Source organism: Mobula hypostoma, chromosome 9 (assembly GCF_963921235.1).
Source record: "Mobula hypostoma chromosome 9, sMobHyp1.1, whole genome shotgun sequence".
NCBI classification, from domain to species: domain Eukaryota; kingdom Metazoa; phylum Chordata; class Chondrichthyes; order Myliobatiformes; family Myliobatidae; genus Mobula; species Mobula hypostoma.
The window spans coordinates 12,892,229-12,964,317 of NC_086105.1; positions in this window are offsets into that span (position 1 = coordinate 12,892,229).

The window sequence follows — 72,089 nt, forward strand, 5'->3', positions numbered from 1 at the left end:
TGGCTTCCACATCCTTCCTGTAGTGAGGCGACCAGAACTGAGCACAGTACTCCAAGTGAGGTCTGACCAGAGTCCTATATAGCTGCAACATTACCTCTCGGCTTCTAAATTCAATCCCACAATTGATGAAGGCCAATACACTGTACGACTTCTTAATCACAGAGTCAACCTGCGCAGCTGCTTTGAGCATCCTATGGACTCGGACCCCAGGATCCCTCTGATCCTCCACACTGCTAAGAGTCTTACCTTTAATACTATATTCTGCCATCATATTTGACCTACCAAAATGAACTACTTCGCACTTATCTGGGTTGAACTCCATCTGCCACTTCTCAGCCCAGTTTTGTATTCTATCAAAGTCCCGCTATAACCTCTGACAGCCCTCCACACTATCCACAACACCTCCAACCTTTGTGTCTTCAGCAAACTTACTAACCCATCCCTCCACTTCCTCATCCAGATCATTTATAAAAATCACGAAGAGTAAGGGTCCCAGAACAGATCCCTGAGGCACTCCACTGGTGACCGACCTCCATGCAGAATGTGACCCATCTACAGCCACTCTTTGTCTTCTGTGGGCAAGCCAGTTCTGGATCCACAAAGCAAGTTCCCCTTGGATCCCATGCCTCCTTACTTTCTCAATAAGCCTTGCATTGGGTACCTTATCAAATGCCTTACTGAAATCCATATATATTACACCTACTGCTCTTCCTTCATCAATGTGTTTAGTCACATCCTCAAAAAATTCAATCAGGCTCATAAGGTACGACTTGCCCTTGACAAAGCCATGCTGACTATTTGTAATCATATTATACTTCTCCAAATGTTCATAAATCCTGCCTCTCAGGATCTTCTCCATCAACTTACCAACCACTGAAGTAAGACTCACTAGTCTATAATTTCCTGGGCTATCTCTACTCCCTTTCTTGAATAAAGGAACAACATCCACAACCCTCCAATCCTTCAGAACCTCTCCCATCCCTATTGATGATGCAAAGATCATCGCCAGAGGCTCAGCAATCTCCTCCCTCGCCTCCCACAGTAGCCTGGGGCACATCTCATCCGGTCCCGGCGACTTATCCAACTTGATGCTTTCCAAAAGCTCCAGCACATCCTCTTTCTTAATATCTACATGCTCAAGCTTTTCAGTCTGCTGCAAGTCATCCCTACAATCACCAAGATCCTTTTCTATGGTGAATACTGAAGTAAAGTATTCATTAAGTACCTCTGCTATTTCCTCCAGTTCCATACATACTTTCCCCCTGTCACACTTGATAGGTCCTATTCTTTCATGTCTTACCCCTTGCTCTTCACATACTTGTAGAATGGCTTGGGGTTAGTAGCATGATGCAATTTTGTCAGTACATTGTTACAGTAATTGCAGTAGTGTGCATGCTTAGTGTTCTAAAGCTCTTGCCTTGAATAGGAATTGACTCAAATTATATCACTTCTTCAAAGGATGAACACCTTCAATGGTTGGTGGTGAAATTTGCTCTTTTGGTTGCTACCAAGTTACTTTGCTCACAGTGATATGTTAATTGTATTGAATTAGAAAGTTATAGCTAGAGAACTGTACACCCAGTGGCCATTTTATCAGGTAAACCTGTACACCTGCTTGTTAACGTAAATATTTAATCAGCCAATCGGTGACAGCAACTCAATGCATAAAAGCAAGCAGACAGGTCAAGAGGTTCAAACATCAGAATGGGGAAGAAATGTGATCTAAATTACTTTCACTGTGGAATGATTGCTGGTGCCAGATGGGATAGTTTGAGTATTCAGAAACTGCTGATTCCCATTCATTTTCATGCACAACAGACTCGAGGGTTTACAAAAAATGGTGCAAAAAAACACAAAAAAATCCAGTGAGTGGCAGTTCAGTGGGCAAAAATGCCTTATTTTTGAGAGGTCAGAGGAGAATGGCCTGACTGGTTCATGCTGACAGGAGGACAGTAACTCAAATGATCACCCGTTAAAACAGTGCGATGCATCTCTGAATGCCCAATACATTCAACCTTGAGGTGGACAGGCTACAGCAGCAGAGTCCCACAAACATATACTCAGTGGTCACCTTATCAGGAGGCTACTGGGTATATACTGCTACTAGCCAGAGTCCCACATCCACATGATACATTGCTCTTTGAATTCAAGCACACGTTTCTATTGTCTACTTTTCCATTAGGATGAGTAAGCAAAGCTGGCCATATGTTTCATACACAACACTCATGTTCCATACATTTAAAATGAGCAGAAGATTAGGAAAAAAGAAAAGAGGGAAATGCAAAGTTATTAGTCACAACAACATGAGACGGTGTCACAGGCTGCTTCGCTCTATCCTCTCTTCTGGGCAAGTTCAATGAGACCACCCAGCTTCCTGGCCGATAGTCCTACAGGAGCCAATAGTCCCATAGGAGTAAATAATCCCACAGGAGTTCATAGTCTCACTCTGGTCAATAGTCCCACAAGCATCAATAGTCCCACATGAGTCAATAGTCCTACAGGAATAAATAGTCCCACAGGATCAATAGTCTCACTCTGGTCAATAGTCCCACAGGAAACAATAGTCCCACAGAAATCAATAGTCCCACAGGAACCAATAGTCCCCCAGGAGCCAATAGTCCCACAGGAGCCAATAGTCCCACAGGAATCAATAGTCCCACAGGAATCAATAGTCCCAAAGGAACCAATAGCCCCCAGGAGCCAATAGTCCCACAGGAATCAATAGTCCCACAGGAATCAATAGTCCCACAGGAGTCAATAGTCCCACACGAATCAATAGTCCCACAGGAACCAATAGTCCCACAGAAGCCAATAGTCCCACAGGAATCAATAGTCCCACAGAAGCCAATAGTCCCACAGGAATCAATAGTCCCACCGGAGTCAATAGTCCCACAGGAATCAATAGTCCCACAGGAGTCAATAGTCCCACCGGAGTCAATAGTCCCACAGGAACCAATAGTCCCTCAGGAGTCAATAGTCCCATAGGAGCCAATAGTCCCTCAGGAGCCAATAGTCCCACAGGAGTCAATAGTCCCACAGGAACCAATAGTCCCTCAGGAGTCAATAGTCCCATAGGAGCCAATAGTCCCTCAGGAGCCAATAGTCCCACAGGAGTCAAAAGTCCCACAGGAATCAATAGTCCCATAGGAGCCAATAGTCCCACAGGAGTTAGTCCATTTTAAGATCAGAATCAAAATCAAGATTGTTTATAGTTATTTTTCAGTCCATGAGTGTAAAGAGGAACAAAATGATTACTACTCCAGATCCGATGCAGCACAAAATAACACAATAAGTATAAAGAACACATTAAAAAAACAAACTTTGTGGGCTAAGAAACAGATTGTGCTAGAAAAAAAAGATGATTTCACAATGCTCAATCTCTTCATAACTCTGAGAACAGTCCATTGCTTATGTGAACCAGGGCCTGCATAGCATTCAGGCATGAACTGAAAAGTGACAAGTCACATTGTGGGCATACACACACAAGCCAACAATGGTCCCTAACAAGTGTGACGAAGAGAGACGGACAGAGTGTCATCAGATGAATGCAACACTAACACAGTAAGTTTCATGTTATTCAGCACTAAGTGATCCTCTTTATCAATGTCTGCAAACTCTGATGGATATGGCCCTTATATTTCCAATTAATTATTCTCTGCTGGCAGGTTAGAAGTATGGCAGCTTTTTTTATTGCCGCACGTACAATATTGGGAATGCTTAAAATTAAATTCAGTATTCTTAAAGAGGAAATGTAATCAGTTTCCCTAAAAAGATAACGAAGTAGCATAACCAATCACAATAACATAACAACCATGGCACCCAGTCAGTGTTCCCTCTAAATTTTAGTAGTCAGTGTGTGCAAAAATCTTAGGTTGTGCAAATTTTTTTCCTGTGACAAAAGTATGTGCGCACTGAATGCACAAGTGGCACAGTTTATGTAGGTTTACAAAATACTTGGCATAAAATTGCACAGAATAACAACAAAATAACATTTTAATATTTAAGTCACGCAGTTATTTTTTCTCTCTCCTGTCTTTGGCATTTACCCATTCTTTGTAAACTCTATCTAGACTAACAGAACTTCCATCCAATTGATAGCTTTTGATTCTCATTAACATATCCAAATGACATTCACCTAAGTGGTTTCTCAGTTTGTTTTTGAGTTGATTCATTAGGCTAAAACCTCACTCGCAGTTTGCACTAGATGCAAGAAAGGTTCCCCCAGTGTCCACCAATTGTGCAAGGTCGCAAAACTGTTCATTTTGAAGTACAAATGCCACCATTTGAGAAAAGTTTGAAATCAGTTTGGATTTAATTTTTTCTTGCACGGAAAATTTGAAAGCATTAAACTGTCTAACTATTACAGTATTTTCAGCTAGAAAATTATGATATTTTAGACATAAGGCATTAACTTGTTCATCGCCAAATGTGAAGTCACAATCTGCAATTGCGGAGAAATCAAAAGCTGACCATTCTTGTACCTCATCTTGAGGAAACCTTTCTTCTAAATGAACACAAAGACTATTTATAAAAGTCAACAGTGAAATTGTATCCACTGTGATGTTTTCTTGTTAGCTTAGCAAAACTTTAACTTTGTCACTCCACGAAACATTGTCTCCCAGATACTGCTTTTTTATCTTGTTAATTTTGCCTCGCGCAAAATGAAGTGAATCAATCGGTGTCAGGCCACTCTTTTGCAGAATCTTGCACAGTGCAGCCAGTTCATCAAAGACATCACTTAAAACCTGTAAAGCTACTTTGAATGTGATGTTTAGCAGTTTCTTGTGACAGTATTTAGCCACAGGGTCATTTGACTGGTCTTTTTCAATAAAACCTTAGTAAGCTATCTACAGGATTTGAAACAGATCTTTGTAAACTTTACAATATAAATACTGTCCACCAAAGATGGCTGCTGCCGTGATGCAGCTGTACAAACCGGAACAGGAAAGGTGAGGTGACGTAAATTAGTGACGTGCATTGTGGTATTTGAAAAACTGACTAACTAGTTAACAGAAACATTTAGCTAAAAGATTATTTTCAATAAGTATAATTATTAATTACTACATTATTTTAGGTAACTAACCTTCTGTGCACACATTAATTTCTTTTGTGTACTGGTTGAAAAATGTGTTTGCACGTGCACACGCACACAGCTTAGAGGGAACATAGCACCCAGTCCTCATTTGTTCCATGAATTTTAGCTACAATATGTACCATCTAAAAATGCTCTGCTGTAGCATGCTAGCTCTTTATCTCCCAATGAAGAATGATATGGTGGATACTTTGTTGTAAAACGCTCCCATTTTTATTCAATTGCTTCCATCACTTTATATAAGCCTTGAGCACAGGAAGCTTCAGGTTATTCTAACTTTTAAAATACACCAGCATGTTACATATATTCATAAGAACATAAGAACGTAAGAAATAGGAGCAGGAGTAGGCCATCCGGCCCACCAAGCCTGCCCTGCCATTCAATAAGATCATGGCTGATCTGTCCGCAAACTCAGCTCCATCTACCTGCCTTTTCTCCATAACCCTTAATTCCCTTACTATGTATAAACCTGTCTAACTGTTTCTTAAATATATTTAGTGAAGAAGCCTCAACTGCTTCCCTGGGCAGAGAATTCCACAGATTCACCACTCTCTGGGAAAAACAGTTTCTCTTCATCTCCATCCTAAATCTTCTCCCCTGGATCTTGAGGCAGTCCCCTAGTTCTAGTCTCGCCTACCAATGGAAACAACTTTTGTACTTCTGTCGTATCTATCCCTTTCAAAATTTTGTATGTTTCTATAAAATCCCCTCTCATTCTTCTGAACTCCAGAGAGTATAGCCCCAGGCGACTCAATCTCTCCTCACATGTTAACCCTTCCATCCCTGGAATCAACCTGGTGAACCTCCTCTGCACTGCCTGTCAGTACATCCTTCCTCAAGTATAGAGACCAGAACGGTACACAGTACTCCAGGTGCGGCCTTACCAGTACCCTGTATAGTTGCAGCATGACCTCCCTGCTCTTGAATTCAATCCCTCTAGCAATGAAGGTCAACATTCCGTTTGCCTTCTTAATAACCTGTTGTACCTGCAAGCCAACTTCTTGTGAGTCATGAACAAACACTCCCAAGTTCCTCTGCACCACAGCATGCTGCAATCTTTCACCATTTAAATAATAATCTGCTCTTCTATTATTCCTTCCAAAGTGGATGATCTCTCATTTACCATTCAGCATCCTTTTTTAAAAAGTGGCGTGACATTTGCTGTCTTTTAATCCGCCGGGATCTGACCAGAGTCTAGAGAGTTTTGATAAATGATTACCAACGCATCTACTATAACCTCCGCCAATTCCTTCAGCAACCTAGGATGCATCCTATCAGGACCAGGGGACTTATTTACCTTCAGGCCCTCTAGTTTTCTCATCACTATCTCTTTATTGATAGTGATTTTATCGAGGTCCTCACCTCCCATTTAGTCCATAACATCATTCTTTGGCATATTAGACGTGTCCTCCACTGTGAAGATCAACACATTCCTAGACAGAAGAGCTACTGCAGATGCTTGAAATCTAGAGCAATACACACAATGTGCTGGAGGAGCTCAGTAGATCAGGCAGCATCTACGGATGGGAATAAACAGTCGACGTTTCGGGCCAAGACCCTTCATTAGGACTAGAAAGGCAGGGGGAAGAAGTCAGATTAAGAAGGTGGGGGGAGGAGAGGACAAAGTACAAGGTTGTAGGAGATAGGTGAGATGGGGAAGTGGGGAGGGGGTGAAGTAAAGAGCTGGGATGTTGATTGGTGAAAGAGTTAAAGGGCTGGAGGAGGGGGAATGTGATAGGAGAGGACAGAAGACCATGGAAGGAAGGAAAGGGGGAGGAGCACCAAAGGGAGGTGATGTGTGGGTAAGAAGAGAAGGTATGAGAGGGAAGCAAGAATGGGGAATGGTGAAGTGGCGGGGGGCAATTAGCAGATGTTCAAGAAATCGATGTTCATGCTATCAAGTTGGAGGCTACCCAGACTGAATACAAGGTGTTGCTTCTCCAACCTGAGTGCAGCCTCCTAGAGTTTTGTGAAAACAAAATCATTTCCCTGGGATGCCGTGGGAGATACTAAGGTTCTCTGACAGCTGGGGTTGACCATGGATATTGCACTCATGCTGTCTATGTGGTACTCAAACCAGGACGGTACAATATGGAGAGCAAGCTGTTGCCCATGCTGCAGGCTCTCCCTCTCCGGGTAGCTGATAATCCGAGAGAATGGTAGAGACCGATATAGTTTAGCACCAGCAGCATGGCAGGTGTCAGTTGTCAGGCAGCATTGAACTCAATATAGGACTGCTTTAGGGACTCCAGCTTCAGACTTTTCCTTGGGTTTACTCCCAGAGCCTTCCCCATGAACGGGTATAGGTACCAGGCAACAGAGGTTTGAGATCAGAGATTTCCTTCTCCTAGAAGAACTGCCAACCACGGTTGATGAGCCCCATCTGCCCAAACCCACTGATTTGGGCCTTTGCCCCTTCTCCTGTCAGTACAAACAGTTCAGCTGGGATCGTAACTAAGCCAGACATGAAGGCCAGGAGCTGGACTTGGTTGTCAGAGGATATTTGAGACGCACGTCGTTGGGAGCATTCAATAGGTCATGGGAGCCTATCCCCACTACCACACTGGTTATAACAACTTTAAGGAACCATGGGGTAAAGTAACAATCATGGATTTTGTTGAGAAACTTTGCTCCAAAAAGGCAAACATCAAGAGGCTAAACATTAACTTTGATTCTCACAAATAATTTGGAGATCTGTTTCCCCAGTGAGAGGATGAGTTTCTTCTGTGTACTCTACTGTTTCCAAACACCGCCCTGGAACTGCAGTCACTGGACATCAACATTTTTATTCTATCACAGAACAGGGCTCTATGTCTCTTTATTTGGAATCACACAGAGGTCAGAACAGGTGTGATAGAGAGTGCATGGTAAAAGCACTCCTTACACACACACACACACAGACACACAGACACACACACACACACACACACACACACACACACACACACACCCTCAAAAAACAATGCCCTGTCACTTTGCTGATTGTACGCACTTCAGTGTTTCCCCAGCATGTTCTAATAACAGTGGACAACAAAGAATTTGCTTCCTCAATACTTTTGGGTGCATCTTATGAATTTTGGGCTGCAGATCATGAGAACCACCATGAAATTTCCCTATCATGCACCATTTTTTTGACATCTCTTGTATTTGTTATTCCAATTCATAATTCAAGTCAGAATAAATGATGCCAAGATTAAGGAATGCATTTTGTTAGTCCGCAAATCAAACAGGTCCACAATGACAGGCAATTCAAAGAACTTCTACTGGGACTGGAGAAAATCACATGGAAGGCATTGAAGGAAGTTGTTGAAAATTTTCTTGGCAACTACAGAGCACCAAATTATGTGCGGCTGGTTGACAACATGCTACAAACATACAAAACCATGAAGTACAACATGTCACTAAAGATTCATTTTCTGCATTCCCATTTAGACTTCTTCCGTGCATGATGAAAGGACTCACTAGGGTATTGCGATCATGGAGAAACTGTATCAGGGTCATTAGAATCCATCAATGTTGGCTGATTATTGTTGGACACTTAAGCGAGAAGCCTCAAACACTGAGTACAAATGAAAATCATCAGCAAAACATTTTAGCTTAGTTGAACTGTTACAAAGCATCAACACCATTATGCAATTAAATGCATTATATTCAACCCTCGGATATCATTTGTGAAAGAAGGCTCCAAGTCAAGGGTGTACAGCGCAGGCTCACGATCAAGCATACTTTCTTCAGCCAATGATTGGTGTGTCAAGGCCGACCTGGACGGGAAAGGCAGTTTCCTGGAGCAAATAGCTGTCACCACATTGAGTCCAGATATAAACATATGGTCTGACACCAGTAGAGAAGTGGTTATTGGTGAACTCACAGTCCCCTGGGAAGACAACATTGTTGAAGCCCATGAGCGCAAGTTAACCAAGTATGCAGAATTAAGATCAGAGTGCAGAGACAGAGGGTGGAAGGTCTCATGCTATCCATTCGAAGTAGGCTGCCATGGGTTTATTGCGTTCACTTTCCAGAAGTGGCTGCGTGACTTTGGTTTCTCTGGAAGAGAGATCAAGTCAACCAGCAGGGTTGTAGCTGAGGCAGCAGAGACAGGATCAGCATGGGTGTGGACCAAGTATGTCCAGAGGGGCAGATAGTCAGACAGTGTATCCATCTTTAGCAAACTCTTCAGTAGTTCCATAGATACTTGAAGAGTAGTCTATCTATTGGATGGAAGCGACCAACAACTCTGATAGAGGCAGATGACAAGTTTTTAAGCTTACCAGTGGGAGGTGGTGCTTTAGCACTGCTGGCCCACCACCTCAAGGGAGTCTTGATCATAAGCGGGCCAAAATTCCTGAAGACAGGTGGCAGATCAACTGATGATCCCACTGGTGATAGCACAGGACAGTTAACATCTAAGTCCATGCGTATTTTCAATTCAATTCTTCTTTCTCCAAATTCCTATATGATACAAGTAGTCCAAAATGATATTCGTGTTCAGCTTTAAGTGGTCCATCATAACCAAAAATCATTTCTGAGGAAGTAACACTTCTAAAAAAATGTGTAGCCCAGTGTTGTCCAGGTCCTAAAGGGGAGCCTTTGCACTGTGTTTCCTACCATACAGGGTGGAATATTCAATTTCTTTAGTAATAGGGATATGTAAATGTGTAAGGGTTCATCCATCGTCATCGATGAAGACCTCGACACCATTAGTACCTTTTATGAGGTCGAGTGGCTAGCTCGACACTCAACCCGGCATGGATGGCAAGCGTGCCCGGGAGCAGCCCAACTGGATTCAATCTCGGGAACCTCCGCTCCGGAGTCCAGCGCTGATGTTACTGCATCACCAGCCGGCTTGATGGTGCCGAGACTAGCACTTGATTTGGATTTGAGTGAGGGAGAGTTGTGCAGCGTCAGCCTCACTCTCTCTTCCCAATTCCCATCTGGATCCAGTGGCAAGACAAGAGTCGAGACAGCTGCAGATGGGACTAGGCGCAGTGGATGACCAGGACATCTTCTGTGTCTTGTCCTGCTCTACACGTTCCACGACGCTTGCAGAGACCGCCTTCCTGACCGTTGGACCTTCCATTGGTCTCGTCCGCTCAATCCGCCAGAATCTGTCTTCACATGCTGGGAAGCCAACTCCCTGTATCATGGAGGGTTTGAGACCCATCGGCTAGCCTCACCTGGTTTAGCCGGCTTGTCGAAACCGTTGCCCGGGGTGTGGCCACTGTCACATGCAAACAGCTATGGGGAGCCACAGGTGAGAGCTGAGTGCCAGGTGGGGACCAAAGGTGGACTAACCGCCTTGAAAAGGACGCGACATGTACCCCCACCAGAGGTGCTACCCCTCCCTGACACCCCATACACTCCATGTAAATGTGTATGTATTATTTGTATACTGTATTTAAGGTAGATAGTTTTATTTATTTTGTCATATGATTGTAACTACATTGTGCAGTCCATCATATTCTAATTCATGTGTAGCACTTAAGTTAACTTTGTGGGTGTTCAGACCTGATGCCTGATAAACGGGGCTCATCGCTCGCAGTGGGAGAGTGAGAAAGAGACTGTCAGGAGTTCACACTGGACTAATTGTATGGAGCTATTAGTGTGTTTTCTGGTTGATATCCTTTTATAAATATTGGCAGTTTTCTTTTCATTATTTTTGCTAATTTTCAGAAGTTTGATTTATGATGCATCTAATGAACACCCCTGCACTACAGTGCGAAGTGACTCCACCCATTTTTTCTTCAGTCATAAGAGACGTACCCAACGCCAGGTAAAAACTGCACATTTATTTCCTTCAACTACGCAAGTAACCCAGATGAGTTTTGACAACAGTTCAGTAATACCATGGTCTTTGTTATGGGTCCTGGTATTTTTTTTCTTTCCTTCCAAATTATTTATTTGACTTGAATTCCCTGGTTACCATGGTTGCACTTAAACCAATCATTAATTCAGTAGATAAACATACTTTATTGATCCCAAAGAAAATTGCAGTATCACAATAGCATTACAAGAACACAAATATATAACTATTAGAAGAAAAGTGAAAGAATTAAAAATAAGTTACCTCAAACAGTCAAACAGGAGGCGAAGGTCATCACTCCTCCAGTAGTTGGGACTGATAATCTAGTAATTTAACCATTATGATATCTTATCAATTGTAATGGTCGGAACGTTAACAGACCAGTTTTAAATACAACCTCAATCTTGGTACAATGTTGAACTCTTTCCTCTGATTCAGAAAGTCATATGTTCAAGACCCATGCCAGGATTTGAGTAGTAAACATCCGCCCCCTACAACGACCGCCGGCTACCCGATATGCGATTTGTTTTTGTCCTTCTGCATATGTAGGGTCACATATGGAAGTCTGAGGTGACATGAAGGTCAGATGCCAGTGGGCTCACCACTGAGCCCAGCAGTGGAACACTAATGGCAGGCATTCAATTCCACAGCTTCATACCAGGGGAACTGGTTACCGGAGGAATGGCGATCACTTTCTTTAATGGTGTTGCTAGGGATGGAAAATTACAACTGTAAATTGGATTTACCGGTGTTGTTTTCTTTGAAGCAGAGGAAGCAAAATGAAGATTTAACTGCAAAGAATGAGAGGCCTGTAAGTATGGAGTAAAAAAATGATGTCTGTTTCTCTTAGCGGAGAAATCAATGATGTGGATTTAACACAATGGACAGAAGGATAAGAAGGTGATGAGGAGGAAAATGTTTTCCACGCAGGGTGCAAGAGATTTGGAAATTACTGCCTGAAAGTTAAAAACTCTCATCACATTTAAACAGAATTTGAAAAGCTGTGACCTACAGGTGAACAGACTCAATGCTGAACTGTGGGACTAGGATAAGTAGCTCCTAGAAAAAACATAACAGACTGAATGGCATCCTATTGTGCTGAATTTTTAAAAAAACGAATCTGACCAGATGCCTCTTCCATGCACAAACAAGAGAAAATCTGCATATGCGTGAAATCCAAGCAACACACATAAAATGCTGGAGGATCTCAGCAAGTCAGGCAGCATCTATGGAAAAGAGTACAGTCAACGTTTCAGGCCGAGACCTTGCATCAGGACTGGAAAAAGGGATGAGGAGTCAGGACAAGAAAGTAGGAGGAAGAACCCCAAGGTGATGGATGAAACTGGGAGGGGGGTGGGGTGAAATAAAGAGCTGGGAATTTGATTGGTGAAAGATACAGGGCAGGAGTAGGGGGGATCTGATAGGAGAGGACAGAAGGCCATGGAAAAAAGAGAAAGGGGGATGAGCACCAGAGGGAGATGATTAGCAGGTAAGGAGATAAGGTGAGAGAGAGAAATGGGAATGGAGAACAGTGAAGGAAAAGGGTGTGGGGCATTACCGAAAGTTCGAGAAATCAATATACATGCCATCAGGTTGGAGGCTACCTAGGCAGAGTATAAGGTGTTGCTCCTCCAGCCTGAGTGTGGCCTCACTGTGACAGTAGAAGAGGCCATGGACTGACATGTCAGAATGGGAATGGGAGTGGAATTAAAATGGTTGGCCACTGGGAGATCCCGCTTTTTCTGGTGGGAACACCTTATATTCCATTAGGTTGGAGGAGCAACACCTATCCCTATTCTGGAGAATCAGAGCATCTAAACCCTAGAGTCTGGTGTGGTTGGGTGCATACCATGACATTGTTTGCATGCCCTCCAAGCAAAGTATTTCATACATAAATACAATGAGGTATTACGAAGAGGAAAAACAATACTAGAATGCAGAATTCATTGTCAGCAAGACCAAATATCTGATTGTGGACTTCAAAAAGGGTAAGCCAAGGGAACACAAACCAATCCTCATAGAGGGATCAGAAGTGGAGAGAGTGAGCAATTTCAAGTTCCCAGGTGTCAATATCTCTGAGAACCTAACCTGGACGCAACATATTGATGCAGCTATAAAGAAGGCAAGAGAGAAGCTATGTTTCATTAGGAGTTTGTGGAGATTTAGTTTACAAATAAAACACTCATAGACTTCTACAAATGTATTGTGGAGAGCATTTTGACTGGCTACATCACTCACTGTCTGGTTGTGGGGGCACTGCTCAAGATTGAAGAAAGTTGCAGAAAGCTGTAAAGTTAGTCAGCTCCGTCAAGGGTACTAGCCTCGATAGTATCTGTAACATCTTCAAGGAGCGGGGCTCAGAAAGGCAACGTCCAACATTGAGGACCTCCATCAACCAAGACATGTCCTCTTCTCATTGTTACCATCTGGAATGAGGTACAGAAACCTGAAGGCACACACTCAGCAGTTCAGGAACAGCTTCTTCCCTTCTGCCATCTAATTTCTAAATGGACATTGAACCTACAAACACTGCCACAGTACATTTGTATTTCTTTACTTTTTGCATTGCTTATTTTAACTTAACTATTTAATAGACATAAGACTGGAAATATCACCGTATGCTTCAAGAAGGAAGAGAGGCAAAAAAAAAGGAATTATAGGTCAGTTAGTCTGACCTCAGTGGTTGGGAAGATGTTGGAGTTGAATGTCGGATCGTTAAGGATGTGATTTGGGGTACTTGGAGGCACATGATAAAATATGCCATAGCCAGCATAGTTTCTTCAAGGGAATATCTTGCCTGACAAATCTGTTGGAAGTCTTTGAGGAAATAACAAGCAGGATAGAGAACGAAGAATCAGTTGATGTTGTATACTTGGATTTTCAGAAGACCTTTGACAATAAGTTACACATGAGGCTGCTTAACAAGCTATGAGCCCATGGCATTACAGGAAAAAGCAGGATAAAGCAGTGGCTGATGGGAAGGAGGCAAAGAGGGGGAATAAATGGAGCCTTCTCTGGCTGGCTGCCAGTATCTAGTGGTATTCCACAGGGTCTGTGGCGGGATCAATTCTTTTTACGCTCTATATCAATGATTTGGATGATGGAGTTGATAGCATTGTTGCAAAGTTTGCAGATGATACAGAAATAGGTGGAGGGGCAGGTAGGTTTGAGGAAATGGGGAGCTACAGAAGGACAGATTAGGAGAATGGGCAAAGAAATGGCAGATGGAATACGATGTCGGAAGTGTATGGTCAAGTACTTTGGAAGAAGAAATGAAAGGAGTGATTATTTTCTAAATAGAGAGAAAATACTAAAAAAATCTGAGGTGCTAAGGGATTTGGGAGTCCTTGTGCAGGATTCCCTAAAGGTTCATTTGCAAGTGGAATCTGTGGTGAGGAAGGCAAATGTGATGTTAGCTTTTATTTCAAGAGCACTAGAATATAAAAGCAAGGATGTAATGTTGAGTCTTTATAAAGCACTTGTGAAGTGACACTTGGAATATTGTGAGCAGTTTTGGGCCCTTTGCCTTAGAAGGGATGTGCTGAAACTGGAGAGGGTTCAAAGGAGGTTCACAAAAATGGTTCCAGGACTGAATGGCTTGTCATATGAAGAGTGTTTGATGGTTCTGGACCTGTATTCACTGGAATTTAGAAGAATGAGGGGTGACCTAATTGAAGCCTATCAAATGGTGAAAGGCCTTGATAGAGTGGATGTAGAAAAGATGTTTCCTATGGTGGGAGTGTCTGAGCCGAGAGGACACAACCTTAGAATTGAGGGGCGTCATTTCAGAACAGCGATGAGGAGGAATTTATTCAGACAGAGGGTGGTGAATCTGTGGAATTCTTTGCCACAGTCCACTGTGGAAACCAAGTCTTTATGTATATTTAAGGCAGAGGTTAATAAACTCTTGATTGGTCAGGGCATGACGGGATATGAGGGAAGGCAGGAGACTGGGGCTGAGTGGAAAATTGGATCAGCCATGACAAAATGGTGGAACAGACTTGATGGGCCAATGACCTGATTCTGCTCCTACATCTTGTGGTATATATACTTACTATAACTCAGTTATTTTTTCTCTTTATTTATCATGTATTTGATTGGGCCGCTGCCGCAAAGTCAACAAATTTCACACCATTTGCCAGTGATATCAAATCCGGTTCTGATTCTGATATAGTGAAACAATTACAGAGAGAATGCAGTACAGGTTGACAATAAGGTGCGAGGACCATAATGAGGTAGACAGATCATTTTTATCATAAAAGAAGCCCATTCAACTGTCTTATAATAGTGAAGTTCAAGTTGTCCTTGAGCCTGATGATACATGTTCTCAAACTTTTGTACCTTCTGCAATACGAAAAGGGGGAGAAGAGAGAATGACTGGTCTGGGAGGGGGTCCTTCACTATACTGGATGCATTCTGGAGGCAGCAGTAAGTGCAGACAGAGTCAATGAAGGGCCTGTTCACCATTCACCGAGACTGTGACTGGTCCACCAACTACCTCCATCTTCTCACTTGTGGTAATAGACTTGGGTTAATTATCTTATTAGGTAAAAAGAATGAAGGTAGGAGCTTAACAGATGATCTAAACTTGTCACTGAACAAAGAACACTCTGAGTTCCTTGCTTTTATTGCTAAGAATATTGGAGAAAGTTGAAAGAGATTTAAGAGAGGGTATACCCAGTGAAGCAAATAGATTTGGCAGAAAACAGAAAACAATTGCACATTAATTTGTCAATTTTAAACCCAAACTTTTGATGAATATCCACTGAAATATAACTTGACACCAATCTTTTAAAGTTTATTATGTATGCACAAGAATGAAATTAAAGCAAAGCTACTGTATATTCAAAATGCATCTTTACAACCTAGTTTAAAGAGAATAATGCGGTAAGTACTATATATACCCCAAAACTCACTAGGTGGTGTTTGACAATATTGTACTCAGTGAATGGTAAATGGCTTTTTTCAATCATTCATTCGACTTGCTCCTCCATAGAACAAACTGGCACTGCATGAAACACTCGGTAGAGATTAAAAGGTATTAAGAGAAAAGGGAAATCTCTGTTTGTCTTTCTATATTGCTGCAACTACAGGAAATCTCTCACCAATTTTCCTTCCAGTTTATTGAAAATCATTTGCAAGCAGAACAAGAGAGAATCCCTTGGGATATTTATTTCTACTCTGGTTAGGTGATCCATTCATTATGCTTGGCAGGCATAATTAGATTTTCTACATGATAAAGCATTAGCCTTCATTCAACTGCTAAGTCAAGGAGGGTGTTACTCAATACTACTTTACTTGTGAAAAAAAGCTGCTCCACCCCCTGATGAAAATATTTTCTTTCTCAAAAGGAGTTTATTTTGTAAAGGTTGGGAAATATTTTCATGTGACATCGTAGATGATCAACTCTGATAAGAACCGTGTGAGAAGAAGGCTTAGATATGGTTCAAAGTTCAAAGTAAGTTTTATTATCAGAGTACATATATATTACCACATCCAACTCTGAGATTCATTTTCCTACAGGCATCCTCAGCAAACATATAGAATAGCAACTGTAAACAGGATTAATGAAAGATCAAATAGAGCATAGAAGACAAGAAACTGTGCAAATGAAAATATAAATAAATAGCAATAAATAATGCAAAGATGAAGTAACAAGATAAAGTGTGCTTGAAGTCAGATCATTTGTTGTGGGAACATCTCAATAGATGAGTACAGTTTTCCTCTTTTGTTCAAGAGCCTGATGGCTAAAGAGTTGTAACTGTCCTTGAACCTCCTGGTGTGAGTCCTGAGGCCCTTGTACCTTCTACCTGATGGCAGCAGGGACTTATTGCTGAAGTTTGGTAAAGCGATTCAATTAGCTGCTCACATAAATGCCCATTTACAACATACTTTTAGGAACATCTTAAGGATAGTGTAGGACTTGGAAAAGATCATTATGGCTGCATCACAAAAGATGTTTACATAATAAATTGAACTGAACCTCATGGAATAACTTTACCTCTGTTCTCTAGGTGTCAACCAGGAAGTAAAAATTATTCTGGTGTACCACCTTCCCAAAGCTGTGGAAAGCTGAGCAATGGGAATTTAAAGCTGTTCAGTTGAACTGGCGCCAGAGGGCATTGACATGAATAGTAATAAAACTTCGATGGTGATGTGAAAATTTTATGAATAAACCAATTCAAAGAGTAGGTTAAGCAGCTTTTACTTTTGTCTATGGCCTTTGTGTGCTCAGTACATACAGTGCATGAACCGGATACAGTTACGTTCACGTAATTTGGTATAGTTGAAGCTTTTTTTCAATTTAAAATTTCTAAGAGAAAGGTTAAAAATTAAAGTAAATTACATCATTTGTTATTGTTAGAGTCTTTTTTCATGTAGTCATATTGGGTCCTGATGACATCAGCAAGACTGGTGTTTGATTTTAACTGGGCCATATGAAAAGGTCACATTTTTTTTAAAAACTCATAGCTGGAGTACTCCAAAGCCCCCTCAAGGAAATCTTAAGCCTCCAAGTTATATTTTCTCACCATCAACCACTCACCTACCAATCTTCCTGGAATGCACTCAACAAATCCCTGGTCTAGTGTTCCTGGCAGGGCTACCATTTTTAACCACTTTCCACGTTGAAGGTCAGGGTAGTCAACTGACTCAGTTTAAATTTAGCAGAAGCTTAAAATACCTTAGCTTCAGTTTGGAAACAGGTTAGATTCTAGCTCTCTATGCTGCAAACTTACCCCCAAACTAGCAATCAATATCAGAGCACTGACATTGAAATGTCTTTTTTTAAAGTAATGGTTGGCTTATAAAACAGCCATGCCTTGATCAAGTAGAGGATAAAGAGTTAAGATAAAAGATATATCACAAATCTTTTATCACTGCTAGGATATATGGGTCAAGTGATGCCGCTTTCCAGTATTGAGAGATTTTCTTTAAAACATTTCATTTTACAACTGTTGTTCAGGAATATTTCCCATGGAGGAACCAGTTCCAGCTGCACGGTGTATGAAATATTTGGAGAGTTAACTTTAGGCCACACTACATTAATCACTCTAACCACATACATCACAAACAACAAATGGAACAGATTGGAACACAACTATACATTTGTGGGCATGGTGACAGCTCATTAAACAGTTCACCTTGTCTGTAGAATGGCTCTACAGAGCCAATATAGAGAAACCACGTTCCCAAAAATGGCTGCAGCCAATTTGGTTCAAAATTAATATGCAATTATCAGGCAGTACACTGGCAAGATTACTTAGAGGTCAAGTGAAGCCTGATAAATTTGCATTTATTTAGATAAGGTCAATTAGAATTAAATTGATTCTTTTTCTTCATTGGCAATGTTGAGTCGTTTGATTTTTAGCATTCTAAAAATAAGTTTGTTTAATAGGAACCCTAATTTTTATTACAATATTGGAGCAATTTCACAGAGATTTTAACATGAGAGTGTTAACATGAATACAAATTAGACTTCTAAAGTGATGTGACAATTTATGTGATTAAGATAATCTAAGGAATTAGTCAAGCAACTTGCTTATGTTAATGGCCATTTGCTGCAAGATTATTCCACTCATTGGTATGTAGGGTACACAAGCTAGAATCATTTATATTCCCCTAATTTGCTGTAGTTATTTTTCTTCAATTTGAAACGTGAAATGAGATCTTAAAATTCAAAGCAAACTGCATCAATTATTGTTACCCCAGTAACACACATTTCATTGAGTTCAAGCAAAAGAGATTGTTGTTCACAGGGGAGCATCTGTTCTCCAAATCCTTGGGTTCCATTAATGCAGAGCACAGCCAGGAGAATTGAAGAAATAACATGCACATAAATTGTGAGTGGTTGTGGTGGTAGGGGCTTATATTTAGGATAACTAACTTCCTTAACACTGGTTTCATTAGAACTGCTACATAACCTGGATTGGAAACACACAATATGCTGACAGCATTCTTGATAGATGGTCGCATGTGAAATCGATCTGGTAAATCTGAGGCATGAACCCACAAATAATCCACACTTCTCAGCCATCGCCTGGAAAATTGTGGCTAAAAGATTCCTGTATTCGCAATAAAAAGAAAAAAATCTGAAAACAATGAGCAAGTCAGGAAGCATTGGTGGAAAAAAAAACGCTGTTCATCTTTTAGATCTGGGGGGTTTCTGAACTGAAACGTTATCTGTTTCTTTTTCCATCGATGCTACCTCACCTGCTGAGTGTTTCCAGCAGTTATGTTTTCATTTCAGATTTCCAGGATCTGCATTTGTTTTAATTTTCACTCTCATATTCTCAACTGGCATCAAATATGCTGACAGTAACCGAAGATAGCTTGTATAATTTTTTTCAGAGATTGATTACATCTGAATCAACATATTGTGTGAGCAAAATTGAATCCAAATTCCACAGCCAAATCCATTTTTAACTGTATTTGATATTGGATGAGAGAAAGCTGAAATTCTTGGAAGATAGGTCTGCCTTCAAATTCACAATCTGAAAATAAGCTTAATGTTAGCTTGGAAAGAGCTTAGTAAGAGAATGTTAGCTCTTTGGTGACACGAGGCAATCGTAGCTCTGCTAAGTTTGATAGAAATAAAGCTACACATAGTTCCAGAGAAACATTACCAGTGAAGGACCATCTATCAAAGTAGCCAGGACTAGACACCAAATGAGAAAAATATCAACTTTCATTATACTGGACAACAAAGGTTTTGTTTTCTGAATACTGTTAGGTCTGTTTTATAAATTTTGGGCTGCCTATCATGCAGATCGCCAGGAAATTTCCCTATCATGCACCATTTTTTTTAAATTAACTATATTTATTTCAATTCATAATTCAAATCAGAATAACTAACACCAAGATTGAGGAATGCATTTTTGTTGGTCCGCAAATCAAACAGGACATCCATGATTGACAATTTGAAGAACTTCTAGTGGGACCAGAGAAAATCGCATGGAAGGTATTCAAGGATATTGTTGAAAATTTTCTTGGCAACTGCAGAGCATCAAACCACATGAAGCTGATTGACAACATGCTTCAAGCATACAAAGTCACGAGGCGCAGCATCTCACTAAAGGTTCATTTTCTGCATTCCCAATAGGACCTCCCTACAAATCTTGGCACTGTCAGTGACAAGCATGGTGGAAGGTTTCACCAGAACATTGCGGTCATGGAGAAACCGTATCAGGGCAACTGGAATGCATCAGAGCCGGCTGGTTATTGTTGGACACCAATATGACAAGCCTCAGACACGGAGTACAAATGAAAATCTTCAACAAAATGTTTTTGGCTTAGTTGAATGATTGCTAAGTGTCAGCACCATTATGAAATTAAATACATTATATTCAAAAAAAGTTAATTTCTTATTTCTCCAAAGTACTACTTGATATAAGTAGTCTGAAATTATATTTGCATTCAACTTCAAGCGATCTATCAGAAATAAAAAGAAATTTGAGGAAGCAACACTTTCAAAAAAAATTGTTCTCCAATGTAATTTTAAATATATTCTGAGTGTTTGTAAGATATTTCAAAAAGCTGAGAGGCTTTCAAAGGCTTCAAAATAACCTTAGAAATGTGAAACACTTTTAAACACTGAAAAAAAGCGATGGTTCATGACAGCCATTTTGCCATGAAAGCACTAGATCTTTTTTTTAGTTCATGACAGCGTTTTTGTGTTAAACTATTTGATATATTTAAAGTCTTTATCAATTAATAAGCTGTGGCATTGTGCTTTTATATTTACAAGCAGTCAACTAAATCCTTTTGCAGTCATTCCATCTTTATTAAAATTAACAAGGAAATTCTTGTTGCCCTTTCTCAGGTCTGACACAAGATCTCGAGCTGAGTTCTCTATGAAAGTAAAAGATGGTCAGCACGAGTTCTTCTTACCTTTTGAAATCCACAGTGATTTCAAAGACTAATTGCAGCCTGAATCCTTGCAGTGTATCACTGTCAGGAGCTTCTGATTTCTGCTTCAAACTCATAAGCAAGGAAATCCCAAATTTGCCATCAGGACTGGTGAAAACTGGCAACTGTGCATCATGACTTCTGTAAAACTCTGACATGAAGTTCACCCAGCCACTCCCAAAATAATTTAGACAATAAGACCATTAAACATGGATGCAGCAGAATTAGGCCATTCACCCCATTGAATCTGCTCTACCATTCCATCATGGCTGATTTATTATTCCTCTGAACACCATTCTCCTGCCTTCACCCTGTAACCTGTAAACATCAATCAAGAACCCAGCAATCTCAGCTTTAAAATTACCTGGCGTCCATCACAGTCTGTAGCAGTGAATTCCATAAATTCAACACCATCTGACTAAAGAATTATCTCTTTGTCTCTGTTCTAAAGGGACATCCTTCTACTCTGAGTCTGGCACTCTGGTCCTAGACTTCCCCACTGTAGGAAATATCCTTTCTACATCCACTCTATCTGGACCTTTCTATATTGATAGGTTTTAATGAGATTCCTCTCGTTCTTCTAAACTCCAGTGAATACAGTCCCAGAGCCATCAAAGGCTCTGCTATAACAAATGCTATATATTAGGAATCCAGCTGAGTGGTGCCATAACAACAACCTTTTACAACAAGACCAAGGAGCTGATTATAGACCTCAGGAGAAGGAAACCAGAGACAGTCCTTATCAGAGAATCAGAAGGTTAGCAATTTTAAATTCCTCAGTGCTATTATTTCGCAGGACCTGTCCTGGGCCCAGCATGTAAATGCAATTACAAAATAGCCTGGCAGTACCTCTACTTCCTTGGCAGTTTGTGGACATCAGGCATGACATCCAAAAGTTTGACAAACTTCTATAGATGTGTGGAGGAGAGTATATTGACTGGCTGCATCACAGTCTGGTATGAAAACACCAATGCCCTTGAAAGGAAAATCCTATGAAAAGTTGTGGATAGAGCCCAGTCCGTCACGGGTAAAACCCTTTCAATAATTGAGCATATTTCCATGAAATATTGTTCCAGGAGAGCAGCATCCATCATCAGGAACCCCTACCACCCAGGTCCATAGAAACCATAGAAACTACAGCACAGAAACAGGCCTTTTGGCCCTTCTTGGCTGTGCCGAACCATTTTCTGCCCAGTCCCACTGACCTGCACACGGACCATATCCCTCCATACATCTCCCATCCATGTATCTGTCCAATTTATTCTTAAATGTTAGAAAAAGAACCCACATTTACCACCTCGTCTGGCAGCTCATTCCATACTCCCACCACTCTCTGTGTGAAGAAGCCCCCCCCTAATGTTCCCTTTAAACTTTTCCCCCCTCACCCTTACCCCATGTCCTCTGTTTTTTTTCTCCCCTTGCCTCAGTGAAAAAAGCCTGCTTGCATTCATTCTATCTATACCCATCATAATTTTATATACCTCTATCAAATTTCCCCTCATTCTTCTACACTCCAGGGAATAAAGTCCTAACCTATTCAACCTTTCTCTGTAACTGAGTTTCTCAAGTCCCGGCAACATCCTTGTAAACCTTCTCTGCACTCTTTCAACCTTATTTATATCCTTCCTGTAATTTGGTGACCAAAACTGAACACAATACTCCAGATTCGGCCTCACCAATGTCTTGTACAACCTCATCATAACATTCCGGCTCTTATACTCAATACTTTGATTAATAAAGGCCAACGTACCAAAAGCACTCTTTATAACCCTATCTACCTGTGATGCCACTTTTAGGGAATCTTGTATCTGTATTCCCAGATCCCTCTGTTCCACTGCACTCCTCAGTGCCTTACCATTAACCCTGTATGTTCTACGTTGGTTTGTCCTTCCAACATGCAATACCTCACACTTGTCAGTATTAAATTCCATCTGCCATTTTTCAGCCCATTTTTCCAGCTGGTCCAAGTCCCTCTGCAGGCTCTGAAAACCTTCCTCACTGTCTACTACACCTCCAATCTTTGTATCATCAGCAAACTTGCTGATCCAATTTACCACATTATCATCCAGATCATTGATATAGATGACAAATAACAATGGACCCAGCACTGATCCCTGTGGCACACCACTAGTCACAGGCCTCCACTCAGAGAAGCAATTCTCTACCACCACTCTCTGGCTTCTTCCATCGAGCCAATGTCTAATCCAATTTACCACCTCTCCATGTTTACCTAGCGACTGGATTTTCTTAACTAACCTCCCATGCGGGACCTTGTCAAAGGCCTTACTGAAGTCCATGTAGACAATATCCACTGCCTTCCCTTCATCCACTTTCCTGGTAACCTCCTCGAAAAACTCCAATAGATTGGTCAAACATGACCTACCACGCACAAAGCCATGTTGACTCTCCCTAGTAAGTCCCTGTCTATCCAAATGCTTGTAGATTCTGTCTCTTAGTACTCCCTCCAATAACTTACCTACTACCGACGTTAAACTTACTGGCCTATAATTTCCCAGATTACTTTTCAATCCTTTTTTAAACAACGGAACAACATGAGCCACTCTCCAATCCTCCGGCACCTCACCTGTAGACAGCGACATTTTAAATATTTCAGCCAGGGCCCCTGCAACTTCAACACTAGTCTCCTTCAAGGTCCGAGGGAACACCCTGTCAGGTCCCGGGGATTTATCCACTTTAATTTTCCCCAAGACAGCAAAGACCTCCTCCTTTTCGATCTGTACAGTTTCCATAATTACAGTTTCCTGTACAGGTCATGCTCTCTTTTCACTGCTGCCACCAGGTACAAGGTACAAGAGCCTCAGGACTTGCACCACCAGATTCTGGAACAATTACTACCCCTCAACCATCAGGCTCTTGAACAAAAGGTGATAACTTCACTCAACTTCACTTGCTGCATCATGGAAATGTTCCCACAACCGATAGACTCACATTCAGGGACTCTTCACGTCATGATATTTATTGTTTATTTATTTATTATTATTATTATTATTTCTTGTTTGGTATTTGCACAGTTTGTTGTCTTCTGCACTCTGGTTGAACACCCAGTTTGTGTGGTCTCTTATTGATTCTATTATAGTTATTATTCTATAGATTCATTGAGCTTGCCCACAGGAAAATAAATCTCAGAGCTGTATATGGTGACATATATATACTTTGATAATAAATTTACTTTAAACTGGAAAACCAAATGTAAAATCCAAAATGTGGTTTCTATATAAAATACAAAAATAATCTGTTACTTACCATGTTTCTACAGCACACACAGTAATTAACAAGCAAATCTATTTGACATTGCTATATTGAAAGAACCTCACTAATAATTAAAAGGAAGTATGAAATCTTGAAGCATATAAAGGGTTTGCTCTTCTTTCATCATCATACAGTCAACTCTTCTATAGTGCTTTGTCTCAGCCAGTCTTGCCTGGCACTTTTCAAGTAAAGCTCCCTCCTTTTAACTTACCCCACCTTCATATACTCATAACCATTTGCAAAGCTCCATCTATATTTTTTACCGTTAGGCAGTTCTTTAAATTTTTTTCCTTTGTGTAATCTCGATTTTAAAATTTTTGCTTCTTGTATACTGAATGTTGGCATTGACAGACTGTGTTGGTTAATTAACACAGTGATTCTTCGATTAATCTTCAAAGTTCAAAGTTCAAAGTACATTTATTATCGAAGTCCATATATGTCACCATATACAACCCTTAGATTTGTTTTCTTGCAGACATTTGCAATAAATCAAAGAAACGTAATAGAATCAATAAAAGACTGAAACCTAAAACGATGGACACACAACCGAAGTGCAAAAGACAACTGTGTAAATACAAATGGAAAAAAAGAAATAATAATAATAATAAATAAAAAAGCAATAAATATCAAGAACATGATATGTTCTTGAGATGAAATGTACACAGCAACCGAAAACTTAAATTTATTACTGACAAAGGATTTTGCAAAAAACGTCATTCACGGTTACTTTGGTATGAAGGGAATCAGAGAAGAGGATTTCACACATCTATAAAGCATTTAATATCAAAAGAAAATTGAAAAGAAGAGCACTTGAAATGCGCACAACTTCAATGCAAAGTTAAACGCGATTTTTAGAATTTCATAAATCGTAATATATGGAAAGAAATTTCAAATAGCTATCCAAAGCATTAGTTGTTATGCAGGGAACCACAACTATTTAAAAAGGTTAATGAAAACATCCCGTGTAAAATTCATGTCTGGATTATTTTTTAAAGATAGTTTTTTTGCTACAAATGGAAGGTAACAACTTTTGCAGAAGTCTAGGAATGAATCATAATTCCACTTCCTACCCCACTACCTAATTGAAAAGGTCATGTTCTCAATATTTATTTCTTATTTATTTATCATTATTATTTCTTTCTTTGTGCATTGGCTCAACTTGTTGTCTTCTGCACCCTGGTTGTTCGCCCTCGAGGCCCATCAAGACTGCTTGCCATTCTATCATGGCTAAGTTATTTTCCTTCTCAACCCCATTCTCCAGCCTTCTCCCCGTAACCTTTGACACCTTGACTAATCAAGAAACTATCAACCTTTGACTGTTCTGTTGTGTATCTAACGGTACATACTATTTATTACAAATTACTGTAATTTGCACATTGCACATTCAGACGGAGACGTTACATAACAATTTTTACTCCTCATGTATGTGATGGATGTAAGAAATAAAATCAGTTCCTAATTATACCCAATGACTTGGCCTCCACCGCTTTCTGTTGCAATGAATTCCGCTGATTCTTCACACACTGGCAAATCCACCTCATCTCTGTTCTAATGGGATGTCCTTCTATTCTGAGGCTGTGCCCTCTGGTCCTAAACTCTCCCACTAATGGAAATATCTTCTAAACACCCACTCTATCTAGGCCTTCTTTTATCTGACCGTTCATAAGATGAATAGTCAGATAAAGAAAGTGAATGACAGTTATCTCATTACAATTAATAAGCAGCCTGAAGCAAGCCTTTTTTTTTTATCTAAATGTATTCAAATCCAGCTGGTTTTGATTCAGTAAGAGTAACCACTGATAAGCACTGATTAGTATTCAGATACCATTTCTGTCGCAGCAGTGCATAGTACATGTTTTCTTTTTCTATTATACTGTTATAATTTCTGATCTTATTTTCTCATTAACAGCTCTTGGGAATAGTGGGCCCCAATGAAGACAGCTTTGTGGGCAATGAAAAACATACAGAAAGATAAACTTTAAACAATTATGGTGAAGCAGGCAAAAAGCCCGACTCAAAGAAAATCTCTCTTTATCAGTTCCGGTGCCAAAAAATAAATTGTGGTTACAAACCATTCACAATATGTTTCAATGCAAAGGAGTGCTTTCAAGTTTATGAGGAGGTTGAAGTTAATGACTGGGGAGCCATTGCTTAATTATTGATCGTAATGTGTATTTGCCTGGGGCATGCTTTAACAGATAATGGCTCTGGCCTTTGGACACAAGCAATAGCAGCAACATCCGTCTGTATTTACACAACATCTTTTAACATCAGGAAAGAGTTTCACAGTATTTTATTTTATTAAGTGGTTATAGTGTTATAGAGCACTATAAGCACAAAACAGGCCCTTTGGCCCATCTAGTCCATGCTGGCCTGATCTGCCTAGTTCCATCTACCTGCACCCAGACTATAACCTTCCATGCTCCTATCACCCCTGCACAGTATCTATCCAAAACTCTCAACTGTTACAACTGTACCTTCATCTATCACTGCTGCTGGCAGCTTATTTCACATTCACATCACTCTCTGAAATTCCCCTTAAGTAAATGTTGTATGTTTTATTACAGGTGCTGAATGTGTGTTCCATCCTCTCATAGGTTTCTGGAACAACTTGATGATATCTTGGAATTCAGACGCCAGATGTGAACAAACTCAAGCTTCATCTGTATACTTCAGCTCGATTACTTATGATCAGGTGAGCTTGGTTTTGTAGGGTAGTTATTGTAAGCAAAACAATTTCTCACTGGTTCTGAAAATCAGCTCCACAGCCAATGAGAAGTTTGTTGGAAGTGAAGTTCAACATTGTGCTGAGAAAGACCTTGAACGCAACTGGCTGCTGTAGATCCATTGGTCAGAATCATTTTAATGGAATCATGGAAAAGAAGCAAGTTGGAGACAAATTACTGTGGGTAGTTAAATCTGAGGGTGGTATTTTATTGATGGAATCAAAAGCCTTAGCAGGGTTGAAATAGTAAGTGATAGTAGATGCATAGTAGTTCCCTCATCTCCAGAGGGACCCTACCACTAAACATATCTTTACCTCCATACCCCCTCCACTTCCACAGGGATCACTCCCTCTAAAATCCCTTGTCCATTCATCCTTCCCCACTAATCTCCCTCCAGGCACTTATCCCTGCAAGTGGCCAAAGTGCTAACACTTGCCCATACACTTCCTCCTTCACCTCCATGCAGAGCCCCAAACAGTCTTTCAGGTGAGGCAACACTTCAGCTACGAATCTGCTGGGGTCATCTATTGTGACTGGTGCTCCTGATGTGGCCTCCTATACATTGGTGAGACCGTTTCATCAAGCATCTCCGCACCATCTGCCACAAGCGGGACTTCCCAGTGGCCAAACATTTTAATTCTGTTTCTCATTCTCGTGTGTTGATCCATGGCCTCCTCATGTGCCAAGATGAGGCCACCCTCAGGGTGGAGGAGCAACACTTTATGTCCCACCTGGCTCACCTCCAACCTGATGGCATGAATATTGATCTCTCCTTCTGATGAACAAAGTGCCCCCACTCTATTCCCCACTGTGATCTTTCACTTCTTATCACCTACCTATTACTTCCCCCAGGTCCCCTCCTCTTTCCCTTTCTCTTATTGTCAACTCTCCTCTGCTATCAGATTCTTTCTTCTCCAGTCTTTTACCTTTCTCAGACTGGCTTCACCTATCACCTTCTAGCTAGCCTCCTTCCCCTCCCCTCAGCTTTTAATTCAGGCATCTCCCCCCTTCGCCCTCAGTCCTGAAGAAGAGTCTTGGTCCAAAACGTTGACTGTTTACTCTTTTCCATAGATGCTGCCTGACCTGCTGAGTTCATCCAGCATTTTGTGTATGTTGCTTTGGATTTCCAGCATCTACAGATTTTCTTGTGCTTATGTTAGTTTTCCTGCATTTTTCTGCAGTTTTTGCAGGATGACCATCATGTCCATATCTCTAAATAAACAGAATCCAAACTGCAATTCAGAAAGTAGTTCCTCAGCTGTGAAGAGACATTATGGATGCCCCTGGATCATGAAGAGTAGGGAGACTTGTCTTCTTTCTTGGACTGATTAAAAGCTTGATCAATAAGCTGAGATTTGAGGAACGTCTTCACAGAGGAGAAGGATGTGAAGACCCAAGAATTCCAGAGTGGGGTCCATACTTCTGAAACGATATAACATTTACTTACATACAAACACATAAATTAGGAGCAGGAATAAGCCTCTTGGCCCCTCAAACCTGCTCCATCATTTAGTAAGATAATGGCTGATCTGATTGCAACCTCAGTTCCACATTCCTGGCTGGTAAATTTCCATCCCCTTACATATCAAGAGCCTATTTACCTCTGCCTTAACAATATTCAAAAACTCTGTTTCCATCATTCCTTGAGGAAAAGAGTTTCAAAGACTCATAACCCTCTAAAGCAAAAAAGTGTCACTTCATCTGTATAATGCATCAGTGACTAATCATTCAGTTTTTTTCCAAAAAAGAGACCATCTGTTCTGGTTTCTCTCTCAGAAAGAAGCATCTTCTCCAAATCCACCCTATCCATATAACCATACGTACTTCATTAGCTGAAAAGTGGTTTGGGATATCTGGAGATCCCAAAAGGTATACGGAATGCAAGTCTTTTTATAACAATTACAGCATGGAAACAGGCCATCTCGGTCCTTCTAGTCCGTGCCAAAATCTTACTCTCACCTAGTCCCACTGACCTGCACTCAGCCCATAACCCTCTATTCCTTTCCTGTCCATATAGCTATCCAATTTAACTTTAAATGACGACATCGAACCTGCCTCAGCCACTTCTGCTGGAAGCTCGTTCCACACAGCTACCACTCTCTGAGTAAAGAAGTTCCCCCTCATGTTACCCCTAAATTTTTGCCCTTTAACTCTCAACTCATGTCCTCTTGTTTGAATCTCCCCCACTCTCAATGGAAAAAGCCTATCCACATCAAATTTATCCATCCCTCTCATAATTTTATTCAAGTCTCCTCAAAATTTTTGTACATCTCAAACTCACTTTCTGGTGTCTTCATGGTGACTCGAACAGCAAGGGGCTGCATCCAAGGCCAGCATCTAACAAGGAGATGCAGTGGGAATGAGAGGGTGGAAGTGGCAAAAACGACAGGGGAGGGTTAGTTAAAAATGCTTCACGAATACAGAAAACTCATTTTGGATAAACAGCAATTTAAGGTTAGATGAAGTGCAGGAGAGTCTTTGAATAATCGTGCAGATATCATTAAAACATAGTTGAGGGTTTCAACAGGGTATAAGCTGAAATATGGAGGAATTCAACTTCTGTCATAGAGGTAGTGGTAGATGGAGTTGGAAATGGAAGAAAATATTGAAATAGAGCAGACAGCTACAAGAAGTGTAGGTAAAGCTGACACATATTTGGAAGAACATTTTTCCTCAGTCACATACACTGAACCCAAAATATCGTAAATGCCTGTTAAGATCTGCTTCTGTAATCTAGATCCATTGGCTTTAATGGTGCTGAACTTTGAAAATGGAATATAATATTCAACCATTACGATGTAAAATAATTTAACACACGTGACCTACAATTCAGTAAGAGATATTTCATATATTATTACTATTCTTCTGATGTACTTCATTAGCTGAAAAGTGCTTTGGGATATCTGGAGATCCCAAAAGGTATACGGAATGCAAGTCTTTTTTAAAATCACTTTGATCGCCGCTGGCAGGACAATTGCCATGTAATCTGAAAATATTTCAGTTTATTCCAGAGAAGTTTTATCTTTCAAGCTCTCATGCTGTTGCTATAATATGTTGGAGACAGCCTAACTTACTGTGCCAAAGCTAACTTAGGGTAGCATCAAAAGACAAATAGTTGAGTATTTCTGATTTTATGCTAGATCGAGTCAAGATATCAAAGGAAACTCTAGATCAGAATCAGAATCAGGCTTAATATCAGGAGAATACAGTATATCATTAAATCTGTTAACTTTGCAGCTGCAGTACAATACACAATAAATATAGGGGAAAAAATCTGAATTACAGTAAGTATATATATTTTTATGTCAGTACCTCCAGTTGAACTCTGCCTTTTTGTGCGTTTCCCCCTAGCTGTCAGTTTCAGGTTTTGTATTGCCATGTGTTCCTGTGTCCGTTCCCGCTCTACTCCAGCCCCTGTTTTACTGAATACTCTGTCTCTCATCTGTTTCTCATTATTACCTGTACTGCTGCTACCTGTGTCTCGTTGTGCTCCACCTATCATCTGCCTCTCTGTTTATTGCTCAGTGTATCTCAGTCCTGTGTTTTCACCTGTTTGTGGCCAGATTGTGCCAATGAATTTTCCTGAGCCTTTCCAGCATTTGTATCTGTACTCTATCTGAATATCAACTCTGCCTGTTAGCCGATTCTGGATTTTGGATTTCTCTAGATGTTTTGATCTCTGCCTGAACTTTGACGCCGACTTCGTTTGCAGCTTGGGATTTGTTACTCAATTAATATCACTGTGTGCACATTACTGGGTCTGCAATTGGAACCCTGCTCCAGGGTCCTGACACTATTTTAAATAAATAGTGCAAAAAGACAGAAATTTAAAAAAAAGTAGTGAGGTAGTGTTCATAGGTTCAATGTCCATTTAGAAATTGGAAGGCAGAGGGGAAGAAGCAGTTCCTGAATCATTGTGTGTGTGCCTTCAGGTTCCTGTCCTTCCCATTGCTACCATCAGAAAAGAAGAGGGCATGTTCTGGGTGATGAGGGTCCTTAATAATGGACACTGTCTTACTGTGGTACTGCTTCTTGAAGGTGTCTTGGATGTCTGAGATTCAAGATCCTTTGGCGACGTTCGGTACAGATAGGATGAATTAATCTAATTCCAACAAAAAGACAAGGGGTCCAATCAGGTTGGTTCCTCATGGCTGCCATTCAGGATCCCTGCAGTCACACTGATCTTTAGCAGCTGTGCATTTCCTAACGTCATGCAGCTTCACCACTTTAGCAAAGCCATGAGGCAATATGGTCCACAATTAGCAACTGGAGCGTGGGTGGCAAATGTCTTAGCAACATAACTAAAGTATATTAGTTAGCAGAGTGGGTTGTAGAGCCAGAATGAACAAAAACAAATATGAGTTGTAATTTTCCATTTTCCGTTTTGGAAATTAGCCTAGTGGTAGTATTAGAGATATTAGGACGATAATAGCCGCAGTGTACCATTATGGCCCTTTGATGGATGGGCTGTGGGAAAACTCATTTCCACTGCTTCTATGTGCTGTTGTTAATTCAAGCATTTAGAAGTAAATTATGAAGTAATAAATATATATTTTAGTATTAATAAAGTGAAAACAAACCACTTCCTGTCACCCTTCTCAGTGAAGATTTATAGGCATCCATTAGTCTTGTGAGACCATGGATTTGCGCCTTGGAAGGTTTCCAGGGCGCAGGCCTGGGCAAGGTTGTATGGAAGACCGGCAGTTGCCCATGCTGCAAGTCTCCCCTCTCCATGACACCGATGTTGTTCAACTAAAGGGCACTAGGGCCGATACAGCTTGGCATAGGTGTCATTGCAAAGCAATGTGGGGTGAGGGTGAGTTGTATGTTTTAACCAGAGTCCAGTGTTTCCACGGCTGCCTCGCCGAGTCTGTACACAGACACACGTATCATTGGTTAAGAGTACCGTCTGTGGTCCTATCCACCTGGGGGAAAACCCTGGCCTTTCTGGCAGCACCCTCACCATAACTTGGTCGCCGGGCTGTGGAAGGACTATCCCCTTTCCCTCCAGCTCTTTCTGATCAGTGATTCACTGTTGTTGTTTCGCTCGGTCCTTTAATACTTTACATTGGTTACAAAGGTCTTTCACATATTGGGTCATTCTATCCCTGTAAGCCCCAGGCTCCCCACAACCTGTAATTACTCCATAAGGGAGTCGCATTGCTCGCCCCATCAATAATTCGTAGGGGCTGAGACCCAAAGTGCGGTTCGGGGTTGCGCGCAATCTCATCAAGATTCCTGGTAACACACATCAAAGTTGCTGGGAGTCCTGACGAAGGGTCTCAGCCTGAAACGTCAACTGTACCTCTTCCTAGAGATGCTGCCTGGCCTGCTGCGTTCACCAGCAACTTTGGTGTGTGCTGCTTGAATTTCCAGCATCTGCAGAATTCCTCTTGTTTGCGTTTTTAAGATTCCTTGTATTACATCCACCCGTGTCTTTCCTGTCTCAGCTATAGCTTTGGATTACACATTCTTGATTGTTCGGTTCATCCTTTCTACCAACCCTGAGCTTTGGGGGTGGTAGGGTACATGGAACCGTTGTCGAATACCTAGCAGTTGGCACATTTCCTTCATCACTTTCCCCATGAAATGTGCTCCCTGATCTGAATCCACTTGGACTGGGGTTTCCCACCTTGGGAGGATTTTCTGATCTAGGATCCATGCAGCGGTGCGGGTGGTGCAGTCCCTTGTTGGGAAGGCCTCTGCCCCTTCATATAATTTTACTAAGCTGGCTTCTGTCGTTTCCCCCTGCACACTTGCAATTTCAATTGCCTCGTGTTCCCCTGCTGCCTTATTCACAACAACATCTGCCCCCGAAGGAACTAGGAAGACTTTATGTTCTGGAGTGGCCGCAGTCTCTCTGAGTATCCCCTGGTGTTTTTGCTCCTTCGCTATACCCTGGACAGCAGTCAGTGTGTCAGTTTATACAGGGTCCTGCTTAGGGGGTTTATACAGACCCTCCTCTATTTTAACTGGGTCTATCTTTACCTCCTCACAATCTTGCTTGTGTATTCTGTTGGGTGTATGTGTTCGCTGCCCCTGACTCGTCCATATTATTTCTCCCTTTTCCGAATCTATAACAGCTCCTGCTTCCCGTAGGATGTCTATTCCAATGATCGTGCCCTCATTATTTGGACATACCCAGAAATACACTGGAAGCTGCACTCCCTCGATTTCTAGTATTTGCTTCTCGCTTCTTTCTGCTTTTGCTGTTTTCCCTCCTACACCCCTGATATAACTGGCCTGTCCGGTTGTTGGTAAGGGTAAGCCTGTTATGGATACCGATGCCCCCGTGTCCATTAACACATTGCATTGCCGTCCCCCTAACAATGCCATTGTGTACATCCGTGAGTCACCTGCACTGGCAGTGGAGCCGGCGGCCACATCTTTTTCTGCCTTAAGAGGCGCTGTTACTAACTCTTTGATCTGATCGACAGTCAGACTGGTTGCTGATGGGGTGAGTGACTGGGTGTCTGCTGTGACCTTTGCCTGGGTCTTCCCCCTCCCTTTTGGGCACTGTCTCCAGCCATGTCCCAATAGGCCGCAGCTGTAGCATATCAACTCCTTCACTGTTTTATACTTGGTCCGGCATTCCTTTGTTAGGTGCCCTGGCTGCCGGCAAGCAAAACAAACTCTCCGGGACATCACAGCAGCTGCATCCACTATACCCACTTTACGATTCTTCTTGCCTTTTCTTTGGTCTATCTCACTGGCCCATGAAACTATCTCAGAGTAGTTGGACCCTACCGTTATGCCTAAATCTAAAACTTCCTGGTGGGCTGAGCTCAGGCCTTCCTTCAGCATTTTTAGGAAGACTGGGTCATCCCTCCCTGGATTATCCAACCCTGAGTACTTCTCATATGCTCGATATTTATGCTCTGCATAATCCATGGCTGTCTTGTCAGCTTTTTGAATCACTGTCATTATCGTTCCCCAGCTACTCTCGCCTCCCCCCAGCCGCTGCTTCACTTCCCCTTTAAAAGAGCGATATCTTTCTTCATTATTGGCGCTCCTGGTAGTTGCCCATGTACCATCCCGCACCCCCTGGGCCATCCTGTCCCACATATTCCTTGGACACTTCACTTTCACTACCACATGTATATCTTTAGGGTGCATCTGGTGAAGCTCAACCATTTCCTCGAGTTTGCACCAGAATTCTGAATTCCCACAGGTGACTTTAAGTGAGGGCAACTTAGACAAAATGCTCTTTTTCTCCCCGGGGGTGAAGGGCTTATGAATAGTCGTAATCAAGGTCAAGGGCTTGCTCGGATCGTCAGGGTTCTCAACCTGACGTTGCCTGATCTCAATAGGTGCCATTCTGGTGGGTCTCGCTGGGTAAAACTTCTCCCTGAGATATCCCCACACTAATTCCCACACTACGCAAAATATCATAGATGGGTAGCAGTTAAACAGTACATAGTTAAAACCGCAGAGTATGTATTCCACAATCTGCCACTTTTGAGTGCCTGAACTTATGATGCCTGCTGTATTCCTTTGCATCACACTTGCACACGCGTACACTAAAATGCAGCTCCCCAAACGAGTATACACACCCCTACTCTGGCGTCTCGAACCGTACCGTTGGTTACCACCTTTCGCAACTGGTGGTCCCAGTCTCAGCAAGTTAAACAAGCTAACATGCAAAGATTCCTCACTTACATAAACTGATTCCTAAGCTCCGGAACCTGGGCCTTAGCACTCAGATCTGCAGCTGGATCTTCAACTTCCTCACAGACAGGACCCAGGCTGTAAAAATATGGGATAAGCTCTTCCCTACAACCACTCTGAGCACCGGTGCCCCACAAGGCTGTGTACTCAGCCCCCTGCTGTACTCACTGTACACTCATGATTGTATAGCCAAGTTTCCATCAAACTCAATATATAAGTTTGCTGATGACGCAACAATTGTAGGCTGTATCTCGGGTAATGATGAGTTTGAGTACAGAGAGGAAATTAAGAACCTGGTGGTATTGTGCGAAGACAATAACCTATCCCTCAATGTCAGCAAGACGAAGGAATTGGTTGTTGACTTCAGAAGGAGTATCGGACCGCAGGACTCAATTTCCATCGGTGGTGCGCAAGTGGAACAGGTCAAAAGCTTTAAGTTCCTCGGGGTCAATATCACAAATGATCTGACTTGGTCCAACCAAGCGGAGTTCACTGCCAAGAAGGCCCACCAGTGCCTTTACTTCCCGAGAAAACTAAAGAAATTTGGCCTGTCCCCTAAAACCCTCACTAATTTTTATAGATGCACCATAGAAAGCATTCTTCTAGGGTGCATCGCAAGCTGGTATGGAAGTTGTCCTGTCTAAGACCGAAAGAAGCTGCAGAAGATCGTGAACACGGTGCAGCACATCACACAAACCAATTTTCCATCCTTGGACTCACTTTACACCGCACGCTGTCGGAGCAATGCTGCCAGGATAATCAAGGACATGACCCACCTAACCAACACACTTTTCGTCCCTCTTCCCTCCGGGAGAAGGCTCAGGAGCTTGAAGACTCGCATGGCCAGATTTGGGAACAGTTTCTTTCCAACTATGAGAAGACTGCTGAACGGATCCTGACCCGGATCCGGGCCGTACCCTCCAAATATCCAGACCTGCCTCTTGGTTTTTTTGCACTACCTTACTTTCCATTTTTCTATTTTCTATTTATGATTTATAATTTAAATTTTTAATATTTACTAATTTTTACTATTTTTAATATTTAATATTTGTAATCCAGGGAGCAGGAAGCGCAGAATCAAATATTGCTGTGAGGATTGTACGTTCTAGTATCAATTGTTTGGTGACAATAAAGTATAAAGTACATAAACACACATGCACACGTTCACACTACTTTAATATCTACCAGTTCAGCTCTCCACGTTCGTGATACCTCGTGTTCCTGTGTGTCCACCGACCAAACAGATCCAAGTGTAAGTGTTATTTTAGAAAAATACTCAAAAACTTAAGACTGCTAGGAACGCTGGCCATGCGACAGGTCATGAAGGTATCTCACTCCTGACACCAGATGATGTAGCGTGGATAAAATCACCAGAGAGACAGAGTCACTGGTAGATACAAAGCAGCTTCTTTATTCGACACAACAAAGTACAGCAGGCATCTTACAGACGGAGACGCTTTCCGCAGAAAGGTCTGCTAGCTCAATGTGGGCTCGATATTTATAAGCTAAACACAAAGGCAATCGCTACTTAAAAAGTTATAGACAATGCATAGACAATGCTTCCTTTTGAAGCTACATACAAAATATCACACCATCCTTTCCTTCCGACGCCAACTTGTCTGGGTTGGTATCCACAGTCTTTCGGATTTACTTGGCATTTTACGTACTAACATAGAAACATTATAAACATTATAAATTAATATTTATAATGTATAGATATTACTGCCTTCGAAACTACAGCATTAGGTCAAACTACAGCGCCAGAAGCATTTGGTATGCACACCCTTTTAGGAAGCCCATTGTGGTGGACTCAATCCACAGTACTTTGTCAAATAGAAGTCTGGTGGCCAAAGTCATTTAAGTGTAAACAAATAATCTACCCCAAAAAAACTCACTCTAACAGTTAAGTGCCTTCCTCAAGGACACAACACACTGCCACAGCTGAGACTTGAACTAGCAACCTTCAGATCACTAGACCAATGCCTTAACCACTTGGCCACATGCCAACACGTGAAGATTGGAGACCCATAAAAGGGTATGGCTGGTGCAAGGATGGGGATGACTGGATTTGGAAGGTCATTTGACCTCCAACGCATTAGTTGTTCCGTGTATAGTGTGCAAATGTGGAACGTGCCTGGAACATGCAGTCAAGTTAGCCAACTCTTCCATATAGAACTCCCCATTGGCTACCAATATAATCTGGCCCAAGGATTCATTACTTATCAAACAAAGTGTGTTCTTGGAAGATTGTTAATGATGGCAAAGCAAATGACTTTATGGTGTCACTGCAGTATGTTAGTACAATATGTTCGAATTAGAATCAACAAACAACAAAGCAACACGCAAAAGATGCTGGAGGAACTCAACAGGTTAGGTAACATCTGTGGAAATGAATAGACAGTCAATGTTTTGGGCCGAGACATGCTTCAGGACTGAGAAGGAAGGGGGAAGATGCCAGAATAAAAAAGTTTGGTGGAGGAGGAGGTTAGCTGGAAGGTCATCAGTGAAGCCAGGTGGGTAGGAAAGGTAATGGGCTTGAGAAGAAGGAATCTGATAGGAGAGAAGAGTGGACTATAGGAGAAAGGGAAGGAGGAGGGGACCCAGGAGAAAGTAATAGACAGGTGAGAAGAGTGGGGAATGGGGGGAGTGGAATTTGTTTCCCTGAAGAAGAAATCAATATTCATGCCATCAAGTTAGAGGGTACCCATACAGAATATAAAGTGTTGCTCCTCCACCCTGAGGTCATGAACCAACACATCGGAACTGGAAAGCAAATTGGAATTAAAATGTTTGGCCACCAGGAAGTCCTGCTTGTGGCAGATGGAGCAGAGGTGCACCTTGAAGCCGTCGTCTAAAAAACAAACATGAATTGCCTTTTTTCCATTTTCCATTTGGGAATTTAGTCAGTGATAATATTGGAGAGGGTAGGGTCTTTAAACTTATAGCAGAAGATTCATCCTTCCTGTTTGAAATCGTACCGTTTGAATGTGTTGTACTTGTATTGGATGTTGCTTGAGTATGTTTTTATTGGTTTTGGAAAAGAAAGGTCTACTAATTAATAGGTTCATGGAATCCCTTGACTTACTACTGCTGCCTTGATTTGAAAGACAGCTGACATCCCTGAAGAATGGTGGTAGTAGTATCAGAATGAGTTATCCTTACCAATTTGTGGCTGGTTACATGTTAAATTTACTGGTGGTTCAATCATGATCCCCTACTTTCCAACCTAACATCAGTTCCAGATTAAGCAATGTCTCCATTTTTAAACTTCCATCGTTGTTTCCACATCCGTCCATGACTCTTATCTTAGACCTTGCACTAGAAGTTCATCTATGAATTCCCTCCGCAATCACTACCCGAAGCTGACAGGTAAAGTTCTAAGAGAAACGTGATATTACTCAGCATTGTGGAGCATCGCACAGCAGACATGGGTATAAGGTTGTCAGGGAGATCTTCAATAGGAGTAACATTCTCTGCACTCATTCGTTCATTATGTGCCATGTTGTATGACATGGGCGATCATTCTCTTTCCATGACCATGATCGTGCTTGGCAAATTTTTCTACAGAAGTGGCTTGCCATTGCCTTCTTCTGGGCACTGTTTTTACAAGACAGGTGACCCCAGCCATTATCAATACAGAAATTGTCTGCCTGGTGTCAGTGGTTGCACAAATAGGACTTGTAATATTCACCAGCTGCTCCCATGGCTTCACGTGACCCTGATCAAGAGCTAAGTAGGTGCTACACCTTGCTGAAGGCTGACCTACAAACTAGAGGAAGGAAGGAATGCCTTACCCCTCCTTTGGTAGAGACATATCTCCACCTCTGCACTGCTGATCATGACTTCACAGGATTGGTCGAAGTGTACTCCCACAATAAGCTGGTGGGTTAGCTGGCTAATGTAAGTTGACCATGGTGTGCACGTGAGTGGCAAAATCTGAAGGGACCCGATGGGAATGTGGGAAGAATAAAATGGGATAAAAGTAGGATTGGTATAAATGGTGATTAACTGGCCAGAACCGATAGGCTGAACGGCCCGATTCTATTCTATATAACCATGACTCAAGGCTTCTGTGTCACATCACCACAATCCACACTCTGATAATACCTTTTCTTATAACATAACCACCTACTGTCACCAGCACAGCTGCTTCTCCCTTTCCTTTTGATTTTCTCCTTTTCTCCTCTGCTAGCCCCTCTCTACCTCTCCCATTCCCCACACACCTTTACCTTTCCCTCCAATGTCCTGCTTCTCCCTAAATGCCACTGCCCCCCTCATGTGCTTCAGCACCCTCACTCCTCCTTTCACTGTGTGTCCCTCCCTCCTCTTGTCTCCCTCCTGTTTGCTCAGTCCATATTTCATTTCTTTCTCTCAGGACTGGTGCCCTGCTCATCATTCTAACAGGGCAGCAGTGCTTGGCCAGGACCTGTACACCAGCTGCAGAGCGTGCAACAAAGAGCCAGGAGCCTGCCACAGAGGTCAGTCAGAAGTACTGAGATAGTAAGACGGTCTTGCAGAGGGCGGAACTGAAGCCCATTCAGAGGGGTCGTGAAAGGCTCAACAAGTGGGCATTCAAAAGCGTTTTCAATGCAGCATAACTTGAGGGTGCCAGGAAAAGTGAGTTTTCAGTTTGAACAGTATGAACTGTGAGCTTGGCAGGTGTACAGCCTCAGTTATACAGCCACAATCTGCTTGCTCTAGTTGATCTTCAGCAACACACAAAAAATGCTGGAGGAACTCAGCAGGCCAGGCAGCATTTATGGGGGGGCGGGTGGCAGGGGAAGTAAACAAAGTTTCAGGCCGAGACCCTTCAACAGCATTTTGTGTGCATTGCTTTAAATTTTCAGCATCTGCAGATTTCCTCGTGTTTGCAATAGACCCTGAGCCTTTTTCGTTGGTAAAAATGGTTTGTCTGTTGATTAAGTCTTTAAACATGTGTGCTGTTGCTCAGCATTATGACACCAAATTTCAAGCACCATATGTGGCTTGGTGCCATTCTTCGTCCATGATGGTCATTTGAATCTCCTTTGAAGATATAGAAATGTAGAATGAAGCTTCCCCAACTCCCCAAATCAAGCTATTGAAGAGGTTCAAACAAGGCCAGCAGGGACATGGTTAACGATCAAGGCCCGCTGCACTGTCTTTAAATTAAAGCCACACCTTAATACAGGTCCACAGTCCCTTATCCGAAATTCTGAAATCCAAAAAGCTCCCAAAACCAAAGTTTTTTTCCACCAACAGCTGACGTCACTCAGGTTTGATGTGACAGAACTAGCAGAAGCCGCCAGACAACAGTTGTGGCTCAGCGCTCGTACTGGTTACACGTGCATTTGCTGTTCACGGATATTCTGTGTTCACTGTTGACTGTGTTTAATTTCACTGTGAAAATGTCAAAAAGAGCAGCAGATACCCCTATGGGTAACAATGAGAAAAAGAGAAGGAAGCATCTTTCATTATCAATAACGCAGAAAGTGGAGTTATTACAGAAGCTTGATCGTGGTGTGTCTGTGCGGCGTCTTACTGAAGAAAATAGTGTCAGAACTACCACTGTATATGATTTAAAGAAATATAAAGACAAGTTACTGAAGTTTTATAGTGACAGTGACGTTCTAGATGTATTCCAATGAATCATTTAGCATGTGTTTGATTCGGTTCGCTGGAAGCTGTATTTTTTATGTTTTATTGAACGTTTTTTTCTTGTCATTATTCCCTAAACAATATAGTATAACAACTATTTACATAGCTTTTACATTGTATTAGGAATTATAAGTAATCTAGAGATGATTTAAGGTATACAGGAGAATGTGCGTAGGTCTGGAGCTCCGCTGGGTCCTACAGTCCACCCACACTGAGACAGGTTAAATAAGGGACGTGAGCATACGTGTTGTTTGGTATCCGCGGGGGGTCCCGGAACCAATAAGGAGGGATTCTGAAATCCAAAAAATTCTGAAATGCAACTGGCCCCAAGGATTTCGGATAAGGGATTGTGGACCTGTAGTATCCTCAGCACAGGAAGATGCTGCACTCTCTGCTGTCTAACTCCAACATCATGGACTGGTTGAGGCCCCATATCTTTCACTAATTTTAAAGTCTCATCTAAGCAAGAAGGAATAGAAATTGGATTATTGTCTCCTACACCACCAACTCATCTGGTCTTCTATCTGACTTGTTCATTGTCACTGCCAATGTAGTTCCAGTTGTCAGCAGGACTTAGCACAAAATAGAGTTGTAGAGCCATAGAAAAGCACAGCAGAGAAACAGGCCCTTCGGCCCATCTAGACTGTGCTGAACCATTCAAACTGCCTACTCCCATCGACCTGCACCAGGACCATTGCCCTCCATACCCCTACCGTCCATGTACCTATTCAAACTTCTCTTAAATGTTGAAATCAAGCTCATATCTACCACTTGTGCTGACAGCTCATTCCAAACTCTCCTGACTCTCATGTTCCCCTTAAACTTTTCACCTTTCACTCTTAACCCATGACTTCTAGCTATAGTCCTACCAAACTTCAGTGGAAGGAGCCTGTTTGTATTTACCCTATCCATACCCCTCATAATTCTGTATACTTCTATCATATCTTCCCTCAATCTTCTACGTTCCAAGGAATAAAGTCCTAACCTATCCAATCTTTCTTTATAACTCGAGTCCTCCAGACCCAGCAATATCCTGGTAAATTTTCTTATACTCTTTGAATCTTACTTACATCTTTCCTGTAGGTAGGTGACCAAAATGATTTAGCTGATGTTCTATCATTAACATCAGACAGCTTTGCTGGGATCTTTACCTGCTTTTGGACTTACCCCCTGCCAATAATAATGGGGGTCATCATTTCTCATTGGAAGTTACCATCTCTTCCTTACAGTAATACATAAGCCTCTGATAATACTTGAAATCACTTCTAATTTTACTGTTTTATTTGTACTCTTCCCCTTTTGTTCCTTGTTTCCCCCTTGTATCTGTTATCCTTTATGTGCTCTGTTTAGTACCGGATATGATGGTTTTAATTATAATTTGGACTCTGTCCATTTTCATTATTGTTTCAGTATTCTTGATATGATATACACTACACTATCTGTTTCTTCTATCTCTCTTGCACACTCCAAGTTTCCTATCCGGTATTGGTGTTGTTTCTGTCACTGATCCTTAAGTACAATGTCTCTTCTGCCATGGTGTGGGTCCAATGTCTATTCCTACCTCACAGATTTTGCTATCTCTCCATCTGCAAGTAATTTAGAGGATAGGTTAGAGGACAAATCTGTCTGCTCTGTGACACTACTCACAAGTGTACTTGATCCAAAGCAGGGGAGAAGGTAAATATCGGTAAACTTGCTAGAGGGCAAATGGAAATACTTCTTCCGTCTTCTTGTACCTTGACCTGCCTAATATGGCCTCTGTTCAATCCTCTCATCAAAGTCAAAAGGCAAATTTATCCAGCAGGCTTTCCAGAAACAGTTGTCTCATGCAGATGCCTTTATTTCACCAAAATGTAACTTCAGGATTTTAAACAAAAAAGGCAAAATACTCAAACCACATCGAGCTTCAGCAATACTCAAAAAAATAAGTAATCAACCTTTTTATAGTTCACAATTTCTTCATAGTTCAAAGTTCAGAGTAAATTTATTATCAAAGTACATATATATGTCATCATATATACAACCCTGAGATTCTTTCTCTTGCAGGTAGTTCACAGTAAATACAAAGAAACACAATAGAATCAATGAAAAATCATAACAAGATAGACTAAATGCCAATGTACAGATGACAATGAACTGTGCATTACGAAAGAGTTCTTGAAAGTGAGTCCGTAGGTTATGGGAATAGTTCAGTGTTGGGTCAGTTAAGTTCAATGAGCGCATCCCCTCTGGCTCAAGAGCCTAATGATTGAAGGGTAGTAACTGTTCCTGAACTGGTGGTGCAGGTCCTGAGGCTGCTATTCCTCCTTCCTAATGGCAGCCAAGAGAAGAGAGCATGGCCTAGGTGGTAGGGGTCCTTGATGATGGATGTTTGTTTCCTGCAACAGTACTTCTTGTAGATGTGCTGAATGGTGGGGTGTGCTTTATCCGTGATGGACTGGGCTGTATCCATTACTGTTTGGTTCAAGAGAATTGGTGTTTCCATACCAGCCTGTGATGCATCCAATCAATATACTCTCCACCAGACATCTGTAGAAGTTTGTCAATTTTTTAGATTTTTGCAAACTTCTAATAGAGGTGCTGTCTTGCTTTCTTTATAATGGGACCTATGTACTGGACCCAAGATAGCTCCTCTGATATGATAACGCCAAGGAATTTAAAGCTGCTAACTCTCTACACTTCTGATTTACATCTAATTTGGTTAAATGGCAATGGACAGTTTATTTCCCAGTTGGAAGGATTTTCCATATTTTGGTTCTGGACTCACTTGACTGACATTTTCACAAAAACTAGTCTCACTTAGCACTGCTGATATTGCCTTCAAAACTGCGAAGGGACATGGTACACACAAGAAAATATGCAGACAGATAGAGGCAACTAACTTCCCCACACATGCCATTGGATGAGAAGGTGGAAGAGCTTGATGCCTTGTGCCAGACAAGTAAGCTGTTCCTCAATGCCAACAAAACAAAGGAGATGATTATCAACTTCAGGAGAACTTGTACCCTCCTTTATATCGGAGGCACACCAGTGGAAACTGCAAGTAGTTTCAAACTCCTGGGAGTGCGCATCTTACACAATATCTCATGGTCCCAGAACACATTCTACACAATCAGGAAAGCTCACCAATGTCCCTATTTTCTGTGGAGACTGAAGTGAGCTGGACAATGCACATCTATACTTACGTCATTCTACAGATGCGCAACAGACAGCATCCTAACATACTGTAACATTGCATAGTAAGGAAATTGCACTGTGGCAGACAGGAAGGGTCTACAACGGGTAGTCAAAATTCCCCAACGCATCACCAGCACCAGCCTACCCGCCAACCAGGACATTTCTACAGAAAGGTGCTGGGAAAGGACCAGTAACATCATGAAGGATTCCACCCACCTGGTCATGGACTGTCCTGTGCCCATCAGGGAGGAGGTTACATAGCATCCATATCAGGACCACCAGGCTCAAAAATAGCTACTTTCCCCAAACAGGAAAGCTGATGCACACCTCCACCCAGTATCCCACCCCACCACATCCCACCCCCCCCCCACAGCTTTATCTATACCTTTTCATGTCAGTCACCTTATGTGCAGGCACTCCTGTGCTTAGTGTCACTTTATGGATATGCAATTACTCTATGTATTATTTTTATTATAGGCATCCGTTAGTCCCATGAGACCATGGATTTGCGCCTTGGAAGGTTTCCAGGGCGCAGGCCTGGGCAAGGTTGTATGGAAGACCGGCAGTTGCCCATGCAGCAAGTCTCCCCTCTCCACGCCACCAATGTTGTCCAAGGGAAGGGTATTAGGACCCATACAGCTTGGCACAGGTGTTGTCGCAGAGCAATGTGTAGTTAAGTGCCTTGCTCAAGGACACACACGCTGCCCCAGTCAAGGCTCGAACTAGCGACGTTCAAATCACTAGATGAACGCCTTAACCACTTGGCCACGCGCCAACACAATCTATGTATATAAGATATCTTACATATTTACACTGTATTTTTATTATTATTATGTTTTTTAGCTTATTGTGTTTTTTGCACTGCATCGGATCCAGAGTAATAATTATTTTGTTCTATTTTACATGTGTACTGGACATAATATTAAATCATCTTTAATCTCGAAAAATGTGAGGCAGCACTTGCAGACTTACCCCAGCACATCCTTGGAGATGTTGACTTTTGATACAAATGATATTTCACTGTATGTTTCAGTAAACGTGATAAAGCTGAATCTGAACAATAATTAGAGGACTTCAAAATTTTACAGTAATTTAAGTTTTTTAGAACTTAATTACTCAACCTCACTCCTGTTGTATTTTAGTAATACTAGAATTTGTTTTCATGTTACAAGAACTTCATGATAATTATTTTAAATTTTTCTTTTGCAATAAACTAATTTGTCTTCATCAGGGACACTATGTTTAAAGCCAAGACCTGAAAAAGGATTTGTCTTCTAATCTCTGCGGGCCATTGTTGCTCGCAGAAAGTAGATTATAAAACCATAGACCATAAGAAATAGGAGTAGAATTAGGCCATTCAGCACGTCGGGTAACCAATAAATAACAACTTTCTATATTTGAAGAACACATTTCAGATGATGAAGTGTCCCTATATGTTTCGCAAGAATGCATTCAGTGAAGAGTTGGCCATGTCTTGTGTAAGAGATTTCTAAGGAGATGACCAAATGCATGGCTAAAGAGAAGCTTAATTGAGGAGAGAGAGAAGTTCCGGAAGAGAAATCCAGAGCCCAGAGATAGATACTGAATTACAGATGTCTGCTTGATGAAGTCAGCATGGTCTTTTAGCTTGACAGTTTTTTTGAAATAAAGCAGATATTTTTCTTTGAAGACCTGCAATAGCTCATCTGCCTCTGGAGGCGAATGCAATTGCAGAAGGTCATTCATATTACCTTCCTAATTATTATCTCCTCTAACAGATTTGACCTGACAGTCCTGCTAACATTACTCCTCGGGTACAAAAGAGTCGGTGCTCTAGAAAACAAGGGAAGATTAAACTCCACTTTTCAGTGTGAAATTATACATTTCAAATATCCGCAGTCCAAACTAATATAACTTTGTGATAAATCACTGAACTGCCATTTCAAATCAACTTCTGATTAATCAAAAAAACATGAATCATAGTATTCAAAACACAGAGTAATTAATTTAGCTTGTTTCAACATGAATCATGTAGATCAGAGATCAACTGTTCATATATTGTACACAGCATGGGTTACAGGTCCTTCAGCGTCCCATAGTGCACTTCCACGTATGGTCCTGCAGTGAAATATGACTATATTTTACTTTGACATGTTAATAGTTAGATTGGCACAAACTGGACCTACAGTGAGTTTAAAAAACCATAAGCCTACTGTGAGAGCTATTAAATCTAGAGATACATTACATTTATTTGAACTTTGAGTATATTTTTACACAGCCTTTGGAATTTATACAACACAATAATGTCTATGGAACAATTTCTTCCCCTCTGCCATCTGATTTCTGATGGACATTGGACCCATGAACATTACCTCACTACTTTTTTTTTCTATTTTTGCAGTACTTATTTAGTTTAACTATTTAATATATAGAAACTTACTGTAATTCACAAATTTTTCTTTCTATAATTATGTATTGCATTGTACTGCTGCCGCAAATTCAACAAATTTCAAAACAAATGCCGGTGATTTTAAACCTGATTCTGATATGTTGACACTCAATGGCACAATATTTAGATAGCATACTTTCATTCACTAATGTATAGATACAGTTAATTAATCATGATTTATTTATAGAATGTCAGTCATAAACACCAACATAACTCTCAATTTTTAAAATAGAAACCTGTTAGAAATATGTATTACATTTCCTGATCTACATAATTTACTTTCTACTGGAAACAACACGGTTGATAGTCCGTTAATTAATACCAATACATCTTTTCCGTCAAAAAATTGTGTAGCTATAGCATCCATTAGATGAACATGTGACCAATAACATGAAGCCTGCTTCTAAGGAGACTACCTTAGGTTTACGACTCTTTTTAACGGGAGATCTGCTTCCTGTAGTGGTTTCCTTCTACTGGCTCCAGAATTAGCTTCTGTTGAAATTACCCCTTTTATTTTGCAGATTGCTTTATAGCAGCTTATAGCTTATAGCATTTATAGCAGCTAGCTGGACTTTTACATAAGTATTCCAGTGATGGGGTACAGATCTGCACATCTCCCCATTTATATTTTACAGCAGATTTGGAACACTGGAGGTAACGCAAGGTCAAGTGTAGGTTCAAAGGTAGCTTGATATGCGCTGTCCATGATTGGAAGGACAGCAGGGAAGTAGGGGTACAGAGATCCAGAAAGGGTCAAGTGAGTAACCATACATGTGGGCTGTGTAAACAACCACAGCCCAGTCTGCTTGGGCCAGGAAACTGGCAGCTAACATAACCAACATCGCTGGCTGTACTTCTTGTTTGTCCTTAAAATCTTAATTATTGCAGAGTTACAGACAATAATTTCATAAAAGCTCTTTTGTGACTCAAAGAAAATTACATACACGATCAAATATTGAAGGGGCGACACAGCAGCGTCATGGTTAGCGCAATGCTTTACAATAGCAGGTAGCCAGGTTCAATTCCCGTCGCTGCCTGTGAGGAGTTTATACGTTCTCCCGGTGCCCGCATGGGCTTTCTCCCGGTGCTCCAGTTTCCTCCTGCAGTTCAGAGACGAACTGGTTGATAGATTAATTGGTCATTGTAAATTGTCCCGTGATTAGGCTTGGCTTAAATCAGGGGTTGCCAGGTAACGTGTCTCGAAGGGCTGGAAGGGCCTGTTCCGTGCTGTATCTCAATAAATAAATAAAGTGTTGTGATTATCCCCACACAAACAAGCCTCCAGCCTACCAGCCTCAGTTTACATATAAAAATCGCTCCCAGAAATGGAGTTGTCAGCAGTGAGTGGTCATCTGCTTTATAGTCACTTATCTTCAGACTATTGTACAAAAGGATGTAAAAGTGCAATTTTGCTCAACAATGGTTGTTCGTCCATCGTTAATGTCGATGAGGACCTCGACACCATAATGATGGTGGTTTGGATTTAAGTGGGGGAGAGTTGCGCAGCGTCAGCCTTACTCTCTCTTCCCAATTCCCATCTGAGTCCAGTGGCAAGACAGAGTCTAGACGGCTGGAGATGGGACTAGGCGCAGTGGATGACCAGGACATCTTCTGTGTCTTGTCCTGCTCTACACGTTCCACGACGCTTGCAGAGACCGCCTTCGTGACCGTTGGACCTTCCATTGGTCTCGTCCGCTCAATCCGCCGGAGTCTGTCTTCACATGCTGGGATAGACAACTCCCTATCTCACCGAGGGTTTGAGACCCGTCGGCTACCCTCACCTGGTTTAGCCGGCTTGTCGAAGCCGTTGCCCGGGGTGTGGCCGCTGTCACATGCGAACAGCTACAGGGAACCACAGGTGAGAGCTGAGTGCCAGGTGGGGACCAAAGGTGGACTAACCACCTTGAAAAGGACGCGACATGTTCCCCCACCAGAGGTGCTACCCCTCCCTGACACCCCATATACCTCAACAATAGCTCCATCTTTATTGGGGCACTTATATTTAAAATGAGTGTTTCCAAGTGCCCTGTGGAAATAATCATTGTAACAAAAAAGATTTGGATATATGCAAAGTACTTTGGAATTTTCCTTTATGACAGTAATGGACACTACCATATAATTAACATATTGTGGAAGACTTTTCCAGACAATAATCATCCTGCACTATACCTACCTATTTTTGAATGTAAATGGAGAACATAATTATTTTATCTTAAGTAAACTATCCATGACATTGCTGGCAAGGTAAGATTGATCAGAACTGTTTAAAATCTACTTCTGGATTACCTGTACTCAAAAACTAGTTCTGGTCACCTCACTACAGGAAGGATGTGGAAACCATAGAAAGAGTGCAGAGGAGATTTACAAGGATGTTGCCTGGATTGGGGAGCATGCCTTATGAAAACAGGTTGAGTGAACTCGGCCTTTTCTCCTTGGAGCGACGGAGGATGAGGGGTGACCTGATAGAGGTGTATAAGATGATAAGAGGCATTGATCGTGTGGATAGTCAGAGGCTTTTTCCCAGGGCTGAAATGGTTGCTACAAGAGGACACGGGTTTGAAGTGCTGGGGAGTAGGTACAGAGGAGATGTCAGAGGTAAGTTTTTTACACAGAGAGTGGTGAGTGCATGGAATGGGCTGCCAGCATTGGTGGTGGAGGTGGATACGATAGGGTCTTTTAAGAGACTTTTGGATAGGTACATGGAGCTTAGAAAAATAGAGGGCTATGGCTAAGCCTAGTAATTTCTAAGGTAGGGATATGTTCGGCACAACTTTGTGGGCCAAAGAGCCTGTATTGTTCTGTAGGTTTTCTATATTTCTATGTCTAAAATGCTTATATGTCAACCAAAACATATTGCAATACCCATTGTTTTCATTCTCACTCCTTCTGCATCTGCTTATTGATATATTCATGTTGAGAGCCCCCTGCAGTGGATTAATCTTGAAAATAAATCCACATAAGATGATTTGAGAAAGGATATTCAGCTGGACCAGATATTCATTAGTTACCAGAATTATTCTCACCAACAAGAAAGTGCAAGTTACAGAATGACTATCCATCAGAAAGATATTGAATGTGTCTGCTGGCTACATTTTCCGTATGTTCAAATTAATTCAGTGTTGTGTTGTCTAAATCGAAATTTGATGAGAAATCCCTTTTCTATGCATTAAAACTCGCTTACTATTCCATTAATTAATTTTTAAAAGGTGTGCAGCAAGCTCTGAGCCCGCAGTTTCCAATAGCAACACATTCTAGTAACACTCCTTAAAGCATAAAGTTTGTATTTGGAAATCAGTACTTGTTCTTGTACTAACTGGAAATTTGGAAATCTGTCAATTGCAGAAATACTCTATTCTGCACACTTATTAGCTTTAGAAAAAGGCCAAGCTAAACTTTAGGTTTAACATTTTTCTGGGTATTTACTTGTTTTTGCTTTTGTAGTCAGAAAAATAAAAGCTATGTTTAACGTTCGCAGTTTTCTCTTAAATTTTAAACCACCTTGATGCCCTTCATCTACATGAAGCAATGACGCAAGAAAGCAGTGTTCATCAACAGGGACCCCCACTGCCCTGGCCATGCTCTCTTCTCACTGTTGCCATCAGGAGGAAGGTACAAGAGCCTCAGGACTCACAATGCCATGTTTAAAAACCCCTATTACCCCTCAACTGTCAGGCTTTTGAACCAAAGGGGATAACTTCTCTCAACTTCACTTGCCCCATCATTGAAATGTTCCCACAGCCTATGGACTCACTTTGAAGGACTTTTCAACTCGCGTTCTTTTGTAGCTTATTTATTTATTATTATTATTATTATTTCTTTCATTTTGTACTTACATAAAGAGCCTAGTCTTTATATATATTTAAGGCAGAGATTAATAGGTTCTTAATTGGTCAGGGCATGAAGGGATATGGCAGAAAGCAGGAGACTGGGGCTGAGAGGAAAATTAAATCATGTTCTATCACATTCCTGTTCTATCATTGATTCTATTATTGTTATTATTCTATAATGGATCTATTGAGTATGCTCAAAAGAAAATGAATCTCAGAGTTGTATATGGTGACATTTATGTACTTTGATAGTAAATTGACTTTGAACTTTGAACTTTGTATCCCCAGAGTCTCTGACATAATTAACTAAAGCCATAAACTCATCACATGGGAACAGGTCCATTGGCCCACAAGTCTGTGCCAGCCAAACATGCACCCATTTACTCCAATTCTACATTAATTCCACTTTATTGTCTGCACATTCACATCAACGATTTCCAGACCCCACAACTGTCCAGTTACACTGTCCAATTAACCTACCAACATGCTTAACTTTTGGGACGTGGGAGGGAAGTAGAGCACCTGAGGAAACCTGCACAGCCATAAAGACAAGATCCAATCTCCACACAGACGACATCAGAGATCAAGGCACAACCTGAGTATTTTATGCCTGAGAAAATCAAGTAAAGAAAAATGGCAATTAGAATAAAGCTATTTATTTCCCAGTGCACTATACACATAAACTGAGTGTTTATGTATCTTTAAGGGGAAATAGAATACCCTTTGTACCAGCCACTGCTATCAGTTGGGTTTTAATTATAGTACTATGCAAAAGTCTTAGGCACCTGAGCTACAGTATATACACTGTATGTGTCTAAGACTTTTGCACAGTACTGCATTTGTCAATATGGAGCAGAAAGCAAGTTTGTAAATCTGGCGTGAGCAAAGGACATTGGGAATGGTGAGGGTGGGTTACAACAGGGGGCAGAGAAGTAGTTCCAGGGGTAGGGTGTGTGTGTGTGTGTGTGTGTGTGTGTGTGGTGCAGATACTGAGACACAAGACAAGGTAATTTGATTCCAAAAAATTGGTTTATTGATCATTCCAGAATGTCTCTCTGGTGTTTTTCACTCCTCCCCTCTCCCTTCCCCTTTTCCCAACCATGATTCCTCTCTCCCAGTCCCCTTTCCACTCTCAATCCACAATAAAGGCCCGTGTCAGAATCAGGTTTATCATCACTCACATATGTCATGAAGCTTGATTTTTTTTGTGGCTGCAGTACAGTGCAATACATAAAATTACCACACTGCTGTGCAAAAGTCTTAGGCACCCTAGCCATACATATGTTCCTCAGACTTTTGCACTGTACTGTAATTTCATAAAGGATAAAGATTGAAGATTAGTTTTATTCATCAGAGGCATATGAAAACATTAAAATGTGCAGTGAAATGCATTGTTTTGCATCAATGACCAAAACAGTCCAAGATGTACTGGGAGCGGCCCGCAAGTGTTGTCACCCATCCAGTGCCAACATAGCATGCTTAAAACTCACTGACCTTAACTTAAATGTCTTTGGAATGTGGGAGGAAACTGGAGCACCCGGAAAAAGCCCACCAGTCATGAAGAGAATGTACAAACTCCTTACGGACAGTGGCGGAAATTGAACTCTGATCTTACAGCTGGTGCTATAAAGCGTTACACTAACTGCTATGCTGCCATGCCACCCCGATGAACCATGCTAAGATGTTTGTTTACACCGTGCCAAAATGCTTGTTAAATATTTGTGTTTGTTTCTTGCCTTACTGAACAGCAAAACAGAGAAGTTCATGTGAACTTATCTCCGGGATGGATGTGTTTCCCAACATTCCCAAACTTCCCAAAGTTAGCTTAGTGATTCTCAGTATGCCAGTGATTCAGGAGAGTGGGAATAACAACAGAGGCATTACTTTCCTTCCCCTCACCTCCTTAAAAGCCCTCTGTCTCACAGTCCAGATGAAGGGGTTTAATCATAAATGTCATTTACCGCCACAGAACTGTTCCTCCAGCATTTTGTTTTTGCTGCTTTATTTAATTAGTTAGCTGGGTTTAACATATCACTCAGGCCAATTTAAGGTGAGGTTCAAAATCAAACAATATTTGAATTTCTGGCAAGGCAAAACCATGCAAAGGTAGCAAAGGAAGTATGAGGTAAAAGTGTTGCTCCAGGCACTTGGTTGAAATGCGGAAGAAATTTGATAACCCATGAAGTATAGATACTTATCGTTATTCTCTATTCAGCTCTCAATTACCCATGAACTTAACTCTCATAATCTTTGACTTCATCCATTTCACACCCATCCTCCTCCAGCCAATTTTAAACAATGGTCCCTCAATCGTTTCTGTATTTATTATAAACTCTTTTTAAATTTGGATCCTAAAATAAGAGCTCACCATCTTTTCAGCATAAATAATATTTGGACACATTGCATTGTTTTATTGTGGGAATAATAATTTTCTTCTAAATTTATCTTTTATTTTATGTAGAAGATTCACCTCCAGTTTACATGGCATATTCTACAAGTTCAAGTCAGTCCACAGACAGAAGATTTAGTCATTGGTAATAAAAGGTGGAGGAGAAATACCAGAAGCAAAATGAGAGAGAGAAAGAGAAAGCATAAGTGTTAGAGATATAATGAGACAAAAGGAAAGAAAAATTAAATTGGGTAAAATCTAGTTCAAGTGGTTGAGATTTTTAATAAAATTACTGTTTTTTTGTGTGACTGCATGTTTGCTGCTATCTTATATATACAATATGTGCTTTGTGCTGTGTATGACTGTTGGTGCTGTGTTTTGCACCTTGGCCCCAGAGGAACACCATTTCATTTGACTGTATTCATGTTTGGGTGAATGGCAATTAAACTTGAACCTGAGAAGTTGTGACGTTTCTATACTTTGATAATTTAAATTATAAAGTAAACTACATTGTATCTATACAAAAAGGAATTAACAGTAAATCTTTGCCATTGCAGTTGGTAGTGATATAATTATTACTCATGGACAAAACACTGGGATGAAACATATTATATTAGATTAGATTAGATTATGAGGACACGCAGTCCTCTTTTATTGTCATTTAGTAATGCATGCCTTAAGAAATGATACAATTTGTTCCTCCATATCTACCCTTTTCCAGGTACTCCCATAGCCAGATCATTGCCTGGGATTCACTCTACTTCATGGAATGGCCTGGCGGAAAACCTTGAGCTCAATTTGATATATAGAGTTGTAAGATATTAGTCTTGCTGTGGGAACAGTGCAAAGCTGAGAAGACAAGGCAAACTAAAGTGTGCATAATCCAGCCACTGAACAGGCCATGAGAGATAAACTGACCTTTGACTGCCCATAAATTTAGTATGTTTGTCCATAAATGAATGTGTATGAGTTAATTTATTCTAATTGTTAATTACAGTAACTTGCTGCTGCTCCATTTGCAAAGGATGAGAGATAAAGAAAATATACATGTAAAGGTGTAATCTACAGTAGTAATTGAGTTACGAGACCCTGAAAACCAGCATAAGGACAATGATACTCACTTAAGCTACTCACAATGATATGATGAAGGCAGCAATTTCACACTATCTTCTCATTTATATGATGGGGATACATCCAAACCCCACTGTTCGTTGGATTATAACCTCAACAGTGGGGAGGCCAATTTTCTTAGTAACTGACACTACTTATTGTTTGATTGCACTAATGAAAGCCAGACTACATCTCATAAAGGTATGGTGCACTGCGCCAGTTGCTCACTGACACTCTGCAACTCATTGTGTACCCGGAGAAGTCCAAGGATGGTACAGTCTGGGAGAAGTCAGTATTGTAACCAGCCAGCACACACAAAATGCTGGAGGAACTCAGCAGGCCAGGAAGCTTCTCTGGAAAGGAGTGTAGTCGATGTTTTGGGCTGAAACCCTTCAGCAGGACTGGAGAAAAAAGAAGAGGAGTCAGAGTTGAAGATGGGAGGAGGGAAGGAAGAAATACCTGTGACAGGTGAAGTTGGGAGGGGGAGAGAGGGGTGTAGTAAAGAGCTGGGAAGTTGATTGGTGAGAGAGATTCAGGACTGGAGAAGGAGGAATCCAATAGAAGAGGACAGAAGGCCATGGAAGAAAGCAAAGGAGGAGGAGCACCAGTGGGAGACGATGGGCAGGTAAGGAGATAAGATGAGAGGGAGAAATGGAAATGGGGAATGGTGAAGCGGTGGGGGGGGTGCGGGGTACTACCAGAAGTGCGAGAAATCAATGCTCATGCCAGCGGGTTGGAGGCTACCCAGACAGAACATAAGGTATTGCTTCACCAACTTAAGTGTGGTCTCATCACGACAGTAGATGAAGCCATGCACTGCCATGTTGGAATGGGAATGGGAAGCAGAATTAAAGTAGGTGGCCATTGGGAGATCCTGTTTTTTTCTGGCAGCTGCTCGGTGAAGCAGTCTCCCAACCTACTTCCTGCTGAAGGGTCTCGACTGTTTACTCTTTTCCATAGATGCTGCCTGGCCTGCTGAGTTCCTCTAGCATTTTGTGCACATTGCTTGGATTTCTTTCACCCGAAGGTTTTCCCTTGTTAATGATTGGACTTCCAAACTGCATTGAGTCTCACCGATATACAGGAGGCCACACCGGGATCACCAGATACAGTAGGTGACCCCAACAGACTCACAGGTGAAGTGTTGCCTGACCTGGAAGGACTATTTAGGGCCCTGAATGGTAGTGAGGGAAGAGCTGTAGGGGCAGGTGCAGCACTTGCTCCACTTACAAAGATAAGTGCCAAGGGGGAGATCAGTGGAGTCGGAGGAATGGACGAGGGAATTGCATAGGGAGCGATCCCTGTGGAAAGGAGAAAGTTGGGGGAGGTGAGGGAAATATGTACTTTGTGGTGTGTGTTGCTTTGATTTCCAGCATCTGCAGATTTTCTTTTGCTTGAGGTCCGCATTGTGGTCTTTTAAATGCATTAGAAGTTTTGATGCAGAAGGCAGAGGAGAGGAGATATTCCTTGTTCTCCAGAAATACATAGCTACATTTCAACAGAAATACAGCAGGTAATTCCCAGAGCCAAGAACCAAAGATCTGGATGAAAGTAAATGTCATCACCTGTATCACTAGATTCAGTACTTAACAGTCTCATCACTTGGCTACCAAGAATCTCTATCAATCAGGTCTCGTATCTAAGATTTATACCATAATTTTCACCAACACATACTTCAGACATCTGCAAACCTTGGACCAACATCTCATTGATAACATAAGCTGCCAGCAATTCATATATGACAACCATGTAATCCTGAAAACATGTCTCTCTACCCAGTGCTTATTTATAGATCCCTTTTGCTGGCAGCTCTGCAGTATTATAAGTACATGATTGAAGCAACTGACTGGCAGGAGATATGTGTAAAGGGGAGATGTTTCTTATAGTCCTTGGGGCAAACATTAATTATATTTAGTCAGAGCCCAGTAGTAGGACTGACATCACAGAGGAGGATGGTGGGCATTTATTTCAGACATCCAATTTCCCCCCTCGCTTATCAATCTTTACTGATTTAGGTGCTGTGGATTCTACTTCCCTTACATACCTTCACATCACAGCTCTAGTCTTGCGACTTTCTCAATTCAGACGACCAAATGCAATATGGCCAGGGTGGAGAAAAGTGGGGGTGAAGAGACATCGTCAGCCAAAAGCTTTGGGTTGTAAAATCGGAATTGAGCTTAGAGAGAAAGTGGTGAACTGTGTACAGCCAAAGTGGGTAAATAGTAAGGGATCTCCCCTCCTTCCTCTTCTCTTATGGTCCACCCTTCTTTCCAATCAGATTCCTTCTTCTCCAGCCCTTGACCTTTCCCACCCACGTGGCTTCACCTATCACCTTCCAGCTAGCCTCCTTCCCCTCCTCCCTCTTTTTTATCCTGGCATCTTCCACATTCCTTCTCAAACCTGAAGAAGGATCTCAGCCCAAAAAATTGACTGCTAATTCATTTCCATAGATGCTGCCTGACCTGCTGAGTTCCTCCAGCATTTTGTATGTGGTGCCAAATAGTAAGGACACAGCTTTGCACAGAGCAAGATGACCTCAGTTTAGCAGCTGAATAGTGTAAAATTAAGTTTCTTAAGATTGTTATAACCTGGGGCATAATGGGGATGAGCTCCTACCACCTACTAAATGCTCTGAATGGAGTGCATCTCCAATAGCCTCCAGCTCTAGGCCTTCACATGTGGCTGAACTACTAAGCTTCTACGGACAGAAGACAGGACAAAGGCAGGTTACTGGTGCCTTAAAACCAGTCACTTCAGGCAGATGGGGCTCATCAGCTGTTGTTAGCAGCTCATCTAGGAGAAGGAAAACCCTGGTCTTAAACGTCCGCTGCCTTGTGGCTATACTCATTCATTGGGAAGGCTTTGGGAATAAACCTCGAGGGAAAAGTTCTGAGCTGGAGTCCCTAAGGTAGTACTAGATTGAGTTCAAAGTTGACTGACAACTCCTGGGGTGTTGCTGGTGCCAAACTATATTGGTCTGTGCTATTTCTTTGGGTTCATCAGATGCATGAAGAGGGGGAGTTTGCTACTTGGGTAACAACTTGCTCTCCATACCATACTGTCTCTGGCTTGCATACTGAGACAGCAAGGATGCAACATCCATGGTCAACTCTGACCGACCGAGGCCTCAGTGTAAAGTTGCCTTTCAATAGACAATAGACAATAGACATACTTACCAATTTCCAACTGTGCCTCAAGCTCATCTACTTTATTTCTTATGCTTCGTGCATTCGTATATAATACTTTTGATTCATTACTCCCCTCATCTTTCATATCAATTCCTATTTCATTTGGCCATACTGTACGATCCCTTCTTAAGCTTTCTGCTCCATTGATTCTTACTTTATTGTCGCCAAACAATTGGTACTAGAATGTACAATCATCACAGTGATATTTGATTCTGCGCTTCCCACTCCCTAGATTACAAATCGATAGTAAATATTAAAAATTTAAATTATAAATCATAAATAGAAAATAGAAAAATGGAAAGTAAGGTAGTGCAAAAAAACTGAGAGGCAGGTCCAAATATTTGGAGGGTATGGCCCAGATCCGGGTCAGGATCCGTTCAGCAGTCTTATCACAGTTGGAAAGAAGCTGTTCCCAAATCTGGCCGTACGAGTCTTCAAGCTCCTGAGCCTTCTCCCAGAAGGAAGAGGGATGAAAAGTCTGTTGGCTGGGTGGGTCGTGTCCTTGATTATCCTGGCAGCACTGCTCCGACAGCGTGCGGTGTAAAGTTAGTCCAAGGACGGAAGATTGGTTTGTGTGATGTGCTGCGCCATGTTCATGATCTTCTGCAGCTTCTTCGGATTCTGTTGCCATTCTTAACTTTTCTTATTCTCACTTTCCCTTTAACTCCATCCTTATAATTCCAGTTAGTCCCCTCCCCCCCCCACCACTACTTAGTTTAAACACACCCGCATTGCAGTGGCAAACCTACCTACCAGAATGCTGGTCCCCCGCCTATTAAGGTGCAACCAGTTCCCTTCGTACAATTCATCCTTACCGCAAGAATGTTCCACTTAAATACTCATGTATACAGAAGAATGTAAACAGTATAGATTAGCTTAGGTTGAGTTGTTTTCCAATCTTGGCAATTTACTTGCAAACATTTTGTCATCATATGAGGAGACATCATCAGTGCGCTGTTAATTGTGGTGTGTCCCTCCATTCGTTTGGCCTTTATATACTCATCAATCAGCTGATTGGTTACCTTTTCGGAAACTCAATTGTTGTGGGGAGGAAATCTTGTCTCTGACTGGCTGTGTGGCAAACTTCGTGCGTCATCTGGAATTTTGCCCACATTGGCTCGATCGAAGGACACACACACAATTAACAGCATGCTGAAGATATGGTGATGAAACATTTACAAGTAAATTCCTTGATCAGAGAACAATTCGACCCAAATGTCAGCCACCTGAGCTACCCAATTTCTGAATTATTTCCAATATAGAATAACATTCAGGGCATCAAGGAGTGGGTTCTGCCATTGATTGTGCAATTTTAATGTAGTATGCAGATTGTCCTTCATTCCAAAACAATATCCTATCCAGAATAAAATTTGGTTCCAGCAAATTTTTCCCCTCTTCTTTCCTTAGTTAATATGTAAGGTCCTCACTGGGATGTGATTCCACTGTGAATTGACATCTAATAGTAAGCAATGAGCATTAACAACCATATGGGAGATATGAAGGACAACATCTTTACAGTCAGACCTAATCCTGTCAGTGCTTGATATGAAAATACCCTTCAGGAGAAGTTGATGAGTGCTTACTTAACAAGTACATTCAAATCTGTTCTTCGGACCTTTTCTGATGCGCTACTTGGAGAAAATAAATTTGTCAAAACGTAGATAAAATCCATCTGCAAAATGGAACTGGTGAAATCCAGATTAATTTGTTGCCTCAAGCCATATAAGTGAAATTCACAAAGAATTTTTAAAAATCATTTTCTATGTGGCAATTAATCTTAGGTTAGCTGTTAATGTTAGATATGAGATTAATACCTTTGGTTGCCAAAGCTGCATAAAAGGGATAAGGGGAACGGGTATGCAGATCACATTCAAACTCAGAACAATTATGAATTCAGAATAAGCCTGGGAACTCAGTGACCAGGTCTGTTCCTTCATTCTTATTTAGACAAAAATGTATTTATCTGTATTGTAGCCTGTGTGATGAAATTCAAAGGCAGGCAGTATTATGTCGTTCAGATAAGTGTTTCAATAGCTCAAACTAAAAGCAGAAGAATAACTTTAGACTCAAGAAAGCACCCTAAGTCAGGTATCCTGGGACCAATTCAGGAATTCTTTCCTTACAATATATGGACTTTATATTGTGTTGATTATAACCCAGTGTGTCATGAGCAAAATTTTATGTGCTCTAGAGGTGCAATTCATTGAATTTCCTGGACACTTCATAAACTTACTGTGGGGTCGTCCAGCTGCTGTAAACCACAGACACTTTCTTCTATGCTCTAAGGCCATTAATAGACTGAAATTTTGCAGAAGTTCTTCCAAACACTTGCCTTCAACAGGAAGACAGTTGAAACCGTGCAAATATGAAGTGACGTTTTTTGTTATCAATGGATCACTTACAGAAGTCTGGGCAGACAACAGAGAGAACACTTTAGAAATTCAGCCCTAAATATCTATTAAATCCTCTTTACATGTTGAAATAACGTAATCAGCATTCAGTCTCGGCAAGTAAACTACAAAATGCCAGCACAAGTAGGGCAAGGAATGAGCAGTTCTCCTGAAAAAGCTGGCAGTTTTGAATGAAAGCTTGGCATTCCCCTACATAAATGTCAGAAAGCTTAGGACTCCTGCAGAGCATTTATTTCCAGAACTTCCCAAAAGGATTTTGCTGGCCTTTAGCCAGCTCTGTGCCACTGCTATATGCAATCCAGTAGCAATGTGTGAACTTCCTAGGAAATCTGCCCACTGAACCCGCATCACGTTAGACCTCGTGCAGGCTCCGTTGCACCACTGAATGGAGGGGTATGATCAGGAGGGGAAAAAATAGCTTTCATATTACTTCCTGAATTAACTTAAATGGTTTGAATAATCTTGATTTTTTTTTAAATGTTTAATAATGCTTCACATTTTTAATTGAGAACTTTGTGCCATGCTGAGCCAGAAGGATCAGGTACAGGCTGAATCAAAGTGGTGTGTTCCAGGGACCAGAGCATATCATGGTGACTGAACCCAATGTTTGGACGAAGTTTAAACTGCCAAGCTGAATCAGAAAGGTCGAGTACAGACTGAATCGAGGTGCCAGGGTCCAGGCCCCAGAAAGTATCGAGGCAACCGAACCCAAGGTTTGAATGATGATTCAAAGTGCCGGGTCAGATTGAAAAGGTCAGGGTGTCGAAGCCTGAGGTGAGGAACGGGCCAGTTCAGCTCTCTGCTCAACAGTGTTTACTCGGCTCTGCGCTGAACTATGGGTCTCGGACTCTCTTTGTGGACTTCAGTTCAGACACTACCTGCTTGCAGTTATTGTTTGCTTGATTTGTTTTTTTTCTCTCTCTGCGCATCGGGTGTCTAACAGTCTTCTTTTTTTTAATGGGTTCTTTTGGGTTTCTTTGTTTTGTGACTGCCTGTTCAGAGACGCATCTCAAGGTTGTATAATATACGCATACTTTATTAATAAACGTACTTTCAACTTTTGAACTTTGAATGGTTTTTTTATGTCTCTTAGTAGCAGCATTCGTTAGATGTAACTTGTCTAGCTCTGCAGCTTCTTCAGGGGATCTCGCACATGTGGGTTGTCTTGAGGAAGCTGTTATCAGGGTTATCACAGCCAGTGGTAGGTCAGCAGTGAACACGATCATTTTGATTAGTGCATAAAATAGGATACAGTTACACATAACTCACAGTGTGGCAAGGTTATTGGAGAATCAAGGAGGTGTTGAAGCGTGCGTGTGAATGAATAGATTAATAGGAACTAAACTGGGAAGTAGGATTATTGGTTTTGGTCTAAGAACCAGCATAGAGATGAAGGACTGCGTGGCTCCCTTGCATTTGGAATAGCATGGAGTTATTATAGAAGGTCGTAAGGGTTTTGCAGGAAAGGTCAGGGCTTATGAAATTGACTGATTTTTTTGAGAAGGTGACAAAATTAGGAGGATAGGGCAGTGGATATTACCCGCATGGACTTCAGTAAAGCATTCAACATGGTAAATTGATGCAGATTAAGGCAGATGGAATCTATACAGATTTATTGCCCTGGAAATCAGTCATTGATTTTATTCCTGACTGAGAACAACCAGGTTTTTAAGGATTAGGAGGCATATGGTGCTCAGACTGGAAAATTGTTTTGAAACAGAAGATGGTGTTGAATGGTGGAGCAGGCTTGAGGGGATAATTGCTTTCCATCTAATTCTATTTCTTATGTTCAGATATTTCTGAAGAAGTCCAGAATGGAATGTCCCATTGGTGTAGGTGTAGTTTAAATATAAGCAGCAAGCTAAACAGATGCCACATTTTTAATAACAAAATCAGATCAAGAAAGAGATACAACTGTCTCATATTCACTTAAGAGAGATGAATCAAAGATATTCAGAGGGGTAGATTTTGATGAAACATTTAAAGACATTCCAATTATCTGTCTGTGTTACCAGTAATAGAACTGGGGACGGCAAACAGGTGAACAATATGGGACACAGAATTGGACCAGATATGAAGTGGAATCATTATGGGAGACTGTTATGAGGATTCCAATTCAGTTCTTTAAAAACGTAGTGAAGAAGTTTTCCTAATGTTTGTATTTTGGAAGGGCAACAGATCTCATGTCTTCAATCATAAAATAAACATGATACTTCTTACTTATTTTATTTAATTATTGAAATACAGTGTGGAGTAAGCCCTTCAGGCCTGTCGAACTGCTCCACCCAGCAATCCCCCAATTTAATCCCAGCCTAATCATGGGACAATTTACAATAACCAACTAACCTACCAACCGGTGCATCTTTGAACTGTGGGAGGAAACTGGAGTATCTGGAGAAAAGGCAAGGGAGGAGATTGCTGAGCCTCTAGTGATGATCTTTGCATCATCAATGGGGACGGGAGAGGTTCTGGAGGATTGTAGGGCTGCGGATGTTGTTCCCTTATTCAAGAAAGGGAGTAGAGGTAGCCCGAGAAATTATAGACCAGTGAGTCTTACTTCAGTGGTTGGTAAGTTGATGGAGAAGATCCTGAGAGGCAGGATTTATGAACATTTGGAGAGACAGAATATCATTAGGAATAGTTAGCATGGCTTTGTTAAAGGCAAGTCATGCCTTACGAGCCTGGTTGAATTTATTGAGGATGTGACCAAACACATTGATGAAGGTAGAGCAGTAGATGTAGTGTATATGGATTTCAGCAAGGCATTTGATAAGGCACCCCATGCAAGGCTTATTGAGAAAGTAAGGAGGCATGGGATCCAAGGGGACATTGCTTTGTGGATCCAGAACTGGCTTGCCCACAGAAAGCAAAGAGTGGTTGTAGACAGGTCATATTCTGCATGGAGGTTGGTAACCAGTGGTGTGCCTCAGGGAGCTGTTCTCAGACTCCTTCTCTTCATGATTTTTATAAATGACCTGGATGAGGAAGTGGAGGGATGGGTTAGTAAACTTGCTGATGACATAAAGGTTGGGGGTGTTGTGGATATGGAGGGCTGTCAGAGGTTACAGTGGGACATTGATAGGATGCAAAACTGGACTGAGAAGTGACAGATAGAGTTCATCCCAGATTAAGTGTGAGGTGGTTCATTTTGGTAGGTCAAATGTGATGACAGAATATAGCATTAATGGTAAGACTCTTGGCAGTGTGGAGGATCAGAGGGATCTTGGGGTCCCTGTTCATAGGACACTCAAAGCAGCTGTGCAGGTTGAGTCTGTGGTTAAGACGGCATACGGTGTATTGGCCTTCATCAATCGTGGAACTGAATTTAGGAGCACTGTAATGTTGCAACTATATAGGACCCTTGGAGTACTATGCTCAGTTCTGCTCACCTCACTACAGGAAGGATATGGAAACCATAGAATGGGCGCAGAGGAGATTTACAAGGATGTTGCCTGGATTGGGGAGCATGCCTTATGAGAATAGGTTGAGTGAACTCAGCCTTTTCACCTTGGAGAGACAGAGGATGAGAGGTGACCTGATAGAGGTGTATAAGATGATGAGAGGCATTGAACGTGTGAATAGTCAGAGGTTTTTTCCCAGGGCTGAAATGGGTAGCACAAGAGGACACAGTTTTAAGGTGCTTGGAAGTAGGTACAGAGGAGATGTCGAGGGTAAGTTTTTTTACGCAGAGGGTAGTCAGTTTGTGGAATGGGCTGCCGGCAATGGTGGTGGAGGCGGATACGATAGGCTCTTTGAGACTCCTGGATAGGTACATGGAGCTTAGAAAAATAGAGGGCTATGGGTAACCCTGGGTAATTTGGTAAGGATATGTTCAGCACAGTTTGTGAGCTGAAGGGTCTGAATTGTGCTGTAGGTTTTCTATGTTTCTCTGTTTCTAAAACCCATGAGGTCAGGGGGAGAACAGATAAATTCCTTACAGGCAGTGACAGGAGTTGAACTCCTGTCACCTGTACTATAAAGTGTTGTGCTAATCACTACATTACCATCTATTATTTATTCACTTACTTCTCCTTACTTTTCGCTATACTTCATTAGGAGTTTGAAGAGATTTGGCACGTGAACAAATACCCTCAAAACTTCTATAGTTGTACCATGAAGAGCATTCTGACAGGCTGCATCACTTCACTATCTGGTATGGAGGGGCTACTACACAGGTGGACAGACGCTGCAGGTGGCTGTAAATCTAGTCAACTCCATCTTGGGTACCAGCCTACAAAGTACCCATTACATCTCCAGGGAGCGGTGTCTCAGAAAGGCAGCGTCCATTATTTAGGACTTCCAGCAACCAGGGGTTGCCCTTCTGCCACTGTTACCATCAGGTAGGAGGTACAGAAGCCTGAAGGCACACACTCAGTGATTCAGGAACAGCTTCTTCCCCTCTGCCATCCGATTCCTAAATGGACATTGAACCCTTGAACACTACCTGGCTTTTTTTTAATATACAGTATTTCTGATTTTTTGCACATTTTTTAATCTATTCAATATATGTATACTGTAATTGATTTATTTATTTATTTTTTCTCTTCTATTTTATGTACTGCATTGAACTGCCACTGCTAAATTAACAAATTTCACATCACATGCCGGTGATAACAATCCTGATTCTGATTCTGATTCTGATTATGCCTGAGAGAACATATTTAACAGGGTAAACATGAAAGCACTAATAGCACGGCTTCAATTTTTTAAAAAGTTCAGTCTCTTTATTGGATTTCTCTTTCAATTATTTCTGCTTGTACTTAAAATTAAACAAGTCATGCACAGCTTTGGAACATGCAGGATATGTTTGCTGTGTGTAACCTCACGGGGTGGAGTTGGGGTAGAGGTCACCTGTTCTTTAATAGCAGTAACTGAGAGAGCAGCGTAGCCTATACACTGGGGTGGCACTGTAGCGCAGTGGTTAGCACAATGCTTTACAGTACTGGCGACCTGGGTTCAATTCCCACCACTGTCTGTAAGGAGTTTGTACGTTCTCCCCCGACTGTATAGGTGTCCGCCCAGTGCTCCGATTTCCTCACGCATTCTAAAGATGTACCAGTTGGTAGGTTACTTGACCATTAGGGTTGAATTGGAGGATTGCTGGGCAGTGTGGCTCGAAGAGCCTATTCCACGCTGTATGTTAATAAACAAATAAATAAAAGAAAATTGGAAAAATGCCCAATGCAACCATGTTGAGCCTCAAGCAAAATAACAAACATACTGACATATAGAATAGTATACAAAATTGATTAAAATCCTGTCTGTTCTATAATGCACTACATACTGTTTTAACAATAATGAAACATTTAATTTAGCACTAATATTGCTAGTAGTAAGTCATTTATGATGGTGTTGAGGGAATCAATTATATCCTAAATTTATACAACATGTGGAATGAAGAGTAATAAATTTTTTAAAAACAGAAGAAAGCATATTCAGTGCAATTACTGTAAATCTGTGACAACGCCCAATGGTCACAAACTCACTATTGCGAAATAATTAGCATTAAATGTAGTTTGTACGTATGATATTCTTCAATTGTTATGCACAAGTTAACTATATTCCCCAAGCAGGCCAACTTGTGCTAGAATTACAGAACACATCATCATCTTTATTAGTAGTGCTTTATAGCAGATAATGATGGATTGCTATAGAGTAATGAGCCTATTTCTACTCATTATTCAAGCAAAGTCTACTTTAGATTTTGGGATGCCTTGAGGGCGTTCCAGTTCTCTCATAATCTCATAAACATTTTAATTCCGATTCCTATTCTCATTCCTGCATATCGGTCCATGGCCTGCTTTTGTGCCACAATGAGGCCACCAACAGTGTGGAAAAGCAACATCTGATATTCTGTTTTGGTAGCCTCTAATCTCTATTCTAACCTTTTACCTTTTCTCATCTGCCTATCACTTCACCTCCTCTTTTCCTTTCTCCTGTGGTCCACTCTCCTCTCCGTTCAGATTCCTTCTTCTTCAGTCTTTGACCTTTCCCACTCTACTGGCTTCTTCTATCACATTCTAGCTAGCTTCCTTCCCCTCCCCACTCCACCACCTTTTTTTTAATTCCAGCATCATCCCCCTTCCTTTCCAGACCAGAAGAAGGGTCTAGACCCAAATCCTCGAGTGCTTATTCATCTCCATAGATGCTGCCTGACCTGCTGAATTCCTCCAGTATTTTGTGTGTGTTGCTCCCAATCTGTTTTTAGCTGTGTGCTAGATGTGTGTACGACCCAGGGGACTATGTTGGGTAAACGCAATATGAATCACTCTCTCAGATGACAGTGTTTGCAATCCCACTTCTGTCACTCCCAGCAGTGCCTTCTCTGTTGCCTGGCAGCAAACTAACCCAGATTGCTGACACTAATAAGCATCAAGGCAGTATTGCTCAAGGGCATATTTCGGAGCCAATGACTGCTTCCTCCAATGAACACGGGAAGCTAAGCACAGAAATAGGCCACTCAGCTGATCTGTCCTAGGTCTCATCTCTTCTCTCGTACCAGCTCCCCACGGCTATCAATTCCTTGATCTTTCGAAAATATATCTATTTCTTCTCTAAAACCTCCCACCAATCTCATCTCCACAATCTCCACAGTAGAGAGTTCCAGAGATTCACCAGCCTCTGCAAAAAGCTCCAATTAACCTCATTTTGGGCCCCGTATCTAAGAAGGAATGTGCTGGCACTGGAGAGAGTTCAAAGGAGTTTTATGACCGTGATCCCAGGAATGAAAGTGGTATCATATGACAAATGTTTGATGGCTCTGGGGTATTTGCTGGAGCTTAGAAGGATGAGGGATGATCTCACTGAAATCTACCAAATATTGAAAGGTAGAGTGGATATGAAGAGGATGTTTCCAATAATGTGAGAACCTAGGACCAGAGGGGACAGCCTCAGAATAGAAGGACGTCCCTTTAGAACAGAGATAAAGAGGAACCTCTGTAGCCAAAGGGTGGTGAACCTGTGGAGTTCATTGCTACAGACTACTGTGGAGGCCAAGTCATTGGGTATATTTAAAGAGGAGGTATATAGATTCTTGATTAGTAAGGGTGTCAAAGATTACAGGAGAATGTAGGAGAAGGATTGAGAGGGAAAAAATAATCAGCCATGACCTAATGGTGGAGCAGACTTCATGGCCTGAATAGCCTAATTCTGCTTTGATGTCTTAAGGTCTAACCTCAGTTTTAAATGACTCCCCCCCCCCAATGTTGTAACGGCGTAGACTCTCATTCCAATGAAAACATCTTGATATCAACCTGATATCCTCATAGGGATGTAATATCTTTCAATAAGATCACACATTCCTCGAAACTCCAAAAATAAAACGATTTCCTCAGCTGCACATGAGAGGACAACTGTCACACCACAGGAATTCGTATTATAAGACCATAAGATATCAGAGCGCAATTAGGCCATTTAGGCCATCAAGTCTGCCCCGCCATTTCATCACGGCTGATCCAATTTTCCCTCTCAGGCCCAATCTCTTGCCTTCTCCCCATATCCTTCCATGCCCTGACTAATCAAGAGTCTATCAACCTTGGCCTTAAATATACCCAATGACAGCCTCCACGGCTGCCTGTAACAATAAATTCCACAGATTCACCACTCTCCAGCTAAAGAAATTCCTCCTAATTACCGTTTTAAAAGGATGTCCCTTTATTCTGAGGCTGTGTCCCCTGGTCTTAGACTCCTCACCATAGGCTCCACATCCACTCTATTGAGGCCTTTCAATATTTGATAGGTTTCAATGAGGCCGCCCTTCATCCTTCTGAATTCCAGTGAGGAGAGACCAGAGCCATCAAATGCTCCTCATCTAACAGGGTTTTCAATCCTGGGAGTATGAAGCTCCTTTAGATAGTCTACAGTGCCAAGATATCTCTACTTTGGTAAGACCATCAAAATAGTGCACAGTATTCAGATGTGGCCTCACCATTACTTTGCCAAACTGTTACAAAATCACCCTATTTCAAAATGAATGCTGAGTTTCATTCTGTAAGTTGTGCTGTAACTAGTGCAAAAACTGTTGAAGACCTGCACAGTGGTAACTAGGTTATTCACGTGTGTGTGTGTGTGTGTGTGTGTGTGTGTGTGTGTGTTTTTGCATAATTGGATTCAAGAACAGGGCATGGAATTTTGACTTTCCATTTGTGGATTGTGATCTAGCAAGCAATGACATGGTCCTCAGCGAAGGTAATGTGAAATAGGGACTTGGTGAGCTGAGGACCATTTGTTTTCTTTATTTTCTTCAATTAAACCACACATTTGCCACAGGTAGGTTACCATTAACCTTCACTGCAGTAGAATAGTGATGGGGAGTTATCTTCTTGATTTGCTGCAATAATTGTGCTGGAGATAGACAACAGTATAGGTAGAAATCACTGATGCATCTCCTTTAGAATGATGTCTGCTCTATAAGTGTTCCGACTGGTGGAGTTCACATGCAATTACTACCTGTGTCTCTTGTGTTAATTGCTATGGAATTTGATGCTGCTGTTGAAAATGCAGATGTGAATCTTGTCAGTGGTTTGCACTGGAGCCAGGGTGTGCCATTGATGGATGAACAAAATGTTTAGGTTTGTGATTGGGCTCTCAGGCATTTTCCTGGATGAATTTGGACTTCTCGAGTGCTGTTGAGACAAAATTTCCACCATCCCTCCTAGCATATGTTCTGCAGATGATGAAAATGTTTTAAAGTTTCAAGAGTTGCTTCCCTCACCACAGGGTGCCCATTCTTTTACATGCCCTTACAGCCACATGTGAGGCTGGTCACTGATAAACCACCGAATGTTGATGCCAGGGACATTCAATGTTGATAACGCCAATGCAACTTTAACTAGTTCACTTTAGAAATGATAACAGCTTCATACCTATGTGACTCACGTATGACTTGCTGCTTGCCATGTGAACTCTGAATTCATTTCTTGAATGCATGAATCAACTCATTGAAAGTATAAAGTGACTCTACCCCCGTAGAGAGTGGGGTTCCCCTCTTTAAATCTTCACTTTCTCTTCGTCCTCTACATCTTTATACTGACACCAAGGCTGCAGTTCATGTGAAAAACCATCAGAAACCTGGAACCATTTCAACACCTTGCAGCCAGAGTAAATTTGTAAATTTCATCTAAAGTAGACCCGACTTTGTTTCACCAGTGATGCAGTTGATGGGTAGGTGCATGCCCACGGCTATAAAAGAGAAATCAGGAACCAGATCTACAATTGACAACCTTTGTAATGTAGTCACTATCTACTGGTGTGCCATGATGGCTGGTACTTAGAGGGTACAAGATAAATGCTCTTTGTGTTTTCCTGGCTGTCAAGCATTGGCCATTGAAATCATTTAGTTACAGCTGCAGTCAAGTTCAATGCTGAAGGACTGATGTTCCTTGCATTTTTGATTGAGGTTAGTGTTCTGAGAAAGAGTCTTCAATAAGATGTGAGCGAAGTCAATCATGCACTGCACCCTAGGGAGGTCCATGACATTTTGGATGTGCTTCAATGTGATCCACTTTGGATGAGCTGCGTGCTGCCTTCTATTCCAGCAAAAGGAATTAAACCACGTTTACAATCACTGACGTGTGTCATGAAATTTTCGTTTTGTGGCAGCAGCACAATGCAAGGCAAAAACTCACTGAGTTGCAAACAGCAAATAAATAGATAAAAATAGTAGTAGTGAGTTAGTGTTCATAAACTGAAACCACTGATTTTGGCTCTTCAGGCTCTTGTACCTCCTTGCTGACAGTGGTAAAGAGAAGAGGGGTATGTCCCAGGTGGTGAAGGTACTCAGTGGTGGGAAGGTTTGTGCCCGTGATGAAGCTGGCTGAATCTACAACCCTTTGCAGCCTCTTTCGATCCTGTGCTTTGGAGCCTCTATACCAGGCGGTGATGCAACCAGTCAGAATACTCTCCATGCTACATCTGTAGAAATTTACAAGTGTCTTCACCGACATACCGAATCTCATCAAACTCCTGATGAAGTATAGCCACAGGCATGCCTTCTCTGTGACTGCATCAATGAGACGCACCCAGGATAGATACTCAGACGTGCTGACATCCAGGAACTGCCGTTCACTCAGCATCACTATCCTGCAGAACACAATCAATTCCTTAATCTTTCAGATCAAGAAGGTGAGGATCAAGGAGATGGATTGTGCAGCATGTTAGAGAATCAGATACTCCGATAGTTTCTCTCCAACAAGTGTCTTGAGGCAGTCTCTTCCTGAATACTACTAGACAAGCCTTCCTGATTAGAGTCCAACTTTTCACCCATACTTCTCCACCTACCTGCTCCATATCCCAAATACCACTTCCTCCTGACCAACACAAACCCTCATGATTGACTAAGCTGCTCTAGAAGCCGAGCCTTCCTCTATTCTGCTGGTCACCTCATGGCATGGGTACCAAGATATCCACCTCTACATGCCATTGCCAATAAAAGCAGACTGGCAGGGGAATGATCGGTTTTCACACCCATCCTAAGTTGCAGAGGGCCACACCATTTACTTCCCATTCCAATATAGAAACAAATTTCTGTCAAAAATACCACCCTCCAACGTAATCATCCACCAACCTGCTATAAACCTGCTGGCCTATTTGTCTGAGCTGGACAAATATGGTGGCATTTCAATGTTCATTTCCAGGTTTTGAATAACATGGAAAGCAAAATGCACCAATGTATAGAATCATAGTCATAGAAAAATACAGCACAGAAACAGGCCCTTCAGTCCATCTAGTCCATGCTGAGCCATTTAAACTGCCTACTCCCAGCAACCTACATCGGGACCATAGCCCTCCATACCCTTACCATCCATGTACCGAGCCAAGCTTCACTTAAACATTGAAATCAAGCTTGGGTGCACCGCTTGGGCTGGCAGTTAATTCCACACTCTCACAACCCTCTGAGTGAAGAAGCTCCCCCTCCTGTTCCTCTGAAACATTTCACCTTTCACCCTTAACCCATGTCCTCTGGTTGTACTTCCACCCAACCTCAGTGAAAAAAGCCTGTTTCCATTTACCCTATCTAAACCCCTCATAATTCTGTACACCTCCATCAAATCTCCTCTCAATCTTCTACATTCCAAGGAAAAAAGTCCTAATCTATTCAATCTTTCCATATAATTGATGTCCTCCAGACCCAGCAACATCCTTGTAGATTTTCCCAAATTATCCCAAAAGAATCTTGCTTTGCAGGCCACGATTATGTCTTTGGAGCTTTAAATGTACATTAAAATCTTGTTTTTTTTACCTTGATATTTTTATGCTGTGGGGGATCGTAACTTTGCCTTGTGGGCAGTTCCTGCTTCTCACTGTGACATGCAAAACCTTTAAATGACAGACTCTTAGACAGACCCTGTTCTGGACAAATGTATATATTAAATCTGACGACTAAATAATTTTCCACATTGGTATAAACCACAAATATGATGTGACACATAATATATGATATATATCTTGGGACCAATGCACAAGAACCTGATTTTTTTTGTTTTAAAACAGTCCTCTGCTTAGTTGACGATTGACCGCATTATGTACTCAGACTGCTATAATGAAGTGAGAAGTGTTGAACGAAGATTGGGTGTAAATCATTGTATTTCACTCCAGGTTAATGCTTTGTCAAGTGTTATCCTGAAAGGGAAGATTAAAGTTGTGTTTATCCTGCTTATAGGTCTTTAAGGCGAAGGTGATTATGTACTCTCACCAGAAAAGCATTTTATGTTAAATATTATTTTAATATACAAGAATTTCTTGAACACAGTTAACACTTTCTTCTGTAAACACTGGAGCTGATAGGTTGGGCTTGGACAAGGCAGCAGAGTCTCTGGTGAATTGGGGTGGGGGGAGGAGGTAGTTGAAGTAGAATGGTTAGGAATTCATTCTTCCTTATAATTGAGGGGAAGCCAGCACCAGTGCAGAATAATTTTAATGCACGCACTTTCTTCAGATATTGTGCAGATGAGCAGTTCCACACTTCAAACCCAAGCAAAGCTGGTAGACATGTACAATCTACAAATTAACCTTCACTTTGATCAGGATGCGCCCTGATTATGGGAATTGGCTTATGAGGATAGGTTGAGTGAGCTGGGGCTTAACTTTTTAGGAGTGAAGGAGAATAAGAGGTGAATTGATAGATGTGTACACGATAGGAAGCACAGATTGAATGGGCAGCCAGTGACTCTTTCCAAGGGTGGAAATGGCTAATATAAGGAGGTATAGTTCTATGATAATTGGAGGGAAGTACAGAGGGATGTCAGAAGGGTTTTTTTTCACACAGGGGATAGTAAGTGCATAGAATGCACTGCTGGGGTGGTAAAAGAGGCAAATAAATTGGGGACATTAAAGTCATTCTTAGAAAGGTGCATGGATAAAAGAAAAATAGAGGGCTATGTATGAGGGAAGGGCTAGATTGATCTTGGAGTAGGTTCAAAGGCCAGCACAACATAATGGGCTGAATGGACTGTGCTGTGCTGTACTGTTCTATGTTTTATAACATGACTGTGCATTTCACAGTGGAGCTGCTGGAACTAATGGGTCATATTGCTGTTTGAGGGCAATGTTGTAGCTGATTGTCAGTGAGGTGGAGATAAAATCTGCAAAGAGTGAGCAGTTTCAATTTCCTGGGTGTCAATATCTCTGAGGATCTAACCTGGACCCAACGTATCAATACAACTACAAAGAAAGCATGACAGTGGTTATATTTCATTAGGAATTTGAGAAGATAGTAATGTCTCCAAAAACACTTGTAAATTTCTACAGATGCACTGTGAAGAGCATTCTAACTGGCTGCATCACTGCTGTCTGGTATGGGGCTGGGGTGGGGGGGGTGTCTACTGCACAGGATTGAAATAAGCTGCAGAGAGTTGTAAACTTAGTCAACTCCATCATAAGCACTAGCCGTAGCATCCAGGGCATCTTCAAGGAGTGATCTCTCAAAAGGGCAGCATCCGTCAGTAAGGAGTACAGAAACATGAAAGCACACACTCAGCGATTCAGGAACAGCTTCTTCCCCGTTGCCATCCGATTTCTAAATGGACATCGAACCCATGAATACTAACTCACTACTTTTCTATTTTTATTTTGCACATTTAATTTAACTATTTTATATATACACTTACTGTAATTTACATTTTTCTCTGTTATTATGTACTGCATTGTACTGTTGCCACAAAGTCCACGAACTTCATGAGGTCTGCCAGTGATATTAAACCTGATTCTGACTCTGCACCCAGTAGTGCTTCAAGCTCACAGGTCGAAGGTACAGGCTCAATCCGGACCTCGGGTATTGGCTGCAGTGTTTGCCTGTTCTCTGTGTGACCTTGTGGGTTTCCACCGGATGCGTTCTGCTTCTCTAAAACGCTGTTGGATTAGAATCTATAACAGCGGAGAATTAGAGGTGATCAAGGAATCCCCCCAAAGGAAGAAAACAAATCAGCTGAAGAATGATCATAAATTACGCCTATTGCTCTATG